Source organism: Hevea brasiliensis, chromosome 6 (genome assembly GCF_030052815.1).
Source record: "Hevea brasiliensis isolate MT/VB/25A 57/8 chromosome 6, ASM3005281v1, whole genome shotgun sequence".
NCBI lineage: Eukaryota > Viridiplantae > Streptophyta > Magnoliopsida > Malpighiales > Euphorbiaceae > Hevea > Hevea brasiliensis.
The window spans coordinates 14,479,609-14,551,697 of NC_079498.1; the positions used below are offsets into that span (position 1 = coordinate 14,479,609).

At 28.8% G+C, this 72,089-nt stretch overlaps 1 protein-coding gene across 1 annotated transcript; it reads left to right on the forward strand.

Moving 5' to 3' along the window:
• The first annotated feature begins 37,752 nt into the window (after positions 1-37,752).
• Positions 37,753-52,121, forward strand: LOC110641024 (vesicle transport protein GOT1). Its single transcript, XM_021792620.2, has 7 exons — positions 37,753-37,968; positions 38,506-38,656; positions 39,821-39,912; positions 40,010-40,090; positions 41,233-41,330; positions 41,416-41,491; positions 51,706-52,121. Exons 2-7 carry the CDS (start codon positions 38,629-38,631, stop codon positions 51,736-51,738), a joined length of 408 nt encoding a protein of 135 aa, XP_021648312.1. The 5' UTR covers positions 37,753-37,968; positions 38,506-38,628; the 3' UTR covers positions 51,739-52,121.
• Positions 52,122-72,089: the final 19,968 nt, after the last annotated feature.

Consider the following 72,089-nt stretch of genomic DNA (forward strand, 5'->3'; position numbering starts at 1 on the left):
TAGTATTTTAATTAGGATTAAAACACTAACACTACCTTAAAAATTATTGCTGCACAAGATCTTTTATATATATATATATAATTTTCATAAGAAAATTAAATTAATAAAAAATAATTTCTCATAGAAATTATTATTTTGATACAAATAACGAATTTGAGTCGAAACTATTTTTTTCTATAATGATTCTATAGGAAACTCAAATTAACTTAGAACTCGAAAAATTCCGATTTAATTCTATCCAAAAAAGAAACAATACTCAAATAATCTATAATTCAAAATATCTCAAATCTAAATCATCCCATTTATCACCATTACAATTAATTCATTTTCTAGTAATTTAGTACGTTAATTAAGTTATCTAACAATTAGATCATTTATTTAAAATGATGTCCCTATTTCGTTGATTTGTTAACTAAATTTCGATTTTTAGAGTTTTAATTACTAATTTAAAATGTTAGATAAACACAGCTGCTGTATACCTTACTTCTTAAAAGTTAATCATTCAAAATTATATTTAAATTATTAAAAATTAAAATTTTTATTTGCTAACTTTTAATTTTGCAATTATTTACCATTATCACCAATATTTAAACACTGGCTGCTAACTATATATATATATTATGTGAAAGATGGCAAATATGTTAAGCAGCTACTTTTAAATATGTCTTCAATAATTTATATTATAATAAAAAAATAATTATTTAATTTTTATATTTTAATCTAATTAATTATTTAATTCATTTATTTTTAGTTCATGAATTGTTAAGTCCCTCTCATAATTTTAAAGTAAATTTCTTTTTACAATTCAACTATTTAATAATAATAATATACATTTAAATAATAGATAATAAATTATAATAGAATTTAAATACTAAAAATATTAATTCATTAATATCCATTACCATCACCAAAACAACTTAAATAATTAGATTAATGATAGTATTCTCTCATAATAAAGTCATAAAGTTAAAATACTTATTTAACATTGCAAGCCTAAATATAAAGTTGAGATAAAATTCTTATCAAGCGAACACTCAGTATCGAATATAGCCTAAATTTCATAAATTGAGTGATAATTTCACATATAATCTAATAAAAGTGAATATCATAAAAATTTATTAATATTTAGTTAAAATTATCGTTATAAATAAAATAATAATTATTTTTTAAAAAAATTTATAAATATTAATTAAAAAAAAATTAAAGTACGCGTACCATCTTTACTACCCCTTTATTATGAAAAAAATTCTTTAATCTCTCTTGAAAAAATTAAAATCACTGGCCTAAGCATCAAAATGGCCACCAAAAAATCATCTACCTCACTTCGGTATTATCTGAATCACGACAAAAAAACCTGTCGGTAGCATTAATTAAAGAAACAAGATTATGCCTAATCCTTTTATTATTTTTCTGATTGATAAAATTACACTGTGCCACCAGTCTTCACATGGATGGATTGTGGAAATTTGTAGATAATATAGATAATATAATATGATAAAATATAATATAATATGATCCGAATATGAAGCAAGCCGACCACATGAAACTTCCTGAAAGCAAGCATTGAGAAGACGCTACAAATAAAAGTAATCGTTGACAGAGACGTATCAATCATTTAGTTTCTTGCACCGCTCCCCATTCCATTGCCCACTTTCGTTATGGACCATGCTGAGATATATATATATATATATATATATATATATATATATATATATATACACCACTCCCCCAAATATTTTTAAAAATTCATAAGATTAAGAATCGCATATAATTCAATTTAAATCCAAAAAATTAATTAATTAATTAATTTAATACTTTATTTAAAACTAATTAGTAAAATGTTCAATTCATTAGAAAATTTTAATTTATTTTATTTTAATTTTTTTATCTAAATTAATTTAAACTCAATTTTATCTAAAAATTAAAATTTACAAATTAAATTTCTTAATTTCTTAATTTAAATAAAAAATAAAAAATTTTAATTTTTTAATTTAAACTTAAAAATTAAAAAGTCTAATTTCTTAACTTTTTTTATTTTTAGCTAAATTAAGCTTAATTAAAAAATTAATTTAATATTTTATTTAATTTAAATAAATTAATTTAATTTTTATTTTAAAAATTCAATCTATTTGTAACTTTAGCCTCTATAACATTTGTATTTTTTACTTTTATCATTTTCATTCTAAATTAATAAGAAATTTTTAAGAGTTTAAAGAGAAATTAAAATTTTAAATTTTTATTATTTTAATTTTTATTTCTCTAATTAATATTTAAAAAGTAAAAAAAAAATCTATTCACATTCTTCAAAAGGTGTACTACACCACGCATTACTTGAATGTACGCAACAAATTTTTTTTTTTTAAATTAAAACCAAATAATATAAGAAATTATTTTACATTTCTAATTGACAATAATATAAGAAATAATGTGTTTAATTTTGAAATAATATAATAAACTAAATTTGAAGCAACTAGTTTGAATAATTTGTGTCATAATTTTCAAAGTTTTGGAACATAGAAGAGGCAAGTTAGTGTCTTGGAGATCAAATATATGTCATTATTATCAATATTCAAAATTTAATTTATTTTTTTTAATAAAATTAATTATAATTAAATTCAAACTTAAAATTTCATAATCTTAAAAACAATATATAAATGCTAATCACCACATCTTTAAATTCACCCAATAAAATCAATTTAGTCTAATGTGTATGCTTTTTTTCTCACTTGTTATGTAGTTCATTTAGCTTAATAGCTATCTACATTATTATTATTATTATTATTATTATTATTATTATTATTATTATTATTATTGGGAATGGTAAAAAAAATCTCAAACTTAATTTTCATAATTGTATTTTATTTATTTTTTAATAATTACATCTTGAATTATGGATGTCATTTTAATTCTATCCTACCATTAATTTTACTCCTTTTATAATTGTATTATAAACTTTTTTTATAATTATATTCTGAATTTTTAGAGGTCAATTTAATTTTATCGCATTGTTCATTAATCCATTATTAAAAAAAAAATTCAAGATACAATCGTAAATATTGATAAAATTTGAGTTTTTTTTTGTATTTGTTATTGTTATTATTATCATTGTGCTTATGATGGTATAAATTATATTTTTATTACATTAAATTTAATTATTTTACAATCCTAAAAATTCTTTCCAAGTCATAATTGTTCTTTTGAAATAAATAAAGAATAGAGCTTAAATAGCTAGATTTTCATTTTCCATACATATATGGTAGAAAATAATTATTTTAAAATTATCATTAAATTTATTTTATTTTCTTAATAATAAAAAATAAATTATATTATAGTATGAATAATGTTAGAGCTCATTTTGTTTATTATTTTTTTTTTTTTAAATATGCAATGCATAAATATAAATTAATGATATAAATAAATTATTTTAAAAATTATAATAATTTTAATAAAATTTTTATTTTCTATACAATTCATATTTACACACCCTTCATAATTTATGCAGAACCTTCAAAGTAGGGGTGGCCACGGTTCAGGTTCAATGAAATCATGAACCTGAACCAAACCGTCATGGGACGGTTCGGAAGACGGTTCTTGAACCGCCGGTTCCGGTTCGAGCCCCGGTTTAAAACGGTTTAGAGGACGGTTCGAAAAATGACAATTCAAGATAGTTTGAAAGCGGTTTAGCGGCGGTTTAAAAGCAACTTAAAGGAAAAATTATAGAAAAATTTTATTAATTTAGAATTTAAGTTATATTTGTAAAAATATTTTAATTTTTCTTATAAATCTTTCAATCAAAATAAAATAAGAAAAAGAAGAATAAAAATAACTTATTTTTAAGAAAAATTTAATAAGCAAAGACTTGAACTTATTAAAAAATTAGAGATAAAACTAATTTAAAAAAAAAATAGAAAAAGGTACATAAATTTAATCTTACCTATGTATCCCTTTAGGATTTAAAGGATTCAAAATTTTCAGTTATAAGTTGAGAGAAGGGAGATTGAGGTGGTTTTGTCATATGAAGCATAGACATAGGAAAGCTCCAATTAGATAAGTAGAGCATATTGGGTTGAGGATAGAATGAAAATAATAGATAGACCTAAACCGACTTGGAGGAGAATAGTACAACATGACCTAGAAGTATTACACATTTCCGAGGATTTAACTCAAAATCGTTTAGAGTAGAGAAAGAATCCATATAGCCGACCCCAATAAATTTTTGGGATAAAAACTTAGTTGAATTGAGTATTATTTGTCATTTTTTAAAAAATTATATGATAATTAATAATTAAAAAAATATAAAAGAAAAAAAAATCAAAATAGAGGATATTGAAAATTTTATTGAAGATATAAAATAATAACAGAGTAATTGAGATAGTATTAAAAATTTCAGTGAGTATAAAAATAATAAAGTAGGGGAATTGTGAAAGATCTTGAGAATTAAATGAGTTTAGAAAATAATTATATAGAAAATTTGAGAGAAATTGAAAGAGTATTAAGAATTAAAGAGAGTGTAGAGAATTAATGATATATATATATATATATATATATATATATATATATATATATATATATATATGAATTAGGAGTAGAATGAAGTATTTATTGAATTTTTTGTATTTAAATCGCCGATTTGGTCCGGTTCGAAATTGTCGGTTCAATCCGATTTGGAACCGCCTGTTCACGGTTTCTAAAAATTATGAACCTAAACTAAACCGTAGAAGGACGGTTTCGGTCTGATTTAAAACCGGTTCTAATTTTGACCGAACCGATTCCGGTTCGATTCCGATTCGAAACCGAACCGTGGCCACCCCTACTTCAAAGAGTCTGCCACTAGACTGGTCGCAAAGTCTTCATACTTCATTAAAAAGCCACGTGGCAAATTTCATCAACCAAGGAGGCAGCAATCAATGAGATGACAAGCTTTATTGTCGCTACATGGGTAGTCGGGTGCATAGTTTTTGCTCACCTTACGTCTTCTTCAAACAAATATTTTAATATCTTTTTCTTTTTCTTTTTTTAATATATATATTAAAGTGTTATCTATGGCACTTATGATTGGGTCCATAAGCCTCCGTCATTCTCCTAACTAATCAACACAATAATATAACCCCACTTCTCTCTAATACAGTACGTAAGGAAATATTATATAATTAATTAAAAATCGATTGAGTATTCAATTTTGTACTATTCATTTTATTTTATCACTTTTAACCAACTTATTAATATTAATAACATTGATAATTTATATAGTATAAAAATAAAATATAAATGTAAATCTTATATAATCATATCACTTTACAAAATATTTATTTTAGTTATTTAAATGTTAATAATTTAATTTTGTTTTTTAAAATACTTTTAATAAATTTTACTAATTAAAAAATTGATGTTGCTTAAGATCTTCAAATAGGTGAATGATTGGAGTATTGTCAGAGACGAGAGAAAAAGTGAGGTAGGTGGTTTAAGTCAGGCCACTTTAATACTTAAATCAGTAAATGTTAAATAGAGAACAAATATTAACGAATAATAGTGAAATAGAATAGTGTACCTTGAATATTGATATGGACTATACTTATATAGTAGAGGACAATACTTTTTATATTTTAATCGGGATCTTACCAACTCGTACCAGTTCATTTCCTTTTTACTTTTTATGAAGGTATCATCTAATATGTTCTATATTTTTTACGATAATATAGGACATAATTTTATTATGTATCTGACTCCTACCCAATTACTCTTTCTGATCCGAATACATACATGTCCTATAATCAAGCAACCATCTTGCTCAAACACATTGTGAACTGTACAAACACCTGATGTTTACTTTGATTTGGTTTCAAAAATCCAAGCCCCTTTCCATTTGGATCGGATTTTTATCCATGCTATATCAAAAATAAAAATATAACTCATAGTGGTCCATTGGCTAAAGGTCTATAATTTATATGTCAGATACAAGTTCGAGTTCCTACTCCTCCAGTCCCATACTTAAAAAAAATATTAATTTTTAGAAAATCATGAAAATAGTATTTCATAGGCTTAATAACTATAAAAATCTAAACATGCTTATGTATTTTTAAATTTAGCCAAAAATTTTAATATCATCAATTTATATGACTCCCCCAAAAGTATATATAAATATTTGACCCTAGTTTTTAGATAGCCCATGAGTATAATCATATTTAATGGTTTTGCCATGAGATTCATTTAGTCAGTTCAACCACTGTAAGACTCACTCAATAAAAGTAAAGAACTTGATTAAACATAAGCAATATTGATAGAATTGTCAAAATATAGTAATGCCTATAATTATGCATTATAAATAGAAATAAATTCCTATAATTATGCTAGCTAATAATATCTACATAATTACATACTTGACTTACTATAATCTATTATTGTTCATATTCTATATAAAGAGATCAGATCATATATAGATGTATGGTTTTTCTTCTTATCAATTTAATACACTATTCTCTCATATTAGCTATAACTCGAGCATCGGAGGGTCTTTACTGAGTTCATACCCAAAGGACCTATGACCTATTTATTTTATATTTTGCAGGTACATACCCATAAGAAATTTCCGTACACTGCATCAGAAAAAGTATAAAAATAGTATTTCATAGGCTTAATAACTATAAAAATCTAAACATTTTTATGTATTTTTAAATTTAGCCAAAAATTTAATATCATCAATTTAATCCTTTATTTTTTACATTTATTTTAATTTTAACTAGCAAGTTATTTGGTACTTGAAAACACGAGTTCATTAGGATAAAAATTTATATTTTATTAATGAATTCTATATTTTTCATTTGAAAATATTTTTATGAATTTAACAATTTAGTTCAACTTAAATCATTTTAGATGCATAATTAGAGACTTAATATCCAAAATTTAAGGACCTTGAATTTATTTTTTTGCGGTTATTATTATTGATCTTGGATAAATTAATTAACATGACAAAGTGTTGACCAGTTGATGGGGATTAACAATCTGGAATTAACGTAATCATCGGTTTCTAATTCATTTATTTTACTTAATTATAAATATAATTGCCTATACAAGCTTCCTTCATGGTTATTAAATTAGGATTTGCTGAGTTGAATTACTTGAACCAATTAAGGATAAATCTATTTGCCTACTTTTTGGTGAAACGCCATTCATTTGCTCGGATATCTTAATTTGATTAATGATTCTATTTTACATAATTAATGAAAACTATGCCCATTTATTATAAAAAAATCAGCCTATAGGAGCCTGCCAGTAGACTGATCGCGAAGTCTTCATACTTTCATGAAAAAGCCACGTGGCCAATACGATCAACCACTGAGATGGCAATGTTTATTGTCGCTACATGGGTAGTAGGATGCATGATTTTTGCTCACGTCGCGTCTTCTTCAAACAAATATTTTTAATATCTTTTTCTTTTAATATATTATTAAAGTGCTATCTGTGGCATTTATGATTGGGCCCATAAGCTTCCGTTATTCTCCTAACTAATCAACACAATAATATAACCCCACTTACCTCTGATCCACTAAGCAGTGAAATATTATATATTTATAAATTGATTGAGTGATTATTAATATTAATAACAATTATAATTTGTATAGTATAGAAAATAAATAAAAATGTAAATCTTATATAGTTATATCACTTTATAACTAATATAAATATGTAAAATATTTATTTTTAGTTATTTAAATTTTAATAATTTTAATTTTATTTTTTTAAAACATTTTTAATAGATTTTAATAATTAGAAAATAAAAATATTAATTTTCAGAAAAGAATTACAAAAATAATATTTCATAGGCTTAATAACTATAGAAATCTAAAATTTTTTTATGTATTTTTAAATTTAGCCAAAAATTTTAGTATCATCAATTTGATCCTTTATTTTTGACATTTATTAACATCTTTTTATTTTATTAATGAATTCTACATTTTTCATTTGAAAATATTTTTATGAATTTAACAATTTAGTTCAACTTAAATAATTTTAGATGCAAAATTAGAGATTTAATGTTACAAATTTTAAGGACCTTGGATAAATTAATTAATATGCTTTCATGTGACAAAGTGTTGACCAATTAATTGGGATTAACAATGTGGAATTAACGTAATCATTCATTTATTTTACTTAATTATAAATATAATTGCCTTTTACAAGCTTCCTACATTTAAATAATGGTTATTAAATTAGGATTTGCTTAGTTGACTTACTTGAATCGCTTAAGGATAAATCTATTTGCCTACTTTTTTGAGAAACGCAATTCATTTTCTTGGATATCTTAATTTGATTAATGATTTTATTTTACATAATTACTGAAATATTAAATTATTTCATAAAATTGTTTACTTTTATAACTAATTATCTTATTAAATCAATAAATTTTGACTCATTAGTACTAAAATTATTTTTAGAGCGGTAAGATATCGAGTTCAAATAATTAGAGCCAATTATATTAAGAACTTAATTATTATTAGGGATGTCAACGGATTGAGTTTTTGTGGGTACTCGATCCGATCGAACTCTAATAGAATAAATTTAGATAGGATATAATCGAGTTTGAAATAGGTTCAGATTTTATAGGTAAGTTATCCATTATTCGAATCCGTTTATATAAATACTTAATTAAATATAAAATATATAATTTTTATTATAATATTTATAAATTTTTATATATTTTATTTTATATAAAATGAAATTTAAATATTTTATAGAATTATTAAAATTTTAAAATATAAATTATTAATAAAAAAATAAATTTTTATGTTTCATTTTTCTACGGATAATAATAATCAGGTTTGAGACAAATTTAGATTTTAAAAATATTAATTAGGTTTAGGTTCGAGTAGGATGATTTTCACTACCCATTACCATCCCTAATCATTATAAGAGCGACAAGTTGATCAATGTAAAATTTAGTCATCCTCACCGATCTTAACTAATTTGAGATTAAAGCTTAGTTATCATTGTTGCACATATAACACATATTCTAAATTATTCTTCACCTTTTATTTTGATAAATAAAAAAATATAAAAAATAATTAAAATTATCAAAATTTCAATTTTTAATCTTTTATAGTGCATGATATTTATTCACTCAATTATATATAAACTATATTCATTTTAATATTCTCTTTATCTTTTCTTGGCTAAAATATAGGTGTGGAAGTATCAAAGAGATTAAAAATTTAAGGCAAGGCAAAGTTAATAAAGAATCATGGAAATTAAAAAATGGGTAGAAGATTTTGCATAAATTATTGAATTGGTTTCAATGTTACTAAGCATTAAAGAATGTTGAATAAAGTCCCACCGACACATACAAACAAATCTCTCTTTCTTTCTCATGCACAAGCAAAGTTTTTTATATTGAGTAGCAAATGATGAAGGTATGACTTGGTTAGCAGCTAAAATATTACACTACATGTGGGTTGATTGGGTGGGTGTAGGCTAATTTTTATATGAGATGATCCCAAGGCCTTGGACAATGGGCACCATATCATTATTGGTTTCAGAAAAAATACAGGTTTTCTTAGAAGTTGTCATGCATGTGTGGTGATAATAAATTTATTTGGTTTAAATTGGACCCTAACCCTTCTAATTTTATAAATTTAAATAATATATATATATATATATATATAAATTTATACTTAATTTTCTATTATGACATAATTTTTGTGGATTTATTTTTTAAAATCAAAAAATTTTTAGTCCATTTATTACATGCATTTTTTAAGAAAAACATAGATTTATCGATAATTAAATTTTACTACAAGGCCTAAGACTCAAATACAAGAGAAGGATCCATCATAACAAACTCAATTATAAACAAGGCCTAAATAAAGCCCACAAATACAAAGAAACCCTACGGTGGCAGTTGGGATCCGACCTCGATGCCCCTTGACACCGTAAGCAAAGGACGACTGCAACTCATAGTGCCGCTCGTCACGCGAAGCCAACCTAGCGGTCGCCGAAATTGGCATTAAATAACCAAAGAGCCAAAAAAACAGGGGGTCCATTATAGTCAGGGCAAGCCAGGAATCTCATTTAGTGGTGTCAAAAAATTTTGTTTTACGTAATTTAAAGAAAAAAAAAATATTTACAATAATAAATTATTTATTAGGAGAAAAAAATTCAAATTTTTAATATATAATTGAGTAAAAAAAGAATAATTTTATAAATAGCTATAATATTAAATTGACAATTGTCCTTGATGAGTTTTTATTTTTTTGAAAGCTTTTTAATATATATGGTCAAATAATCATTTATAACTGACCTCCTATTCAGTTTTATAAATATTTTTCATTTTAAATTTGTAAATGTATTATTAATATTATTGTCAATTTTACAAATAAATTCAATAATTCAATAAATATTCTAGATTTTTCTTCCTTTGGATTAACTTTTGAATGAAACTACTAATTCCCTTAATTTATTTTATGAAATTGAGTTTGTTCATTAGTTTTATTGATACAAAAATGAAAAGAAAAAAAGACCATCAATTGTTATAGAATGAGTAAAAAGAATAAAAAAAAGATATGTTAAATAAAAAAATTGTGATTTTGTGAATAGAAGAAATAAAAGATGGAAAAAGAAGAGTAAGAGAAAAAGAAATTATTTTTAGAGTTTTAGTGGATAGATTTTGACTTTTTCTTTAGATTTTATTATTTACTTTAAAAAATAAATATAGAGTATGTTTATAAAAAAAAATATTAGGTATTTAGTATAAACATCTAATAAATCTAAATTTATTAAATATAATAGTATTTTAAAAAATTTTAATAAGGGTAAAAAAATTATTTGTGGTAGTTTAATATATATATATAGAGAGAGAGAGAGAGAGTTTTTATTTTAAAAAATTGAGTGGGTCAATCAACCCCACTCAATCACACCTAAATCCGCACTTAATCCACTCAATCACACCTAAATCCGTCCTTGCTTTCGGTCCCAAATTTTTGTTGATATTTTTTATAATAGTTATTATTAGTAATTTTTTTATAATATTTTTATATTAATTTTTTATATTAATTTTTTATACTAATTTTTCATTAATCATTTATTATTTTAGTAATTTTTTGAAAATTTTATTTTTTTGAATTTTTTATTTATTATTTGAAATTTTAATTTTTTTTATAATTTTTTTAAATTAGCAATCGACTTTTCGGTTGCTAAATTAGTTACAAATAGTAACCAATTTATAAAATAGTTACAAAATTACAAAATTAAAGATGCCAAGTTTTTTACAACTGATTATGTTTTGTTTACGTTAGCAACCATTTTCGATTGCTAAATCGATTGCTATTAGCAATCGATAATTTTTTATCAAAAGTTTTATTTTCTTTAAATTTAATTAATTTAACAACTGAATGGATTTTTTATTGTTATTTATAATCAATTTAGTTATCGGTTGCTATTTGCAACTAATCTCATTACAACCGACTGAATCAGTTGCTAAATTGGTTATTGAATCAATTGCCAACATATTTTAATTCAGTCAGTTGCTAATCTTTTTTCTTTTTTTTTTTCTTTTTTTTTTTTTTTTTGTGTAGTGATACTGTAAAAGCAACTATCCTCAAACCCAACAGGGAAAGTGGCCAAACATCCGAACCCAAGAATAGTCTTTAAAAAATATAAAATGTCCTTACCACACCGTGAACACACATTTAGGGCCTCAACCCCATTAGTAGAATGTGCAAATCTAAGAAGAAGACTAAATGTCTTGCCGTTTGAACAATCTATAATGACCACACCGTCCTCCAATTAACAGATATAAGTGTTGAAGAAGCTGCATCATGTGAATAGTAACATATTATGGGCAATATAATTGTAACTCATTCTAATTGCGTAGTTTCCATATCGAGTCCTAGGCCAATAAATGATATCTGCAGGAAGGTGATAATTAATAGGCAAGCTAAGAATTAAATCATGTTCGAAAGGCAAGAAGACAAATCGTATAACATACCTGTTATGATTTTATGATCTCATCAGTAAGAGAAGAAATAAGAGCATCCAAGGGTAACCTCTTAGGTATTAGAGGTTGCAAATGATCATAACTAGGAAGCAAGTTATCTAACCAAACCTTAATAGATTGTCCATCCCCTTTGCCCTCCAAGATAACTCTTTCTATCACTTGTGAAATTCTTTGTCATATAAAGCTTGAATTATGACCTTTTAAAGAAGCACTGTATAACACGCCTAATTTTTAAATTTATTATTTTGTGAGTAAATATTAATATTTTATTTTATTTAAATTTTAGAAAATTATTTGAAATTTTTTCAGATTTTAGAAATCGGGTTCGATTTTCTGAAATTATGAAACTTTGATGATTTTTAAAAATTAATTTAAAGACCACGTGGCAAAACTAAAAATATATTTGGACTCTACGAATTTTTCTAAGTTTTCTAAAATTTTTTTTCGGAATTTTTGTGCCTCGTTTTCGGTCCCAAAACAGAGTAAAAATTTAAAATTTTGTATCTTGAATCGAATCGGCCGAATCAAACCGAACTGGATTGGACCGGTCGAATCATACCGACTTCTTTTTTCCTTTTCTTTCTTCCCTGCGCGCGCCCCGTCTCTCTTCCTCTCTCTCCCGTTTTCTCTCTCCTCCCTCCTCCTCACGCCGGCCAGCCACCGCCCCAGCCTCCCCACCTCACCTGCGCGCCGCCCCAGCCTCCCCACCTCACCTGCGCGCCGCCCCAGTGCTTCCCCATCTCCGGTTGCCGCTGGAACCCCAAGAAAACGCCCGCAAAGTCACGCGACGTGCAGTGCAACGTCTAGCCTTCTCGGCCTAAATCCGGCTGATCCGGCTGATCCGGCCATCGATTGGGTCGGGTCTTGTGTCAAACACTATCTACACCTCAAGAGCTTTCCATAGACACCAAGAACACCAAAATCCATCGAGCGGTTTGCCCAATTTTTGTCCGGGAAGTTTTAGTCCATTTTAATTTTTGGGTTAGATTTCTCGCAAACCGTGAACCCCACGAGAAAACCGAGAGTACCAGAGCGCTCCACTCGTCGAGACCTTCGCGGCAATATAAATTTCAAAATTTTCCAATACCGTTTTTCGGTGGGTCCCACGAAATTCATTATGTTTTTCCGAACATTAAATGAGCTTAGAAAATTCCGTAAAAATTATATACTAACCCCCGTGTTGTGGGCTTCATGTAGGTACCTTCAATTCGCGAAAATTCGACGGTTGGCCAGGTCTGTGAATTTTCGGCCAGACAGACAAGCTACCGAAAAAGTCTCAAAATTGGGTAGATATTTTAGCTACCCCATCATTGTCAGATGTCCCGAGCGCGTTCCCGAGATCAGAATCGGCATAGGTAAACCCGAACCTTACTTTTTCTTAATTTTCTAATGCTTGAATGGGATTAAAAATCCATAAAATATTTGTGGTAGCTCAGAAAATTATAATTCCTTTTGCATTAGCTTAGTAATGATGCTAAGGACCGCGGGGCAAAGTTTTAGAATTTTTAGAACTCATTTGGGTAGTTTTTACAAGAGGATTAAATTATGAGGACTAAACTGTAAGTTTACATGTTGTGATTGATGACTGTTTGGATGGACCCAGGAGGGGCTGTGTGATGTGATTGAGTTGTGAATATATGGTTTGTGGATATGAAAGTGTGTTTTAAGCCTTTTTGCAGGTTGGGTAAGTCCTAGGTATAGGGGAGATTTTGTCGAATTTTTGGCACAACTTAGGATATTTTTGGTCTTTTTCTTAGTTTGTATTGAGTCAAATTTATTAAATGATTGTAATAAAATTGTCAGGTGAGCCAGGACAGCCTTCCTCCTCCGCCCAACCGCCACAGTGACTGCGGTTAAGTCTGTGAGTAAAATATTAATTTTAATTGTAATTTCGATATTATTATATGTTCAAGCATGCCTATGCATCACTTATAAATATGTATTTATGTAGTTAAATACTAGGCACATTTTATATTGCATTCATAATTGTTAAAATGCCATGGATGTTGTTGAGGTAATTTGGAGCAGTGTGCGTGAGTTGGCGTACGTGTGGTGTGGTGTGGTGTTGGCTTTGGACAGGACGAGTAGACACGGCTTGAGATCTTCGCTGGGACCCGGTCCTTCGGGCTAGACACGGCTTGAATTCTTTGCTGAGACCCCGATTTGGTTTATTAAGTGAAAGTCTGGCTTGAGTTCTTCACTGGCACAGGTTGGATTAAGATGGCTGTATAGGGGATCAGCTCCCATATATCTATTGTTTGACCTTATCGGGTGTGTGAGTGCTCCAGATTACCTTTTTGCTATTATGACGTGAAAATATTGACGATGTTGCATTTCACTCTACTGAGTGCATTAGCTTTAGATAGTTATAGAGATTATGGTTAAAATTGATATTTTACTTTCTGAGTCGAACGCTCATTCCTGTTCATTATTTTTCCAGGCTACAGGAGGATTATTGTTGTGGTTAACCTACTTTTCTTCTTCGCAGGTCGTTTATTAATGTTTGTGTAATTCTATTAACTCCTAGAATTTCTGCATGTGTTAAAAATATTTATTTGATTTGGGTCTGTAATATAATTTTCCATGTTAGACCTGTAAACTTATTATATGCATGTATGTTGGACTGGATGAGGGAGCTGAGCTCCCATTTGACTTTATGTTATTATAAGTATGTGGAGGGTGAGCTGAGCTCCCCAATTGATTATATATTGTGTTTACAGGTCGGGTGAGTAAAAAACTCCAGGTTGAAAGGTCCATTTTATGGCTGAACTCTGTCCGGTTGAATTCTTGAAATTGAGCCCAAATGGGCCTTAGAGTTGGGTTGAGGAATAGTTAGGCTTACTACGAGCCTCGGAGGCTTTAGGCTGGCTCAGGTCCTAGTGCCGGTCCGGCCCATAGGTTGGGTCGTGACACACTGAGAATAATACTAAACCTTCAAAATGCGATCACATGGAGAATCTAGTGACATCTACAATCTCCAGGTAAAGGACATTCCAACTAAAGGACACCTTAGACTTAGCAAAATTAATATCTTGCTCAAAAGTTAACTCATTTTGATGCTATAAAATTTTAATTTTCTGGTATTCCTACTAAATAGCCTTTGCAATAAGTACACTATCATTAGCAAAAGAGAGATGAGAAACACCTTGAGTAATTTTAATCCCATGGACTTCTTACCTTTGAATTGTCCTCCTAATCAATGCACTAAAAAAAAAAAATTCTACACACAATAAAAATAAGTAAGGAGATAGAGGATCTCCTTGTCGCAATCCTTGACTCAATATCAACAAGCCTCAAAGGAGCCTATTTATCAAGAAAGTGAAAGGAATTGAATATTAGAAATGTAGGACATAATAAAGTTGGATGAAGAACACTAACTTACCCATTCTTTGCATAACCCCTACTAGAAAATATATATCATTCCACCACATCATAAGCCTTACTCATATCCAATTTAAAAGCAAAGTAGCCTCGTTTACCCTTAATCCTATACTTCATAGAGTGAAAAACCTCAATAGTTGTTAATGCATTATCCAAAATAAGCTTTCCCTGAGCAAAGGCACTTTGAGTCTTAGTTATTAGAGTAGGTAAAATAACCTTCTGTTATTTTTTATGTGACTTGAATTTTAGATACGTCTTTATGAATCTGAATTGTGATTCGACTTGAAAGTTTCGCACTGCGTCCTGATTAGAATAAAAAGTGAAGTCTGTGATAGTAATAGAGGGTACGAGATTGAAGAAATTAGGTTCTAGATTTGGTGGGACTTGAAGAATGACTAATATTTGGATTCTAGGAATTATGCTGAGACAGAAAGAGTATGAAATGAGGGAAGGAGATTACGGATTAAGATTTTTTTTTTTTTAATCATGGTTAGAATTTTTCTTTTTTGTTTTAATAATGTAGTATGTGGATTGCTCACATTTATATTAAAATAAGTCAAATGACATATCATGTCAATTGAGACATACTCTCCAAATTAATTTCAAATTTTAGATAAAATTTTTATCAATTTTATCAATTTTATGTATTAAGTTAAGAAAAAATTTAAATTAAATTATAAAAACACATAAAGATTTAAATTTTTTTATAATTAGACATTATTTATATTAATATTTATTTTCATATAATTAGATAATGTTTAGTTGATGAATCATGGATATCTAGGATTTTTCTAGGCCGAAATAAAACAAAATTCAGAAACTTTATTATTGATTGATTGGACCCAAACCCAATCCATCCTAACAGTCGAAGAGATTTTCAAAATGGCATTAGAAATTAAATTTTATATATAAAAAATGTAATAAATAACTACATTCGAAAGCTCTCTTTAAAAAACATTAAAAAAAAATGAATAGACGTTAATGGTAGCACATAAACTTTTACCATCTCATAAAAATAGGCTTTTTTTTATTTGTTTTGAATTATGGGCTACTTTTCTTTTTAAAATAATAATTTATTTATTAACTTACTAATATATCTCTATTTAATATGTATTAAAAAGTAAAATTTATTAATTTTAAGAATAATTTAATAATATGAATTATTTAATTTTTAATGAAATAATATAAGTAGAGGGTATATTGAGAAAAACAAAATAAAATCTATTATTTTGAACTATATTAATTATATTTTCTTAATCATATAAAAAAGATTAAGTTATCTTTATAAAACAAAAAGAATAAAGAGAAAAATTTATAAAATATATCTAATATAACTTCAAATATTTATATCAAAATTTATGTAAAATTAATAGAAATGTATATAATGAATATATAAATTTAAATATAAATATCTAATTTAATAATTAATTAACTCATTTTCATATGATATTGGCTTCTATAGCCACACTCAAAATTACAATACTAAAATCATTATTTCTTCCCATTAAAAAAATTATCTTTTTTCTCTTTGATAATTATTTTTTTTATTAATAAAAAAAATTCTTCAATTATTAGTTGATTGCCTCCAGTCTACCACCACGAGTTTTCACGTGCATCAGCATATCACTCTTCTTTAATCCATTTTGTCCTTTCTTTTATTTTCCTCCATCTCTCTCTCACCATACGTCCCGTAATAAAGTTGGAACATTATACAAAATAGAGAAAAGTCAAAGGACTATGGCTGCAAATTACATCCCATTATATGTCAACATGATTGGCCTCATCCACCTTATAATTAGCTTTATTTCAAAAAAATAATAATAAATAATAATAATAATAATATTTTGAATATATATATATATATATATGCTTTTTTTAATTTTATTTAGACTTGAACTTATATTAGATAAATAAAGACCAAAACGACAAGCACGTGTCAAAGTTAATGCATTTGGAAGCCATCGTTTTGCTTTATTGACTGGAATAATAATATGGTAGGGCCCTACCCTTGCTAAGGGCTGCCACACCCACCGGTTAGCCGCCTCTTGTCCTATTACACAGCCAATCTTTTTTTATTTTAACAATTTTTATTTTAATTTTATACAAAATGATATATAAAGATGAAATATTTTAAATAAATAAATAATTTAAAAATTATATCTTAATAACATTGAAAATAATATTTTTAAAAATAATTTTTTAGCCTTTTAATCTCAACCCAAAAAATGCATTAATTATTTGTTTATTAAGATTCAGTATTTTAAATCTAAAACATTAATTAATTTGTAGAGATATTTGTAATACATAATTAAAAAAAATGAAGTTTTATATATATATATTCATTAATTTAATGTAGATAATAGTTTATTTTAAATTTTATCATTATTATTTTCTAAATAATAATTTTGATATTATATTTGATAGTTTATATATAGCTAAATAAAGAGATAAATATGAATTTATAAGAATGAATTGTTTATTTAAGAAATAAATATATTATAGAATTATAATTAATGTCTATAAAATAATTGAACAAGTTATTTGTTTATATTGTCTACTTCTTTTTGGAGCCAAACAAAACTTTATGTACAAATGGATTAAATCATAATATAATTAAAAAAATAATTTATTTTCAAATGTAAATTTTTAAGTATCATTGTCTATTTCTTCATGTAGTTTGTGAAATGCTAAATATCTTTAATAATTCATAATTTAAAAATTTTCTTCATATTGGGACTAAATTGTCTCACATGGTGTATCTTAATTTTTTTTAATATATATATATATATATATATATATATATATATATATATATATATATATATATATATATATATATATATATATATATAAATAAATTATGGCCACAATTAAGCTTATATTTTTTTAATTTATAAATAAATTAAAAAAAAATGAATACTCGAATCTGAGAAGTAATATAGATCAAGTCAAGTTAGGCGCATCATTTGTTAAGCATTACACGTTTTATTAATTGGGCATAGAGTTCAATGGAATAAAAAATTGGAAAATGTCTAAAGGATCATTAGGTCATTAATGCATGTGACATTCCTGTAGACAATGAGGATTATGCATGGCATAACTTCTAACAAAAATCATTTGACTTGTAGTTTTTCGAGATTAAAAAAGAAAACATCCTTTTAATTGTTCTTGGGGGGGACGTATTGTTTTATTTTAATCACATCATACAAGTTACAATTAATTACAATTTAAAATTATGGTCATTAATTAAGTAAATTACCCTTAATTAGATTTCATTCCATTCATTGCCTAGCTGTAGTCATAAACTATTACTCCACTTGCATTTTGAAGGGCATATGCATGTCTTCAAATTCCAATCTATTCAACGCAGAAACAATGATTAGATAAGGAAACTTTTATTCGATCAACTTTTCAAATTCAATTCTAGTATGCTTCGTTGCAACTTTTGAATGTGGATTGATTTTTCTAACATCAATTTCTAGTATTAACAAACAGTCAAGTAGGTTAAAACTCAGACTTTATGATAAAAGTTTATAAATAATATTTCTTCCATTTCATTTCAAGTGTTCTTTTAAGATTTTTATATAATAATTAAGAAAATTGTTAAATGATCTCATTCTCACAAAAAAAATTAATAATTAACTAAAATGCCCTTTATTTAACCAAGATGAAGAAAGGTGATAAGAAAAAGATAAATGTATTGAACTAACAATAAATAAGGGTAAAGTTGGAAAAAAAATTAATATTTCCTTAATTTTCTAAAAAAGCAAATAAAATGAAAAAATAAAATAAAATATCACTTAGGCCCTGTTCAGCAATATTAATTATTCTAGTACTTGTTAGCTATTTTACCAGCTTTCAATAATTTTATTAACGGTTAACCATTAAATATTAATTGTTAGTAATTAACTATTCATATAGTGATTTAAAGTAAAAGTATTCGGTAAAAATAATTATTTGATTAACTTTTAAAAGTAAAAATAATAGTATTACTTTTATTAACCCTAATTAAAATTTTTCCTTAACCTCTAAAAGTTAGGAGGTAATTTTCATAAATCATTCTTTCAATATTTAAATATTAGTATAAACACTATACCATTGAGTAGTATATATAAAAGATGTAGTATTTTAATTAGGATTAAAACACTAACACTACCTTAAAAATTATTGCTGCACAAGATCTTTTATACATATATATATAATTTTGATAAGAAAATTAAATTAATAAAAAATAATTTCTCATAGAAATTATTATTTTGATACAAATAACGAATTTGAGTCGAAACTATTTTTTTCTATAATGATTCTACAGGTAACTCAAATTAACTTAGAACTCGAAAAATTATCCAAAAAAGAAACAATACTCAAATAATCTATAATTCAAAATATCTCAAATCTAAATCATCCCATTTATCACCATTACAATTAATTCATTTTCTAGTAATTTAGTAAGTTAATTAAGTTATCTAACAATTAGATCATTTATTTAAAATGATGTCCCTATTTCGTTGATTTGTTAACTAAATTTCGATTTTTAGAGTTTTAATTACTAATTTTAAATGTTAGATAAACACAGCTGTTGTATATCTTACTTTTTAAAAGTTAATGATTCAAAATTATATTTAAATTATTAAAAATTAAAATTTTTATTTGCTAACTTTTAATTTTGCAATTGTTTACCATTATCACCAATATTTAAACACTGGCTGCTAACTATATATATATATATATATATATATATATATATTTTAAGTGAAAGATGGCAAATATGTTAAGCAGCTACTTTTAAATATGTCTTCAATAATTTATATTATAATAAAAAAATAATTATTTAATTTTTATATTTTAATAAAAGCATCGACTACGTCATGATACTTCTATTTCTCTCAATCAATTTGGTTTCATGCCCGGTTGTTCAACTATGGAAGCGATCATTCTTATTAGAAGCTTGATGGAGAAATCTAGAGATGTGAAGAAAGATCTACACATGGTTTTTATTGATTTGGAGAAGGCTTATGATAGTGTTCCAAGAGAGGTCTTATGGAAAGTGTTAGAACAAAAGAGGGTATCTATTAGATACATACAAGTATTGAAAGATATGTATGAAGGAGCAATTACTATTGTGCGCACAATGGGAGGGGACACAAGAGATTTTTCGATCTCAATTGGATTACACCAAGGATCAGCCATAAGCCCTTACCTTTTTACATTAGTTTTAGATGAACTGACGAAACATATACAATAGAGTATTCCTTGGTGCATGATGTTTGCGGATGATTTTGTTCTGATAGATGAGACACGAGAAGGAGTCAATAGGAAGCTAGAACTTTGGAGAAGTACTCTAGAGTCAAAGAGTTTTAAGTTAAGTAGAACGAAGATAGAATACATGCATTGCAAGTTCAGTGAAGGCCAAACTGGTGATAGGGAAGGAGTTAGTTTGAATGGAGTGGTACTGTTCCAAAGTAATCACTTTAAATATCTAGGCTCAGTCCTTCAAGTAGATGGGGGATGTGAGGAGGATGTTAGTCATAGGATTAAAGCCGGATGGTTGAAGTGGAGATGTGCCACGGGAGTTTTATGTGATCGTAAGATTTCTAATAAATTGAAAGGAAAATTTTATCGTACAGTCATACGACCGGCTATGTTATATGGTAGTAAGTGTTGGGCACTGAAAGAGTCGTATGCATCTAAAATAAGAGTAGCAGAGATGAGAATGTTAAGGTGGATGAGTGGTCATACTAGACTAAATAAAATAATTAATGAAAGTATTAGAGAAAAGGTAGGAGTGGTGTCAATTGAAGATAAGTTGAGAGAAGGGAGATTGAGGTGGTTTGGTCATGTGAAGCGTAGACATACGGAGGCTCCAGTTAGACAAGTAGAGCACGTTAGGTTAGAGGATAGAAAAAAAAAAGGGGTAGACCTAAATTAACTTGGAGGAGAGTAGTACAACATGACTTAGAAGCATTACACATTTCTGAGGATTTAATCCAAAATCGTTCAGAGTGAAAAAAGCGAATCCATATAGCCAAACCTAAATTTTTTGGATAAAGGGTTAATTGAGTTGAGTTGAGTATCTATTTAATTTATTTATTTTTAGTTCATGAATTGTTAAGTCCCTCCCATTATTTTAAAGTAAATTTCTTTTTACAATTCAACTATTTAATAATAATAATATGCATTTAAATAATAGATAATAAATTATAATAGAATTTAAATACTAAAAATATTAATTCATTGTTATCCATTGCCATAACCAAAACAACTTAAATAATTAGATTCACGATACTACTCTCTCAGAATAAAGTTAAAAGACATATTTAAGATTACAAGCCTAAATATAAAGCTGAGATAAAATTCTTATCGAGCAAACACTTAATATCAAATATAGCTTAAATTTCATAAATTAAACAATAATCTCACATGTAATTTAGTAAAAATAAATATTATGAAATTTATTAATATTTAATTAAGATTATTGTTATAAATAAAATAATAATTATTTTAAAAAAAAAATTCAAGTAGGCATACCATCTTTACTACCTTTTATTATGAAAAAAATTCTTTAATCTCTCTTTAAAAAATTAAAATCACTAACCTAAGCATCAAAATGGGCACCAAAAAATCATCTACCTCACTTCTGTTTTTCATTATAGATCTACGTTTTATCTGAGTGACGACAAAAAAACCTGTCGGTAGCATTAATTAAAGAAACAAGATTATGCCTAATCCTTTTATTATTTTTCTGATTGATAAAATTACACTGTGCCACGAGTCTTCACATGGATGGATTGTGGAGATTTGTAGATAATATAGATATTATAATATGATAAAATATAATATAATATGATCCGAATATGAAGCAAGCCGACCATATGAAGCTTCCTAAAAGCAAGCATTGAGAAGACGCTAGAAATAAAAGTCATGGTTGACAGAGACGCATCAATCATTTGGTTTCTTGCACCGCTCCCCATTCCATTGCCCACTTTCGTTATGGACCATACTGAGATATATATATATATACCACCCCCACACCCCCCCCCATCCCCCCCCCCCCCCCCAAAATAGTTCCAAAAATTCATAAGATTAAGAATCGCAAATAATTCAATTTAAATCCAAAAAATAAATAAATTAATTAATTTAATACTTTATTTAAAACTAATTAGTAAAATGTTCAATTCATTAGAAAATTTTAATTTATTTTATTTTAATTTTTTTATCTAAATTAATTTAAAATTTTTAATTTAATCTCAATTTTATCTAAAAATTAAAATTTACAAATTAAATTTTTTAATTTCTTAATTTAAATAAAAAATTAAAAAGTTTAAATTTTTAATTTAAACTTAAAAATTAAAAAGTCTAATTTCTTAACTTTTTTTTATTTTTAGCTAAATTAAGCTTAATTAAAAATTTTACATTAAATCAATAAAAAATTAAAAATGAATTAAATTAAACTTGCCAAGGATGTATTTAAATTTTTAATCAAAATTAATTTAATATATTATTTAATTTAAATAAATAAATTTAATTTTTATTTTAAAAATTCAATCTATTTGTAACTTTAGCCTCTATAACTTTTGTATTTTTTACTTTTATCATTTTCACTCTAAATTAATAAGAAATTTTTAAGAGTTTAAAGAGAAATTAAAATTTTAAATTTTTATTATTTTAATTTTTCTTTCTCTAATTAATATTTAAAAAGTAAAAAAAAAAAATCCATTCACATTCTTCAAAAGGTGTACTACACCACGCATTACTTGAATGTACTCAACAAATTTTTTTTTTAATTAAAACCAAATAATATAATAAATTATTTTACATTTCTAATTGACAATAATATAAGAAATAATGTGTTTAATTTTGAAATAATATAATAAACTAAATTTGAAGCAACTAGTTTGAATAATTTGTGTCATAATTTTCAAAGTTTTGGAACATAGAAGAGGCAAGTTAGTGTCTTGGAGATCAAATATATGTCATTATTATCAATATTCAAAATTTAATTTTTTTAATAAAATTAATTCTAATTAAATTCAAACTTAAAATTTCATAATCTTAAAAACAATATATAAATGCTAATCACCACATCTTTAAATTCACCCAATAAAATCAATTTAGTCTAATGTGTATGCTTTTTTTTTCTCACTTGTTAAGTAGTTCATTTAGCTTAATAGCTATTATTATTATTATTATTATTATTATTATTATTATTATTATTATTATTATTGGGAATGGTAAAAAAAATCTCAAACTTAATTTTCATAATTGTATTTTATTTATTTTTTAATAATTACATCTTGAATTATGGATATCATTTTAATTCTATCCTACCATTAATTTTACTCATTTTATAATTGTATTATAAACTTTTTTTTTATAATTATATTCTGAATTTTTAGAGGTCAATTTAATTTTATCGCATTGTTTATTACTCCATTATTAAAAAAAAAATCAAGATACAATGGTAAATATTGATAAAATTTTAGTTTTTTTTTTGAAGTATTTGTTATCGTTATTATTATCATTGTGCTTATGATAGTATAAATTATATTTTTATTACATTAAATTTAATTATTTTACAATTCTAAAAATTCTTTCCAGGCCATATTTTTTCTTTTGAAATAAAAAAAGAATAGTGCTTAAATAGCTAGATTTTCATTTTCCATACATATATGATAGAAAATAATTATTTTAAAATTATCATTAAATTTATTTTATTTTCTTAATAATAAAAAAATTATATTATATTATAAAATAATTTTAGAGCTCATTTTGTTTATTATTATTATTTTTTAAAAAATATATAATATACATATATAAATTAATGATATAAATAAATTATTTTAAAAATTATAATAATTTTAATAAAATTTTTATTTTCTATATAATTCATATCTACACACCCTTCATAATTTATGCAGAATCTTCAAAGAGTCTGCCACTAGACTGGTCGCAAAGTCTTCATACTTCATTAAAAAGCCACGTGGCAAATTGGATCAACCAACGAGGCAGCAATCAATGAGATGACAAGCTTTATTGTCGCTACATGGGTAGTAGGGTGCATAGTTTTTGCTCACCTTACGTCTTCTTCAAACAAATATTTTAATATCTTTTTCTTTTTCTTTTTCTTTTTCTTTTTCTTTTTTTAATATATATTAAAGTGTTATCTATGGCACTTATGATTGGGTCCATAAGCCTCCGTCATTCTCCTAACTAATCAACACAGTAATATAACCCCACTTCTCTCTAATCCAGTACGTAAGGAAATATTATATAATTAATTAAAAATCGATTGAGTGATTCAATTTTGTAGTATTCATTTTATTTTATCACTTTTAACCAACTTATTAATATTAATAACATTGATAATTTATATAGTATAAAAATAAAATATAAATGTAAATCTTATATAATCTAAAATATTTATTTTAGTTATTTAAATGTTAATAATTTAATTTTATCTTTTAAAATACTTTTAATAAATTTTACTAATTAGAAAATTGATGTTGCTTGAGATCTTCAAATAAGTGAATAGTTGGAGTATTGTCAGAGATGAGAGAAAAAGTGAGATCGGCGGTTTAAGTCAGGTCATTTTGATATTTAAGTCAATAAATATTAAATAGATAACAAATATTAACGAATAATAGTGAAATAGAATAGTGTACCTTGAATATTGATATGAACCATATTTATATAGTAGAGGATAATACTTTTTATGTTTTAATCGGGATTTTGCCAACTCTTATCAGTTCATTTTCTTTTTACTTTTTATGAAGGTATCATCTAATATGTCCTATATTTTCGACGATAATATAATACATACTTTTATTATGTATCTGACTCATACCCGATCACTCTTTCTGATCCGAATACATATATGTCCTATAACCAAGCAACCATCTTACTCGAACACATTGTGAACTGTACAAACACCTGATGTTTACTTTGATTTGATTTCAAAAATCCAAAACCCTCTCCATTTGGATCGGATTTTTATCCATGCTATATCAAAAATAAAAATATAACTCATAGTGGTCCATTGACTAAAGGCATATAATTTATATGTCAGATACAAGCTCGAGTTCCTACTCTTCCAATCCCATATTTAAAAAAAATATTAATTTTTAGAAAATCATAAAAATAGTATTTCATAGGCTTAATAACTATAAAAATCTAAACATGTTTATGTATTTTTAAATTTAGCCAAAAATTTTAATATCATCAATTTAATATGACTCCCCCAAAAGTATATATAAATATTTGACCCTGTAATTCGAGTTTTTGGATAACCAATGAGTATAATCATATATAATGGTTTTGTCATAATATTCATTTAATCAGTTCAACCACTGTAAGACCCACTCAATAAAAGGAAAGAGCTTGATTAAACATAAGCAATCTTGATAGAATTGCCAAAATATAATAATGCCTATAATTATGCATTATAAATAGAAATAAATTCCTATAATTATGCTAGCTAATAATATCTATATAATTACATACTTGACTTAATATAATCAATCATTATCCATATTCTATATAAAGAGTTCAGATCATATATAGATATATGGTCTTTCTTCCTATAAATTTAATATATTATTTTCTCATATTAGCTCTAATTTGAGCATCGAAGGATCTTTACCGAGTTCATACTCGAAGGACCTATGACTTATTTATTTTATATTTTGCAGGTACATACTCATAAGAAATTTCCGTGCACTGCATCAGAAAAAGTATAAAAATAGTATTTCATAGGCTTAATAACTATAAAAATCTAAACATTTTTATGTATTTTTAAATTTAGCCAAAAATTTTAATATCATCAATTTAATCCTTTATTTTTGACATTTATTTTAATTTTAACTAGCAAGTTATTTGGTACTTGAACACACGAGTTCATCAGCATAGTGTGCTGTTAAGGATAAAAACTTATATTTTATTAATGAATTCTATATTTTTCATTTGAAAATATTTTTATGAATTTAACAATTTAGTTCAACTTAAATCATTTTAGATGCAAAAATTAGAGACTTAATATCCAAAATTTAAGGACCTTGAATTTATTTTTTTGCGGTTATTATTATTGATCTTGGATAAATTAATTAACATGCTTTCATGTGACAAAGTGTTGACCAGTTGATGGGGATTAACAATCTGGAATTAACGTAATCATCGGTTTCTAATTCATTTATTTTACTTAATTATAAATATAATTGCCTATACAAGCTTCCTTCATGGTTATTAAATTAGGATTTGCTGAGTTGAATTACTTGAACCAATTAAGGATAAATCTATTTGCCTACTTTTTTGTGAAACGCCATTCATTTGCTCGGATATCTTAATTTGATTAATGATTCTATTATACATAATTAATGAAATATTAAATTATATCATAAAATTTTTTACTATTATAACTAATTATCTCATTAAATCAATAAATTTTGGCTCATGAGTACTAAAATCATCAATAAATTTTTAGATTTATTATTATTATTATTATTTTACAATCCTAAAAATTCTTTCCAAGTCACAATTGTTCTTTTGAAATAAAAATAGAATAGAGCTTAAAATAGCTAGATTTTCATTTTCGATACATATATAATAGAAAATAATTATTTTAAAATTATCATTAAATTTATTTCATTATCTTAAAAATAAAAATAAATCATATTATATTATGAAATAATTTTTACAGCTCATTTTATTTTTATTATTATTATTATTATTATGATTATTTTCTTTTAAGATATGCTAACACGCGCGCATACAAATGATTGTCGGAACTGAATCGTTTTGAAAATTATGGTCATTTTATTATAAAAAAATCAGCCTATAGGAGCCTGCCAGTAGACTGATCGCGAAGTCTTCATAATTTCATGAAAAGCCACGTGGCCAATACGATCAACCACTGAGATGGCAATGTTTATTGTCGCTACATGGGTAGTAGGATGCATGATTTTTGCTCACGTCGCGTCTTCTTCAAACAAATATTTTTAATATCTTTTTCTTTTAATATATTATTAAAGTGCTATCTCTGGCATTTATGATTGGGCCCATAAGCTTCCGTTATTCCCCTAACTAATCAACACAATAATATGACCCCACTTACGTCTGATCCACTAAGCAGTGAAATATTATATATTTATAAATTGATTGAGTGATTATTAATATTAATAACAATTATAATTTGTATAGTATAGAAAATAAATAAAAATGTAAATATTATATAGTTATATCACTTTATAACTAATATAAATATGTAAAATATTTATTTTTAGTTATTTAAATGTTAATAATTTTATTTTATTTTTTTAAAACATTTTTAATTGATTTTAATAATTAGAAAATAAAAATATTAATTTTCAGAAAAGAATTACAAAAATAATATTTCATAGGCTTAATAACTATAGAAATCTAAAATTTTTTTATGTATTTTTAAATTTAGCCAAAAATTTTAGTATCATCAATTTGATCCTTTATTTTTGACATTTATTAACATCTTTTTATTTTATTAATGAATTCTACATTTTTCATTTAAAAATATTTTTATGAATTTAACAATTTAGTTCAACTTAAATAATTTTAGATGCAATATTAGAGATTTAATATTACAAATTTTAAGGACCTTGGAAATTTTTTTTTTCCGATTATTTTTATTAATCTTGGATAAATTAATTAATATGCTTTCATGTGACAAAGTGTTGACCAATTAATTGGGATTAACAATGTGGAATTAACGTAATCATTCATTTATTTTACTTAATTATAAATATAATTGCCTTTTACAAGCTTCCTACATTTAAATAATGGTTATTAAATTAGGATTTGCTTAGTTGACTTACTTGAATCGCTTAAGGATAAATCTATTTGCCTACTTTTTTGAGAAACGCAATTCATTTTCTTGGATATCTTAATTTGATTAATGATTTTATTTTACATAATTACTGAAATATTAAATTATTTCATAAAATTGTTTACTTTTATAACTAATTATCTTATTAAATCAATAAATTTTGACTCATTAGTACTAAAATTATTTTTAGAGCGGTAAGATATCGAGTTCGAATAATTAGAGCCAATTATATTAAGAACTTAATTATCATTAAGGATGTCAACGGATTGAGTTTTTATGAGTACTCGATCCGATCGAACTCTAATAGAACAAATTTAGATAGCATATAATCGAGTTTGAAATAGGTTTAAATTTTATAGGTAAGGTATCCATTATTCCAATCCGTTTATATAAATACTTAATTAAATATAAAATATATAATTTTTATTATAATATTTATAAATTTTTATATATTTTATTTTATATAAAATGAAATTTAAATATTTTATAGAATTATTAAAATTTTAAAATATAAATTATTAATAAAAAAATAAATTTTTATGTTTCATTTTTTTACGGATAATAATAATCAGGTTTGAGACAAATTCAGATTTTAAAAATATTAATTAGGTTTAGGTTCGAGTAGGATGATTTTCACTACCCATTACCATCCCTAATCATTATAAGAGCGACGAGTTGATCAATGTAAAATTTAGTCATCCTCACCAATCTTAACTAATTTGAGATTAAAGCTTAGTTATCATTGTTGTACATATAACACATATTCTAAATTATTCTTCACCTTTTATTTTGATAAATAAAAAAATATAAAAAATAATTAAAATTATCAAAATTTCAATTTTTAATCTTTTATAGTGCATGATATATATTCACTCAATTATATATAAACTATTTTCATTTTAATATTCTCTATATCTTTTCTTGGCTAAAATATAGGTGTGGAAGTATCAAAGAGATTAAAAATTTAAGGGAAGGCAAAGTTAATAAAGAATCATGGAAATTAAAAAATGGGTAGAAGATTTTGCATAAAATATTGAATTGGTTTCAATGTTACTAAGCATTAAAGAATGTTCAATAAAGTCCCACCGACACATACAAACAAATCTCTCTTTCTTTCTCATGCACAAGCAAAGTTTTTTATATTGAGTAGCAAATGATGAAGGTATGACTTGGTTAGCAGCTAAAATATTACACTACATGTGGGTTGATTGGGTGGGTGTAGGCTAATTTTTATATGAGATGATCCCAAGGCCTTGGACAATGGGCACCATATCATTATTGGTTTCAGAAAAAATGCAGGTTTTCTTAGAAGTTGTCATGCATGTGTGGTGATAATAAATTTATTTGGTTTAAATTGGACCCTAACCCTTCTAATTTTATAAATTTAAATATCTATATATATATATATATAAATTTATACTTAATTTTGTATTATGACATAATTTTTGTGGATTTATTTTTTAAAATCAAAAAATTTTTAGTCCATTTATTACATGCATTTTTTAAGAAAAACATAGATTTATCGATAATTAAATTTTACTACAAGGCCTAAGACTCAAATACAAGAGAAGGATCCATCACAACAAACTCAATTATAAATAAGGCCTAAATAAAGCCCACAAATACAAAGAAACCCTACGGTGGCAGTTGGGATCCGGCCTAGATGCCCCTTGACACCGTAAGCAAAGGACGACTGCAACTCATAGTGCCACTCGTCACGCGAAGCCAACCTAGTGGTCGCCGAAAATGGCATTAAATAACCAAAGAGCCAAAAAAACAGGGGGTCCATTATAGTCAGGGCAAGCCAGGAATCTCATTTAGTGGTGTCAAAAAATTTTGTTTTACTTAATTTAAAGAAAAAAAATTATTTACAATAATAAATTATTTATTAGGAGAAAAAAATTCAAAATTTTAAAATATAATTGAGTAAAAAAAAATCATAATTTTATAAATTGCTATAATATTAAATTGACAATTGTCCTTGATGAGTTTTTATTTTTTTGAAAGCTTTTTAATATATATAATCAAATAATCATATATAACTGACCTCCTACTCAATTTTATAAATAATTTTCATTTTAAATTTGTAAATGTATTATTAATAGTATTATTAGTTTTACAAATAAATTAAATAATTCAATAAATATTCTAGATTTTTCTTCATTTGGATTAACTTTTGAACGAAACTACTAATTTCCTTAATTTATCTTATGAAATTGAGTTTGTTCATTAGTTTTATCGATTAAAAAATGAAAAGAAAAAAAGACGATCAATTGTTATAGAATGAGTAAAAAGAATAAAAAAAGATATGTTAAATAAAAAAATTGTGATTTTGTGAATAGAAGAAATAAAAGATATAAAAGTTGGAAAAAGAAGACTCGGAGAGAAAAAGAAATTATTTTTAGAGTTTTAGTGGATAGATTTTGACTTTTTATTTAGATTTTATTATTTACTTTAAAAAATAAATATAGAGTATTTTTATAAAAAAAATATTAGGTATTTAGTATAAACATCTAATAAATCTAAATTTATTAAATATAATAGTATTTTAAAAAATTTTAATAAACTCAACTCAACTCAACTAAGCCTTTATCCCAAAAATTTTTTCCACTTTTTGGGTTAAATCAAATGTGTAATGCTTATAAGTCATGTTGTACTACTCTCCTCTAAGTCAATTTAGGTCTACCTCTTTTTTTCTTTCTATCCTCTAACCTAATGTGCTCTACTTGTCTAACTGAGTCTCCAAACCACCTTAATCTCCCTTCTCTCAACTTATCTTCAATTGGCACCACTCCTACCTTTTCTCTAATACTTTCATTACGGACTTTATCTAGTCTAGTATGGCCACTCATCCACCTTAACATTCTCATCTCTGCAACTCTTATCTTAGATGCATATGACTCTTACACGCACTACCATATAACATAATGGTTGTAAAATTTTCCTTTTAATTTATTGGGAATCTTACGATCACATAAAACTGCATGTCTCTACTTCAACCATCCGCTTTAATCCTATGACTAACATCCTCCTCACATCCCCATCTACTTGCCTAGATATTTAAAGTAATTACTTTTTCAAACTAACTCCTTCCCTATCACAACTTGCAATGCATGTATTCTTCTACTTACTTAAAACCTTTGACTCTAGAGTGCTTCTCCAAAGTTCTAGCTTCCTATTGACTCCTTCTTGTGTCTCATCTATCAAAACAATATCATCCGCAAAACATCATGCACCAAGGAATACTCTCTTGTATATGTTTAAATCGATCATCTAAAACTAATGTAAAAGGTAAGGGCTTATGACCATCCTTGGTGTAATCAATTGAGATCGGAAAAAATCTGTGTCCCCCCCCCTCCCTTTGCACAATAGTAGTTGCTCCTTCATACATATCTTTCAATACTTGTATGTACCTAATAGATACCCTCTTTTGTTCTAACACATTCCATAAGACTTCTCTTGGAACACTATCATAAGCCTTCTCCAAATCAATAAAAACCATGTGTAGATCTTTCTTCACATCTCTATATTTCTCCATCAAGCTTCTAATGAGAAAGATCGCTTTTAATAAGGGTAAAAAAATTATTTGTGGTAGTTTAATATATATATATATATATATATATATATATATATATATATATATAGAGAGAGAGAGAGAGAGAGAGAGAGAGAGAGAGAGAGAGAGAGAGTTTTTATTTTAAAAAAATTGAGTGGGTCAATTAACCCCACTCAATCACACCTAAATCCGTCCTTGCTTATAGCAAAGTCGCCAAGCCAGGCTTATTGGCCTAATTGAGGTCCATAGGGAGCCTCTCTTCCAATCATCGTCCATAGCTCCATAAGGTAGTCGCAACATAGCCAAACTTTAAAGACTCTAAAGGGAAAGCATGATAGAGCACAAATTTCTCATTCTCTTTTAGCTATGGGGCAATCGAAACTCACTCGCCGGCAAGGCAACTCCTTAGATAACTATCCTTCACTCTCTGCCACAGAATAGGAGTCCCGCGGATCCAAATTCACATTGAATCAAAATAGATCATTTTGCATACCTCCCTCTTTAGTGAAGCTCAAAGATCTACACCAAAAACCAAAACGCAAAACCTATTTACAACTCATTCAGAGTGGGGATGGGAACTTGTAGTTGGGAGGAAGAAGTGCATCTTCAGGTAGGGGAAGCCAACGAAAAAGCAAAATTGCTCGGCTAGTTCGAGACAATAGAAGAAACAATGGAGAGATTATTTTGTAGAAAATTATTGCATGCATGTTGATACAATAAAAACACTAACATTATTTTTTTTTTTTGGAATTTTTTACTAATCTTACTATATTTTCAATTGTCTCTCGCTTTTTAGTCACATCACTTGTTGTAAGGGTTATAGCGATTTTCACTTGTTTTTACATATGTATGTCAATGTAATTTGTTAATCAAATAAATTTATGTTGGACTTTATACTGACTCAGGTCCTAGTGCCAGTCCGATTCGTGGAAACGAGTCATGACAGATAAGATCTCAAGTTTGAATAATTAGAGTCAATTATATCAAGAATTCAATCATCATAAGGGTGATAGGTTGACTGCCAATGGAAAATTTAGTCATCCTTACCAATCCTAAGTAATTTGAAATTAAAATTTAATTAATGTTATTGTACATATAACACATATTCTAAATTATTTTTCACCTTTTATTTTGATATATATAAAAATGTATAAAAAAAAATTAAAATGATCAAAATATAGTACATGATATATAGTCACTCGACTATATATAAACTATTTTCATTTTGATATTCTCTTAATCTTTTCTTGGCTAAAATATAAGTGTGGAAGCATCAAAGAGATTCAAAATTTAAGAGAAGGCAAAGTTAATAAAGAATCATAGAAATTAAAAAATGGATGGAAGATTTTGCATAACATATTGAATTGGTTTCAATGTTACTAAGCATTAAAGAAAGTTGAATAAAGTCCCACCGACACAAACAAACAAATCTCTCTTCCTTTCTCATACACAAGCAAAGAAGATATGTTGAGTAGCAAATGGTGAAGGTATGACTCGGTTAGCAACTAAAATATTGCACTAGATGTGGGTTGATTGGGTTGGGGTAGGCTAATTTCGACTAGCTAGGGATTTTTATATGAGATGATCCCAAGACCTTGGACAATTGGCACCATATCAATTTTGGTTTCAGAAAAAATACAGGTTTTCTTAGAAGTTGTCATGGTGATAATAAATTTATTTGGTTTCTAACCCATCTAATTATATAAAATTTAAATTTATAAATTCATATTTAATTTTAGATTATGACAATTTTTGTGGATTTATTTTTAAAATCAATAAGTTTTTAATTCATTTATTACATGCATTTTTTTTTTCTTTTGCCAAAGATAAACATAGATTCGTTGATAATCAAATTTCAGTACAAGTTGCAAGGCCCAAATACAAGAAAAAGATCCATCACGATAAACTCAATTATAAAAAAGGCTCAAAGCCCACAAATACAAGGAAACCCTGTGGTGGCAGTTGAGGTCCAACCCGAATACCCCTTGAACCGATAAGCAAAGGAAGACTACAACTCATAGCACCACTCCCCATGATAGAAGCTCGGTTTCTCATTCTCTTCTAGCGTGGGGGAATTGGAGATCACTCGTCGACAAGGTAACCCCTGATATAACTATCCTTCACTCTCTCCCACAAAGTACGAGCCCCACGAATCCAAATTCACACTGAATCAGAATAGATCATTTTGCATGCCTCCCTCTTAGTGAAGCTTGAAGATCTACACCAAAAATCAACCCACAAAACCCATTTACAACTCGTCCAAAGTGGGGATGGGAATCCGTAACTGGGAGGAAGAAGAGCATCTTTGAGTAGGGGAAGCCAACGAGAAGGCAGAACTGCTTGGCTAGTTCGAGACAGTAGAAGAAACAATGGAGAGATTATTTTGTAAAAAATTATTGCATGCATGTTGATATAATAAAAACACTAACATTATATTTATTTATTTTTTCGAAATTTTGATTTCAATTGTCTCTCGCTTTTCAGTAACATCACTTGTTGGAAGGGTTATAGCGATTTTCACTTGTGATGTTATTTGATAATCAAATAAATTTATATTTAATAGATATAAAAAATAAATTAAGGTGCTTAATAGGTTGAAATAGAAATTTAAAATACCATTAAACTTTTCAATGAAAATACAAAGGCTAATTTATTTACTTGATCAAATTTAAAATGATTCAAACTTATACTATTCATAAAATTAAGAGCTAAATTAGTGATGAACTTAACGATCTTTATATATAATATGATATTCTTTGAAAACTGAAAATATTTTTTCAAATTTGAATTTATTCATTTGGAGTATAGTTTTTTTCTACTTTATTTTTATTTATTTTTATTATTTTTTTAATTTAATTAGATCAACCTAAATTTTGATTAAAGATTAAACGACTAAAATTAATTTTTTAAAAAAATAATAATTTGACAAAATGATTCTTAATTCATAAAATTAACTCAAATTTGATTTAAAATTGTTTATATATATCAATTCGATAAATAATTTAAATAAACCTATCGATTCAAACTCCTCTAAAATATGATGAAACAGCAATCCAAAATAACTCAACTTTATTGAATCATTTCAATACACTTACCATCTCTATAAATATGCTACAGTACAACTAAAATAAGACCCTTTAAGCATACAAAATTTTTTTATCTTAAAAGGAATTCAATTATTAAATAAATTCTCAAAATTAAATTTTAAGTTATTACGTGGCATTTATCTTTCACTTAATGCAATCATAAGATTTCCAAGTAACATGTTTTATTTATTTTTTTGATGGGTTTTGAGATTTTTCAATATCAATCAAAACATTATATATATTATAAGCTCAAAACTATCTTACTCGTTAATCCATTACACCCGATACATACACCATTACATCACAATAAGAATAGTTGCTTTTCATTTTTTTTAGACATTACTAAATTATCGAGTAAATTATGTAGATAGTATCTTAATTTTGAAATATGTAACAGTAAGGTATTTAAACTTTAATTTAAAACATAAAACCTATTGATCTTCAATTTAAGTAACATAAAATCTCTTGCGACTTTCAGTAGCCGGTTCTAGGTAATTTATGCTAATGTGTCGTTTATAAAATTAAAAAAAAAAATAATATTTTCATATACTGGTAGCTTCAGTTAAACATGTTCTTGGTGTTGAAGGGTCGATATATGCAAATTGGATCGTTGAAATCGTGAGTAGAGAGAGAAAAATTAATTTTTTTTTCCTGATAAGTGTCAAATTAATAGCAAGAAAATATACGTTTTTTTAATCTAACAAGTGTCATGCTAACAAAAATAACCCAGAAACTGGTTGGTCATAGAGAGTTTTATGTTACTTAAATTAAAGATCAAGGGTTTTATATTACAAATTAAAATTAAAATACCTTACTATCACATATCTCTAAATTAAGGTATTATCTAAGTAATTTACCCTTAAACTATCTACTACTTTAACTTCACAATATACCAAAAGGCGTCTTTACTAAATGGGTAAGAGTTCATTCCTCTTGGACTCTACATTTTCTATCTTCATGGGTTATAATGGATAAGAGTCTTTTCCCGTTGACTATTCGCTTTCTCCACATATGGCTCAAAACTAAATAACTTCTCCTGTAATACTCCTATTTATGATGTTAGTTTCCTTAATAATAATTTTAATAGAAATCCACTTAATTAGGAATAATACTATAATAAAATGTATTTTATATAGGAAATAATTTTTTAAGATTCTGTTCGTTTCATAGGAAATAACTTATATATGTAAAAAAATATTTTATATAAAAATATTTTTTATTATTTGTTTGTAATGTTAAACTAATAGTTTATATTTATTACGTGTATGTATAAGAGTTTTCAAATTTTAATAAGATTATCAAAGTTTTAAAAATGAAAAATGACTTAATTTTTCGTTTGATTTGAAAAATATTTTCTATTGACTTTTTTTTAAATACTCTAAATATTAGAAAATATAAAAAATATTTTTCTCAAAAATATTTTTCATAAAACAAATGAAACCCATATGAGAAATATTTTTTCCAATTAAATTAAAAAAGTTTTCCTTTATTTTTTAATTTAAATTCTACTAAAATTTTGAATCATACCCTAATATTTTTGGAGGTGAAAAATGAATTAAGTTTGGCAGACTCTAATCATTCTATTCAAATTATTTCAACTTGTGGGTGATTTGAATCTCTTATTTTTTCAGCAGATTCCAATTAAGTCATTTTGAATTGATGATTAAATTAGATTATCCGTCAAGTTACTATAAATAAAAAAAAATTTCGTAACAAATTCAAGTTAAATATTAAATTAAAATTAAAATTAATTTTTTATTTTTAAATTAAAATTTAAATTGATTGAATCAACTCAAATGAATCAACATCAAGTTAAGTCATATGAATTAAAAAGTTGACTCTCAATTACACTCTCGATTTCATGAATAATTTTGAATTTTATACAAATTAAATGAATTACATATTATTTTGAATCAAACGGATTTGATCAAATTAACAAATCAAGTAAAAATTTGATATGTCTATATTTCTATATATTAAGTGCTAATCATGCATACACACACCATTCCATATGTTTTAAAATTCCTTTGATATTATTTTGTGTTTTCATTTTTGTCCTTCCTCATATGTTTTCAATTTAACTTCAATAAAAAAAATTTTCTAATTTTATTTTTTCATTTTTTAAAATAATTATATTTAAGTTACTTTATTATTGTGTTATCTTATTCCTCCTTCATTCGTACACAACAACTAATAGTTTGTTTGATATTATTATTGAAACTATTACAAAAAAATACTTATTTAAATATATTAGTTAAAGAGTATTAAAAAATAATTTAAAATTAAATTTTATAAATTTTAATTATAAAAATAATAAAATATTTTTTTTATTATTTTTTTAATAATATCTAAAATAATAATTTTTTTAATAAATAGTTTTGATCTTTCAATCTTAATGCTAAATAGATTTTAACAACACTAAATGTCTATTCAAACTTTTTTTTAATCAATAATTTATTGACTTAATAATTAATGATGAGATGAACTTGAGAGAGATTTCAGGTTTGAGCTTAGAGATTGTAAGTGTATCATTTGATCTGAGATCTTATAATTCGTTATTTTGTTCTCGTGAGTGATTAGTCTGGTTGGTTAATAACTGAAATATACTTCCTTATGACAAATTTTTTTTTAATAAATTAGTTAAAAATATTAAAAATTAATTTAAAATTAAATTTGATAAATTTTTTAATTATAAAAATTAAAATAATGAAATTATTTTTTAATAACATTTAATTTTTTTTTCTCTGAATACTTTGTAGCAGAGCTCTAAATATTAAAACGCGAAATTATAGAATATTTGTTTTAATTTTATATTTGTTTATTTATTTTTAAGCGGTTTTTATAAAAGAATTTTATTTAACTAACTAATTAATGAATTAGACCTGGGGCTGGGCCGGTCCGAGGCGGAAACAAAAGGTAAAAAATATTATGCCGGATTGGGCCGAGTCGAACCAGGTCAGAAGGAAGATGAACAGCTTGTAGTCAGTAGTCGTAACCATTCTTTGAAGAGAGCCATCGAATTCGAATGAGAGAAGAACACGTTTTGCACAGTTGCTGAACCGTGGCTTGTTTTTTCCTTCCATTGTTGATGCCTGTGATCTGTTAACTGGCAAGCTCTTCTCAATCTATCTCTACTTTTTTTTTTTTAATTTATAAAATTTTATCTTAATTTCTGCATATCTACTGTCTTCTTTACTTCAATTTTCGGTTACCATTTAACTTTGAATTTATACTAATGCCTTCTCTGATGTGTATAATTTAGTGGGCATCCTTTTTCCTTTCTCGATTGTTTGCGACTTAGAAGCTGAATTCAATGTTTTTCTTTTCATGCTGTTTTTATTTCCCCCTTTTTCTTTCATCTAATTCTTGGTTCCCAAACAAGGCAATTCTTTTTTTAATTTGGTTATTTTTGCATATATATGTGTAAAATTTGGCTGAAGTTATCACCTTTATTGTCAACTGCTAAAATGAAGTTCTTGCTTGGAATTAAGTACTTGATAGTATATGAGTTTTTTTTATGGCTTTTGATTGATGGTATCTTGTAAGTAGTCCTGATAGTTTTCTTTTAAGGCTTCAAATTAATTAGCAACCCATGATTGATGATTCATTCTTGTGATGTTTAATACCATCTTTCAATGTATTGCAGCTTGTTATAAGGTGATTCCTCCTTTCTCCATATCAAAGAAAGTGAGACTGCGATCCTGGCTAACAAATTGTTTGAAAATCTTCCTATTTTGTTGAAAGAAAACGTTTCCATACGATCATCCAGATGGCCTATGAACTAAATGAAATAAAGAGTGAGTAATTCTTATCATGCCAATTTATTAAGTGTTTATTTGTGTGTGTTCATGTACTTACGCTTTCATCTTTGCGCTCTCTTACAGTTTTTTTTTTTTTTTTTTTTTTAATTCTTTTGTCTCGGCTATGCTTAATTTTTCAGAGTTTCACAAGGCATAAATTTACAAATATTGTTTTATTGGTTTCTATTTGCGTGTATGTAGGATTACAAAGCTTGGTGTGAACTTATATAGCATTTGACACCATCCAGCTACTATTTTTAGTTCTTGGGTTAGATGCTTTAACAATATCTATGAAGCTTGACTTTTACTTATGAGCTATATGTGGTTTGAATTTCTAACATCCTGAGAAGGCATGGATACTGGAAAAGCAAATTCATTACTGTTTATAGGACTGTCTATAAACTATTATCAACTTTTGGTCTAAAATTGTCACGAGTAAAACATATAAATAGCATTGAAAAGATCCCAAAATAAATATATTATGTGTTTTAAGTGTGGTTTTAGCTTGATGAATTATAAAGGGTGGAGTTGGAAAGAAAACTTAAAGAGATATGAGGTTTCTTGTCTGTCAATGAAGATTGAAGGTTTGAAAGTGTGACATCACTAAAGTTGGTTGTTGTTGTTGTTGTTGTTCTTTTTTCTTTCCCCTTCACTTACTCCTCTCTCCTCCACTTTGTGTGTGTGTTACCAGAATTGAATGAGAAAGAAAATGATAATGCAAATTCTTATGCTTAAAGGTTAGCAAAAGGAATTCATGCTCGTGATACAGAAGAAGAAACATGGCAGTTGATGGAGTCGCTAGTGGAATATAGAATTGAAGAAGAAAGTAAAAGACTTGAAACAACATTTTAAACATAGGTGACTTCTAGGAGCAATGTATATGCCTAGCTAACAGCTAAGTCCAATTTGCTATTTGAATGTTTGCATAGATGTATATTTGAAGAAGCCTATGCCTAGGTTCTTAGGCTCCCTTCCGCGTTTAATAACTATTATGAACTTTATTTTCACACCTAATTTTAATAGTTCTTCATACATTGTCAGATACAGGTATACTGATAAAATTTCCTGTCTGCATCCTTGGATATTTGAACAAAATTATTTGATGCTGAATTATTAGCTTGTATTGCTTGCTTGCTTTGACCTGTTGGCTTTAATTTGCAGAAATTGGATTGGGTCTCATTGGCTTTGGCATCTTTTTCTCATTTCTTGCTATACTTCTGTTTTTCGATAGGGGTTTACTTGCCCTAGGGAATGTAAGTCTTTTTTATTACTTAAGAATTGTGTTGACATTATTTTGTTGGAATGCTGGAAAAGCAATAATTTTCTAACCTTTTGGGGTTTTGTGATTAGATATTTTGGTTAGCAGGTGTAGCCATATTGCTTGGTTGGCGTTCTACTTTGAATATTTTTACAAACAAAGCAAACTACAAGGTAAGTGAAAGGAGAATGATATGCTGAATCTTTTAGGGCTATCTATCTCTTAATGATTTTTTTGTCTTTCCATATTTTCCAAATAAGTAAGAATTTATTTGGATATGCTATTACTGAAAGACTCAGGGATCAAAGCCAGCAGTGCAAAACATTATTATGGTATATTGTGATACAAAAAGAAAAGATAAAAAAACCCTTTTTCTTTTAAGATAAATTGATGCAGAAACTTTGAAACTTTTTCTTTATAAATATAAAATCCTTTGGATTTTTGGGACTTTTCTGTGATTCTTTAGCACAAAACCTTGCATGTGCTGCCTCTCTTTGAGGGCATCTGCTGTTAAGAAAATTTCATAATATCTTGATGCTGGCTTGTTGATATCTTTCAGCTGAGGAACAATTTTGAAGGTGCATTAATATCTACCTTTAACACGATGGCTATAATTGATGCAACTCATTTATATGCAAAAGAGGGGAACCTATTGACCAATTTTGAAAACTTGCAAATGGGCCTTTTTAAAAAAAGAAAAAAAAAAAAAAATCCTTTCTTGTTGTGTTGATACGGATCTGGTGTCTAACAGAGTTGAATAGCAAAAAAGGATCATGTAGCTGAAACTGACTAGTTTGGAATTAACGCTTAGTTGTTTTGTTGTTGTTGTTATTGTTGTGTTGGCTTCAAAAACCTTAATGCTTTTTTTGGTCTCAGAGTTATATTTTAATGCCAGGAAATTTATCTTCTCTCATTCATCTTTGAATTCTCTTTCAAATGCTATGAATTTTGCAGCATAAACATGTGAGTGGGCACATAGTGAAGTACTCTCAAACATTCCCTTTTCTTTCAGTACAGACATTAAAAATCTACAATCATAATAAAGGGGGAAAAAACAAAGTGCACATCCAAGTGATTTAGGCTCGGCTCCTTGCTTTGTGAGGGTCAGGGGAAAGATTATTAGTTCATTGTTCTATTTCAATTTTATTCGACCACATGCCATTATGTTTAGTTGCCTAATAACAAATTTGCACATGTTTCTGTTTTCATTATTGATTCTGCTGTTGTATATGAATTTGAAATGCCTGTCTGAATGACATCATGTATTGATGCATTTGAAAGGGATATGTATTAAAAATTTCCCCTTTTTCTTCAGGGCTCTGTGTCTTTTCTTCTGGGGCTTTTCTTCATTTTTGTTCGCTGGCCTATCGTTGGTATAATCTTGGAAATATATGGCTGTATTGCTCTCTTTGGGTTAGTTCTTTGTCTATCATAATTCCCTAACTGGATTACATACTTATTGTGAGCCTAAGGTGTTGCTTTGATGTTTTTCTTTTAGTGGCTTTTGGCCATCTGTTACGGTGTTCCTCTATCAAATTCCAGTTGTTGGATGGATTATACAGTATCCTGTTCTGGTGAGTCATACTCATACTTATTTTCTTCTTCAATTTCTTTTGCAGTCTTTGTTCATGGGTGTAGCCTAACTTGCATAAAACCCATGCTTCTTTGTTTTTCTCATCAAACAACTTTTTTCCAATTATGTAATGGCAACTAAACTCCGCCTAAGTAGTTTGCGCTTAGCCAGTCCCAAGCTCGGATAAAGGAGGAGGGTTGCGGTAGGTGACAACCAGTGTAAAAATTTCGTCACACCTTATGATATGGATTCAAATGATATAAATGTCGGGGCGTCCTCTACTCACGACGCGCTACATCGGAGCCCGGGTGTAGTGAGAAATATGCAAGGGTGTAGGGCGTTCACCGAAAGCAACGCGCCATGCTAGCGCACGGGTGTGGTGTTAAGTGAGCAAGGGTTCCCACATCATGGACGGGTGTGGGTAAAGAAGTTAGTCCATAGGACAGATAGTGGAACAGATAGTGGAACAGAACACAAGATAGACATAGAAAATAATAGAAGATATCATAAAAGGAGACCAATTAGGAAGGAGTAGGTAGGAGGAGGATCAGGGTTAGTACTTGGAATGTTGGATCACTTACAGGAAAATTAATGGAGCTTGTGGATACCTTGGAAAGGAGAAGGGTGAATATTGCTTGCATTCAGGAGACTAAATGGGTAGAAGAGAAAAGTAAGGAAGTGGGTAATTCAAGGTACAAACTGTGGTTTACTGGAAAGGAGAGAAATAAGAACGGAGTGGGTATAATTATAGACAGGACATTGAAAGACGCATTAATAGTTGTGAAAAGAGTAGGAGATAGAATTATACTAATAAAGCTAGTACCAGAAGGAGAAACAATAAATATAGTTAGTGCTTATGCCCCACAAATAGGACTAGATAGTGAGAGTAAACAAAAGTTTTGAGAAGATATGGAGGATTTAATGCAAAGCATACTGAATGAAGAGAATGTTTTCTTTGGTGGAGATTTGAATGGACATGTAGGAAGTGATAGACAAGGTTATGAGAATGTTCATGGAGGTTTTAGTTTTGGCAGTCGAAATGAGGAGGGAAAAAACATCTTGGATTTTGCTATGGCATATGACCTAATACTAGCAAATACCTACTTTATAAAAAGAGAGTCGCATTTAGTGACTTTCAAAAGTGGGCAACATAGAAGCCAAATCGACTTCCTCTTAACCAGGAAAACAAATAGAACTCTATGCAAGGATTGCAAGGTCATTCCAGGAGAGGTTTAATAAGTCAACATCGGTTGGTGATTTTGGATGTTAAGTTTAGGAACAATTCAAGTAAGATCAGAAGAAATGGTGTAGCTCGAACAAAGTGGTGGGAGTTCAAAGGAGTAAAGCAAGTGAAGTTCAAAAATGAGCTTTTCGAGTCCGAAGTATGGAAGCTGGATATGGAGGCCAATAATATGTGGATACAGATGGCATCAAAGATTACAGAAGTAGCTAGAAAAGTACTTGGAGAGTCTAAAGGACATGGACCACCCTCAAAAGAGAGATGGTGGTGGAATGAGAAAGTACAAAAGGCAGTGAAGAGAAAAAGGGAATGGTATAAGAAATTACCTAAATGTGATAATAATGAGGCATATGAACAGTACAAGATAGCAAAGAAAGAGGTAAAAAAGGCAGTTAGTCAAGTAAGAGCACAGGCCTTTGAAAAGTTATATGAGAAACTTGAAACTAAAGAAGGGGAGAGATATTTATAGATTAGCAAGGAGGAGAGAAAGGAAATGTCAAGATCTGAATCAAGTTAGGTGCATTAAGGATAAAGAAGGAAAAGTGTTGGTGAAAGATGGAGACATTAAAGAAAGATGGAGACATTAAAGAAAGATGGAGAAATTATTTTAATTATCTCTTTAATAATAGTCAAAATGGTAATAGCGTGAATATAGATTATAGAACAATAGAAAAGAATGTGAATTATATTAGAAAGATTAGATCTTTAGAAGTAAAGGAAGAGCTTAAGAGAATGAAAGTGGGTAAAGCCTGTGGACCTGATGAAATACCAATTGAAGTGTGGAAGTGTTTGGGAGATATGGGAGTGACATGGTTAACTAAATTATTTAATAAGATTCTAAACTTAAAGAAAATGCCTGATGAATGGAGGAGGAGTATTTTAGTACCTATTTTAAAAATAAGGGAGACATACAGAGTTGCTTAAACTATAGGGGAATTAAACTCGTGAGCCATACTATGAAGTTATGGGAGAGAGTTGTGGAGCATCGACTACGTTATGATACTTCTATCTCTCTCAATCAATTTGGTTTCATGCCCGGTCGTTCAACTATGGAAGCGATCTTTCTTATTAGAAGCTTGATGGAGAAATATAGAGATGTCAAGAAAGATCTACACATGGTTTTTATTGATTTGGAGAAGGCTTATGATAGTGTTCCAAGAGATATCTTATGGAATGTGTTAGAACAAAAGAGGGTATCTATTAGGTACATATAAGTATTGATAGAGTGAAGAACAAAATTGTAAATAATCAGAATAGAAATGGAACTTAGCTTGTTTTTTTTTTTTTTTATAAAGTAGAGAAAGCTCATTCAGCAATTAGAGTTACTCTGTTTCTTTAAATAAACAAACCAGGAGACACTCTCCCCAACCAGCTTCAAGCTAGCCCTTATAGCAAAAATGCTAAATACATAAACCCAACAACCCAGGAGACACTCTCCCCCACCAGCTTCAAGCTAGCTCTTAGCAAATTGCTAAATACATAAATCCCTGCTCTCCCCTCTGCAATTTTTCATTATTTATATACAAAGTAAATGCTTCAACAGTACTAATTGCCATGCGATTCTTCATCCGCAATTTCCTCTAACTGCTTAACTTCCCAATGACTCAGCTCATTGCCAGAATCTTCTATTCCTGCCAGCTCATTCTTCTTTCCCAGCTTCTTTCTATAATATACCCTTAAGGGCTTTGGTGCTTGATCTTGGCCCAAGTCTTCATGATTCACTAATGGGCTGCTTCTATCGATTTCTTGGAGAACAACCTTGTCCTCAAGGTTGGCAGTTGGAAATTGATTCACAAAATCAACATATGACATCCAGGTAGCATCCTCTAGGGGTTTGCCCTTCCATTTGACTAAGACCTGTAGCACTTGAATCCCATTAACTACTTCCAATCTTTTCTGCAATAAAGTCTCAGGCTCTACTAACTCATCATCAACTTCCATGTCTTTAGGTAAATTAGTAGCCACTGGGTGCTGTCCAACAACCCTTTTTAATTGAGAAACGTGGAAGATGGGATGTATTTTTGATGACTCTGGTAATTGCAACTTGTAAGCAACTGCACCAATTTTCTGAATAATTGGAAATGGGCCAAGATAGCGGGCTGCTAATTTTGGATGAATGATCTTAGAAAGAGTAGACTGTCGATGAGGGCGAATCTTAAGGAAAACAACATCCCCAACCTTATACTCCACTTCTCTTCGATGCTTATTAGCAGCCCTAACCATGCGTTGTTGAGCTCTATTGAGATTATAAGATAGTTGGCGGAGCAATTCATCTCGGGTGGACAAGTCTTGAGCTACTGCGTCAGCTTTAGTTTCACCAGGTAAAAATTGAGTGAGAGTGGGAGGAGGTCTCCCATAGACTATTTCGAATGGAGTCATTCCTGCTGCTGAATGATAACTAGTATTATACCAGTATTCAGCCCATGATAGCCATTTACTCCAGTGTTTTGGCTGTTCAGAAATGAAACAACGAAGGTATGTCTGAAGCCCCCTATTCAACACCTCTGTTTAGCCATCTGTTTCAGGGTGATAAGCAGTACTCATCCTCAACTGAGTGCCCTGAAGACGGAAAAGTTCAGACCAGAAAAGGCTAAGAAAGATGGGGTCGCGATCACTTACTATTGACCGAGGCAGGCCGTGTAGTTTTACTATTTCTTTAGCAAACACGTCAGCCACGGTGCGAGCAGTACAAGGATGCTTTAACCCAATAAAATGGCCATATTTAGAAAAACGATCTACCACCACTAGAATTGCATCCATTCCGAATGAGCGAGGTAAACCAGTAATGAAATCTAAGGAGATGTCTTCCTATACTCGATTAGGAATTGGCCAAGGTTTTAACAACCCTGATGGAGATGAAGCTTCATATTTATGTTTCTGACATATCAAACATTCTGCCACAAATCGTTGAATTCGTTTCATCATGCCTGGCCAATAAAAGTTTGAAGCAAGTCTTTTGTAAGTTCTGAATGCTCCAGAATGCCCTCCAGTTGGAGTACAATGAAACTCAGTCAGAAACTTAGGTATCCATTCTGAGGATGCAGGTAAGACAATACGTCCCTTGTAGAAGAGATGATTCTGAATTAAAGAGTAATGTTTGTGAGAATGAGGATGAGTTTGAAGGTCTTGCATAATGTTTTTAAGTTGAGGATCAAGAGCAATTTCCTTCGCAAGCTGAGACCAATCTATCCACTGTGGAAGAGAAATAACCTGCAATTCTAGTTCCCCATCCCGCCTAGAAAGAGAATCCGCTGCTGCATTTGTTTTTCCAGGTTTATAAGCAATTTTAAAATCATAACCCATCAACTTTGCACCCCAAAACTGTTGTGCAGGAGTATGCAATTGCTGTTCCACTAGATGCCGTAGGCTACATTGGTCTGTGTGGACTAAAAATTTTCTGCCCAAAAGATAAGGGCGCCAATGGTGTACTGCCAAGGCTAAAGCCATCATTTCCCTTTCATATGTTGATTTAGAGAGGTTTTGAGCAGATAAGGCTTTGCTAAAAAAAGCAATAGGCCTTCGATCTTGAGTCAAAACAGCACCTAAACCTTTTCCCGAGGCATCGCATTCTAAAACAAATGTTTTAGAAAAATCCGGAGTAGCCAAAACCGGAGAAGAAACAAGAGCATTTTTCAAAGAAAGAAAAGCTTCCTGAGCTTGAGGTGTCCACTGTAATTTCCCCTGAGATTCTTTCTTAAGTAATTGAGTAAGAGGTTGTGCGATCAAGCCATAATTCTTTATGAACCGTCTATAATAGCCAGTTAACCCTAGAAATCCCCGTACTGCCTTCAATGTTTGCGGTTGTGGCCAATTTAGCACACTAGTTACTTTTGCAGGATCCATTGCGACACCTTGTGCTGAAACTATATGCCCCAAATATTCAACCATTGTTCTCCCAAAAGAACTTTTCTTCTTATTGACCCGAAACTGGTTTGTGGACAACAGCTAAAATACCATTTGCAAATGGCGCAGGTGTTCCTCCCAACTTGAGCTATATACTAAGATGTCATCAAAGAAAACCAAAATAAACTTGCGCAAGTAGGAGCGGAATAAGTCATTCATGGTAGCCTGAAAGGTTGCTGGAGCGTTCGTTAATCCAAAGGGCATTACCACAAACTCATAATGGCCAGAGTGAGTCCTGAAGCGCCTTTGAATGTGCTCCTCACACCCGAATTTGATGGTAACCTGATTTAAGATCTAGCTTGGAGAAATATTTTGCCCCGTTGAGCTCATCTAACATTTCGCTGATCACCGGAATGGGGTATTTATTCGGAATGGTAGCTTTATTTAGAGCCCGATAGTCCACACAAAAACGCCAACTGCCATCTTTCTTTCATGCCAATAGAACCGGACTCGAAAAAGGGCTAGAACTGGGTCTGATAATTCCTGCAGCAAGCATTTCCCACACTAACTTCTCTATCTCATCCTTTTGAAAATGAGTATATCTACATGGTTTGACATGCACAGCAGTGGTGCCAGCAACCAAAGGAATAATATGATCATGCTGCCTATGGGGGGGTAGAGATTCAATATCACCAAAAACATGCTGAAATTGATTCAGAAGTAACAACAATTGATTTTGTTGAGATGGAGAGATTTCATTTTCAAATTCATAAGTAGCTGCTACATTAGATAATTGCCATAAATATACGGAATAATCAACATCAATAATTTTGTGCAATTGAGAAACAGTTACCGCAGATCTTGTAAGAGAAGGGTTGCCCGAGAGGGTAATAACTTCGTGTTTCCAAGAAAAAGACATTTGCATAGTGGCCCAATTGATTCGAACTTCCCCCAAAGTTTTCAGCCATGCTACTCCAAGAATAATATCGACACCCCCCAACGGAAATAGATAGCAATCAGCTGTAACTTTCAGATTTCCCAAATCGATTTGAAGTTGTCGACAAACACCCATTGATTGAACCCTATGGCCATCACCCAATCGGACACCAAAAGAGGGCGTTGATTCAACCATTAAATTGAGTTTGGAAGAGAGATTACCTGCAATGAAATTGTGGCTGGCTCCACTATCGATAAGAACCGTGACATCAGTACCATGAATTTTGCCCTGGAGCTTCAAGGTTTTTGGTGATGAAATGCCGCCAATAGAATAAAATGGAAGGTCCATAGTGTTGAAATGAGCCTCATTAATCACTTCAATCTGAGGAGGGTCAAGTTCTGATAAACCCAAATCAGGATCTGGTGGTTTCTCTTTATCATCGCCAATAATTAAAGCTCTCAAAGACTTGTTTGGGCACTCATGCATGGGGTGGAAGGGCTGCTTACATTTATAGCAGAGTCCCTTAGCTCGCAAGTCTAGGAATTCTTGGTGGGTGTAGTGTCGGGTGCCCCGGTTGCGAGAGAAGGTGGAAGATGGCCGAGGTGGTGTCGTTGTTGTGGGAAGAAAGGAAGGCTTAGCTGGACCAGAAGAGTTGTGGTCTGGAGATTTTTGTACTGGTAACTCTTGTAATTTAGAAACACTAGAAATGGGCTGGGTTTTAGTAATAACAGAAGCCCCATAACTTTGTTTACCCATATCCAGTTTAGGGCTAAACCCAGGAGGAGACCAACGAATTCCACTGTCATTCCATCGCTTCAGTTGAGATGCTGACTGCAGAAGAAGTTGATCTTCCAACTCAAGTTCACGAGCCAGAGTCATAGTGCGAAAGATATCTGTGGAATCTTGAGAGTGAATGCGCACTCGAATATCATCACGTAAACCACTAAGGAAAAAACCCAAATACTGTTGGTCTGACAAGCCTTCAATTTGAGAAACAAGAGCTACAAAAGCATCAATATAAGCATCAACAGAAGAATCTTGACGCAAAGTAGACAAGCGTTCATAAGGATTGATTCGCATATTTCCCCCATAACGATGCAGGAGTTCCAGAGTAAGCTGGGACCAAGAAAGATTGGGTGTACGCAGACGAAGCCAACGCAACCAGTGCAACGCTGGTCCTTCCATGCATACCAAGGCAAGTTGAACTTTCATCTCCTCTCGCGTATTGTTAATGGCGAAGTATTGCTCTGCTCTAGCCAACCAAGCAACCGGATCTACCCCATCAAAGTTCGAAAGCTCAACTTTCTTAATAGCAAGGGACGAATCATTAACGACAACTGGTTGGGTTGCCGGATAAAGAGTAGAAGTTCCAACAGCGTCAACTATAGCAGGTGGAGTGACTGGATGAACAGTGGAAGTGTCGTGGGTAGGAGACTGAAGAGAAGGGTCCACTTCCAGAACTGTAGATTTGCCGAGAGCCATAGAAGAAAGCAATGATTCTATGCGAGAGAAACGCTGGTCCTGTACTGCTTGAAAAGAAGACATACATTGCTCTTGTTCAAGTTTCATGGCGGAAACCAACTGTTGTAAGTCTGTGATGTTCTTCTCTACCGAATCAACTCGTCCCTCCATTCTTGTTTTGGGCATGGAGGAAAAACAATGGCAGGTCGGACCAAATGATAGAGTGAAGAACAAAATTGTAAATAATCAGAATAGAAATGGAACTTAGCTTGTTTTTTTTTTTTTTTTATAAATTAGAGAAAGCTCATTCAGCAATTAGAGTTACTCTGTTTCTTTAAATAAACAAACCAGGAGACACTCTCCCCAACCAGCTTCAAGCTAGCCCTTAGCAAAAATGCTAAATACATAAACCCAACAACCCAGGAGACACTCTCCCCCACCAGCTTCAAGCTAGCTCTTAGCAAATTGCTAAATACATAAATCCCTGCTCTCCCCTCTGCAATTTTTCATTATTTATATACAAAGTAAATGCTTCAACAGTACTAATTGCCATGCGATTCTTCATCCGCAATTTCCTCTAACTGCTTAACTTCCCAATGACTCAGCTCATTGCCAGAATCTTCTATTCCTGCCAGCTCATTCTTCTTTCCCAGCTTCTTTCTATAATATACCCTCAAGGGCTTTGGTGCTTGATCTTGGCCCAAGTCTTCATGATTCACTAATGGGCTGCTTCTATCAATAGAGATGTCAAGAAAGATCTACACATGATTTTTATTGATTTGGAGAAGGCTTATGATAGTGTTCCAAGAGATATCTTATGGAATGTGTTAGAACAAAAGAGGGTATCTATTAGGTACATACAAGTATTGAAAGATATATATGAAGGAGCAACTACTATTGTGCGCATAGTGGGAGGGGACACGAGATTTTCCGATCTCAATTGGATTACACCAAGGATCAGCCATAAGCCCTTACCTTTTTACATTAGTTTTCGATGAATTGACGAAACATATATAATAGAGTATTCCTTGGTGCATGTTGTTTGCGGATGATATTGTTCTGATAGATGAGACACGAGAAGGAGTCAATAGAAAGCTAGAGCTTTGGAGAAGTACTTTAGAGTCAAAGGGTTTTAAGTTAAGTAGAACGAAGACAGAATACATGCATTGCAAGTTCAGTGAAGGCCAAACTGGTGATAGGGAAGGAGTTAGTTTGAATGGAGTGGTACTGTCCCAAAATAATCACTTTAAATATCTAGGCTCAGTCCTTCAAGTAGATGGGGGATATGAGGAGGATGTTAGTCATAGGATTAAAGCTGGATGGTTGAAGTGGAGACGTGTCATGGTAGTTTTATGTGATCGTAAAATTCCCAATAAGTTGAAAGGAAAATTTTACCGTACAGCCATACGACCGGCTATGTTATATGGTAGTGAGTGTTGGGCACTGAAAGAGTCGTATGCGTTTAAGATAAGAGTTGCAGAGATGAGAATGTTAAGGTGGATGAGTGGCCATACTAGACTAGATAAAGTCCGTAATGAGAGTATTAGAGAAAAGGTAGGAGTGGTGTCAATTGAAGATAAGTTGAGAGAAGGGAAATTGAGACGGTTTGGTCATGTGAAGCGTAGACATATGGAGGTTCCAGTTAGATAAGTAGAGCACGTTAGGTTAGAGGATAGAAAGAAAAAAATGGGTAGACTTAAATTGACTTGGAGGAGAGTAGTACAACATGACCTAGAAGCATTACACATTTCTGAGGATTTAATCCAAAATCGTTTAGAGTGGATAAAGCGAATCCATATAGCCTACCCCAAATCTTTGGGATAAAGGCTTAGTTAAGTTAAGTTAAGTATGTAATGGCAACTAAAGGTTATCTTGTAGTTATTTATTTATTGGATCCCTAAAATTACCAGAAGGTCTTTCATGCCTCAGTAAACTTCTTCTGTTGTTGTTGATTGGTGGCAACTTGCTTTATTCTCAGCTATAGGAAGATGATTTCTTCTTTGCTTTTTGGAGATTTGAGCATGAAAAGCCATTTTAGTAAGCCAGATAATGAAAACAGTCCAAACCTTTGCACATTCTTTCAGTTTTAGCCAGTCCTTATAATTTTTGTCAATTTTAGCTTAATCGTATGATATTGGTAATACTTTTGGTCCATTTAGTGAATGAGAACCGGAATGTACCCGTGATACTTCCTCTATAAGCCCAAAAAAAAAAAAGGTTTCTATTTCTTTCCAACATTGCTAATATCTAATATTATTTTCAAAAATATTTTCTTTATAAAAATAAAATTTTTTATTATTCAATTATTAGAAAAAATTGATATAGATATTTTCCAAAAAAAAATGAATCAATATTTTATGTTTAACAGGATTGTAAAACAGTAAATACGTGCATATATATATATATATAGTTTTATTGCCAATTGAGGTAACCATATAGATATTACTTGTATATTTATGCTCTCTTCACTAAATTACTGGCTAAAATTTTTACTAATATTATAAAATTTGGGCTAAAATTAAAAAAATTAAAATGATTCAAGTAAAATTGAAAAAATTCAAAATTTTGGAACTTTTTGGCCGCTAGGCCTTAATATTAATTGCACTCCTAATGTGTTTATTCTCTGATAAATGAAGTTCTTTCGACTTGAATTTAATTTTTCAACTTCTTTCGTGAATCTTTTTGTATCTGCCCTAAAACTGACCTTTATCTAACTATCTATCAATTATTGCAGCTTCTTGATCGCCTGAGAGGTGGTCCTGCTTGAGGAATTTTTTTGGTCCAGTTCTTCTGATAAAGTGCTTGAATATCCATGTATCTTTTCCAATGCAATTTAAAGAGGTGATTAAGAGACTTGGAATTTTAAGCCGGTCAATTGTCCATCTCTCGATGAAATCAAGAGAGGAGAAACTATTGGATATGTGTCTTAGCAATTGGGGGGAGTAAGTCAGCCTCGTTTTCTGTTAGTTATTCAATGCTTAAGCAAATTCTTAAAGAGCTAACCTTTTTTTCTGGTTTGTTGACTTGTCGGCTCGAGTAACTGTTGTGTTCGTTGTGCATAATTTATTAAGGTGCAAAATCAACAAGTTGATGAAAAATAGTTGAATGTACAAACCAACTTAATTCAATGTAGTACAGTTGTGAGGTGAATTTGTTTTTTTTTTTTTTTTGGGTTGATGAATCTCTCTATCTCTAAAATGGTGGCGTTGCTGGTGATAATAGGATTCAAATTACCTAAGAAAGGTATGGAGAGTAATTCAGATTCCAACTTAGTGGTACTGTCCAGTAAAAAAATCTATAATTGATTAAATTGCACTTGACATGAAGTAAAATACCTTTTAGCTTTTAACCAATGGGGCCTTGGTTCATGATATTAGAGTCTTCTTTAGAGTTGTAAGATTTCTCATTTGAGTCTCAGGCAAATTCAATAACAACAAAACTAAGTTTTAATCTCAAACTAGTTGGGTTGACTATGTTGGGTTGACTATGTGAGTTCTTTTTTCACCATTCAGTTTTGTTAAATATCAGGTCCACATCAATATTCAGAACCTGTAAATCTTTTGATGCTGCATCACTCCCTGTCGTATTAGGTCTTTCCCTTTCCTTTCTCATTATTTATTCAACTAACTTAATACACTTTTACACCGTTCAATTAATTAAATAGCAGGCAGTAAGAACAAGATCACTCAAAAACTAGAGGGGAACCTGATTATGAATAAGTAATGTTGGGAGCTTTTTTTATCAAAAGTTTATTTTTACGCTTAGCTATTCCATTTTATTTGAGAGTGTCAGCGGAAGAGTCCCGACGAAGGATTCTGTGGGAAGACATAAAAGAGGAGAAAGAAGTTGAAAAATATTATTTAGCATTATCAATGATTATTTGATCCTTGTACCAAATTGGTTATGAATTTCAGTACAACGTGAGTAATCCCCTATAAAAATAATGAAAACTTGGATTAGAATTGACACAACTAAGATTTCAGATATATGAACAATTTCAAAAATAGATGTGGGCTTTGTGTGAAATTCATCTCAAGTGTGTTTTTCTTTTCTATAGTTTGAGGAGTTAGATGGCACATTAAAATGTCAATTAGTGGTACAATAGACAGGATTTCAGAGGCATTTATGACAAAATTGGCGTAGTTCTACAAAAGTTTAGATATTAATAAACCGTTTTAAGTTGTTGAAGTTTATAGAATGATATTAATGTGGAGTTGTTTTCACTGTCTTTAATTAAATCCAAGCAACCGATTTGTTGAAAACAAATTTTCTGTATTAATTGAATTCCATTTCAATGGCTGAAAATGTCCAGTGTCCATGTGTGTATGTGGGGCGCCTCCCTTCTTAGTGGCCTTCACAATTCAAAAATTTGAACTAATTTTCATTCCATTCCATTTGAATAATTGGAAATCAAATAATTGTTAGAATATAATTTTGAGATTTATATGTGCTTAATTTCTATGTTAATTTGTTTGTTTCAAGGGCCTCATAATTCTCATATTGAAAAGTTTTGAAGAGACAGAAGATCCATTAGATCTGAATTTATGACTTTTTGAATTATAAGACAAGCATTCAATTAGCTAACTTAATAATTATAGTAAACATATTATTAGGTCCTAAGAAAAAAATATTAGGTTATTTATAGGAATGTAAATAAATCAAACCAAATCGAGTTTTAAATAATTTAAGCTCGACTTATTAAATTTATACTGAGTTTGAGCCTGAATTTAAATTTGAATTATTTAGATTTTGTCAGATTTAAACTTGAATTAAGCTTTGATTTGCAATTTACTCTTTTATTGAATTTGTGAGTTCTACTCGTATTTAGCTCATTTATCAAATTCGGGAACTCGACTCATACTTGTTTATTAAACTCGTGAGTTTAAATTTAAACTAGATTCCTCAATATCAGTTAGTCAAATTAAAAAATAATAATTCTAATAATTATTATTTAGAACCATTTAATAATAAAGTTAATAAATTATAATATAATTATAATGATACTATTAATTAATTTATAATCAAGTAACATATATAATTATATTTTTAATTTATAGTTACATTATTTATAATTTAATTATCTTATGATTAGTCACAAGTAATTAATATAATTATTTTTTATTTATTTTATTATGTGTTTTGATATATATAATTTTTTTAATAAATCACTTATAATAGTTAACTTTTTATAATTTATACATATTTAATATTTTATACAATTTATTCACATATAACTTAATAATAATAAATAACACTTTCTTACTTATTTATTAATTTTCTTTTTTTAAACTTGCACATTTAATTTTATAAATGAGAACCTGTTATATTATACTAATTAGAACATTCTATTATATATAAACTATAATAAAAAAAAACCTTAATTTTTAATCACTTGGTAATATTTTAATTTTTATTTGTTCTTCTATAACGTATTAGTTATAATAAATTCAATTGCATATAACTATAGTTATTAACTGTAAGTATATTTTATAGCTAGTCATCTACTCATTAATTGTATAATTTTTAACTAAAAAACACACACACACACACACATATATATATATATATATATATATATATATATATATATATATATATATATATATATATATATATATATATAAAATTAAGGAACATATAATTGAGCATTAAAATATGTATTATATAATACACCAATATACTTATAATATATCATTTTATGATTAATTTATTTTATTTGATTAAGCAAGATATATATAATGATTTAAATATATTTTTATAATCCAAAAATAACTAAGTTATTTTTTTTTAAAGAAATGTGAAATTTTAAATTTAAATTAAAAATATGATTCTATTAATGTTATACAATTTAGACTTGTGTAGATTAGTAGTATAAACTTTAACATTTTAAAGGTTCAAGGTTTAAGGATGTTGGAAGTTTAATGGTAAATTTAAATGTTAACATTTTAAAGATTTAAAATTTAAAGATATTAGGTAGCCTAGTAGCAAACTTGAAACTCAACGTTCAGAGAAACTATATTATATCCCTATTATTCCATGTGGAATTGACGTATGGAATGACAAATTGAACATAATATGATAATTGGATGAAAGTAGTTTAATTTTTTAAAAAGAAAAAAAATTATTTTTAACACATAAAATAATAACTACTTTATGGGACTCATTATTACTGATTGGTTTGCCATTTTGTGCAGGCTATCATACATGGCATCGCCATATTATATAATTACTCCAAGGTTCAAGATTAAAAATAGGGAGAGATTAGTTTTAAAGTTTTAGGGTTTTGAGATAAAGAGAAGGAGAGGAGTAAAGAGAGAGAGGGACAAAGAGGGATATATATATATATATATATATATATAAAGAAAGAAAGAGGAGGATAAAGAGAACTTTAAAAATTCAATGTTCAAATCCGACTACCATCAAAACTTCATATTTTTGATCTATTTAGTAACTTAATATAGATAAAATGCGTCTAATCAATTTTTAAATGTAAAATTTATTATTTTATATTACTAATATATTAATTAATTTATTCATATATAATTATAGGTTTATTAGTTTTAATAAGATGATATATCATTTTTAGTTATTTTTGATACCACAATCTTTAAATACGTATAAATATATTTCCTGTATCATTTTATGGTTAAATATTCTTGTTCAAGTTTATATAAATAAAATGATTTAAATGTGTTTTTATAATTTAAATATATACTGAAAATTAAAAAAAATTTTCCTTTTAATATTTTAAACTCTATTTCTCATAAAAAATAACTTAATTTTCATGAAAAATTAAATTTAAATTATGAATAATTATATTATATTTAATTTAGTTATTTCATAATTTTAAATAATAGTTGTTATTAATAATACATTAGATTATAGAATAATTATAAATAAAATTAATATATTTGCAACATTATAAACTATAATAGTTAATATAAATAAATTTGTAAATGAAATAGTTTGTTAGCCTATTTAACGAGTCAACCTATTTAATGAACTAGTTCATGAACTTATTCAATGAGTTAACTTACAAGTCGATTTATGAGTTTTAACGGACTAAATATTAATAAGTTTGAACTCGAGTCGTTTATTAAATGAGTCTGATTCACTTAATCGAATTGAATTTTTACCAACTATAGCCTCAAATAACTCATTTGCTATAAGTCAATTAAACTTGCATAATTAGGACGGTACAAATTTAAGTTGTTGTACCCATAACTTGAAACATGCCATGATAGAAAGTAATTAAGAATGAGAGAGACAATAGGGCTATCATATATCAATATAGAAAAGGTTGTATGGTGAATTTTAGAAAATTCAATACAATTATGGGCCTAAAGAGGGTAGCTTCATTAAATTCCAACGAGGTTGAGAGCAACACAATGATGAGGATTGCAAGTTCAAGCTTTCCCAAAACAATTCAAAAGGGGGGAAAATAAGATCTATGCATGATTGGTATTTAAGGACATAGCAATCATATTCTTCTTTTCTTTTGATTTTTTATCCCCCCAAAATTTCACTTGAATTTACTTCTGAGTATATATATATATATATATATATATATATATAACCCTCTAATTGTTTTAAAAGGAAAAACTAAAAATTCTCAACTTCTTTGCAAATGAAATGCACTTAATCATTATGGTTTTTGCTATCTATTTAGACTATGTTTGATAGATTGTAATACAATGTAATACAATTAAATTTTTTATTAAACATTATATTACCACATAGCAAACATAGCATTAATGTATGCATGATCATTGATCATAAAGCATAGCAATGTATTGATCTTAGATTGCGCTTCCAATCTGAGTTATTATTCAATCAATGAGGTCTAGATCTAATGCTAATATGTTGAGTTAGTAATAAAATTAACCAAGGTTGAAGCCTTGGAATAAAAAGAGGTTGTTTAAGTTCCATTGTTTTTATATTTTAGTTGTTTGTGTTTATTTTGCTTTATAAATATACTGTGGCGTAGGTAATCATTAATTCAATAGTCTTTATTGTATTTTGGCTTAAGTCAATTCTGTTATTGTAATTAATATGATTATTATATAACTTATATTCTATCTCATGCAACAAAAAAAGTTTTTAAATAATAAATGAGCGCATCTAATATAAGTTTCGACATAAATTTAATAATGATTAAATCAGTTTTTTTAATGAATATAAATATATACTTATTAAAATTCATTTAATGTACCTTTTGCACTAGTTAAGATTTATTTAATACGTCCCATTAGTATAAAAAACTACAATTTTAATGATAAATGCACATTTCTAAGAATAGCAATTGTTTTCAAATATGTTCTAATCTGCACTCAATTAATTTTTCTTTTCTACCTGCCTTAACCTTGATAGCTTTCAAATCTTTGTAACCTGACCTGTATAATAATATATTATTATATTTTATTAAAAACAATTTATTTTTATGTATTTATGCATTTAAATATTATAATTTTAATAAAAATATAAGTATATTTTTAAAATTTTATTTAAAACTTTTATTTTTAACTTATAATAATAAATTTATATTACACACTCTCTCCATCTCAAAATTATAGGGCTAATTTAAGAAAAAGTAGTTAATATGGTTAAACTATATATATTTTTTTCTTTTTTCCCTATTATACCCTTATATTAGTGATCCATGAAACTAATCAAAATTTAATTAACCAATGTGAAAGGTCTTTATTTTGTAGGTCATAGTCTACTAAAGAGATGATGCACAGAATATGGCTTATAAAAATTCAAAAAAATATTTTATTTAGATTTTTCTAGGAATATAGAAGGAAGCTTTAATAAGTTTTTTTTTTAATTTTTCTATTTTAATTTATTTGATTAATTGTGATAGGAGTATTTTATTTGAAGGTTGGGAGGATTAATAGAATGTATTTATTAATAGAGATGCCATTAAATAGGGATAGAATAGAAAATTAAACAAATTATTTTATTTAAAAAAAAAAAAGAAATAGGATTACATTATGGGACAAGTGAAAAAGAAAGTGAGTTTATTTTTATAGGAAGGAGGGAGTAATAATAAATTAAACTGAAAAAATAAAAATAAAAGTCCCGAAAGAAACCAACTCGCCTCACCCTAACCTACTTCGTTGCCATTTTTACACATTTCCCATATTAGAGGGGTGCATTTATCAATAAATTTGTAATTCCTCATACTAATGGGTATATTAAATAAACCTAATAGGTGCATGTTTATACCCATTAAAAAAATCATAAAATGTTTAAATTGAGATTTATATAAAATTAATTAAAATGTATATAATAAATGTATAAATTTAAGTACAAAAATTTTACCAAACTTTATTAAACTCATTTTTATATAAAATCAATGCTATAATAATTTCATGCATAATAAATTTTCCTACACATACAATTAGTAGTAGAGGTAGGAAAAGGGGGTACAGCATCCAAATTTAGACAGCAGTTAATTAGGAATGTCTTGCATTAGTAGCTTATAGAACGGTGTGAGGTAGAGATAGTCTATCGTATACATTTTTTTTTTTTGGATATAGCTTGGATAGTCATGCAATTTCAGAAGCAGAGCAATACACAGCCTCAAAATACAAGGTCATAAATAATCTTTAACTGTTATAATTAATTCAATGCTTGAAGAAGAAAATGATGAAGAAGAAGAAGAAGAAGGGGAAAGAGGAATCGGTATAGATCATTAAGTAACATTTAAAATATCTCATTAAATAGGGTTTCATGCCCTCAACAACACAAAAGTAAGGCACAACTATTTATTGTTGTTGTTGGCACAGGCAATGACCGCCATTATACCTCATTTATTCCTTCCCTCCTCTCCTTATCCAATCCTTCATTAATTGTAAAATTAGTTTAAGTTGCTTCGATTGGTTCGGTTATTATAAACTAATGAGTCTAATAATAGTTAAATTAAATATTTAATCTTTGTAATTAAATTTATGCACTCAATATACATGCTTTATTAAATAATATAATAACAATTTAATAATTATGAAACTTATTCTTTTGTGAAATCAAATTTATATATTTATTAACTGTACCCTTTAATTATATATTCAATCCGTTCTATTTGAAGTGCTTTTTGGAGTTTTTTACAAGAATTAAGGAAATGATTAAATAATCACAATTTTATAAAAAAATTGCTAATAATTGATTAAAGTACCCTATATTTAATTAAGATAGAAAAAAAAAATGATACAAAGAGATAAATGCATTGGGGGATAATTATAGATAAGGGTAAAATTAGAAAAAAATAATTAATGCTCTCTTAATTTTTTTAAAAGGTAAACAAAGTGGGACAAATTTTTTTTTTTTATAACATTACTTAAAATGGGATGGAGAGAGTATATATATGTTGAATGATGAATAGCTATTCCACTCTATTTATATCAGTTTTGATTTGATCCTAAAAAGATAATGATATGTTCTTTTTAAATCTAACCTGAATACTAATTTATATATTTTATATATTGTATTTCTTTTTTTAATAAACATATGTAATATATTTCAAATTTACGTTTGATTAATTATATTTCTAAATATTGTTTTTTCACCTTTGTTGTACGTCAAATTCTCACAATATTTTCTTATATATATAATTCATAATAAATATATAATATTAAAATGCAGTTTTCATATAATTATTTTATTGTGAAAAATCACATCCACACAAATTAAAGAATACTAAATTTAATATAATTTGGCATAAGCCTATTGTACCAAACAAATTTACTATTAAGGAAAAAATAATTACCACATTAATTATTTTTCTTACTCTTAATCACTCAAACAAAACTCAAGGAATTCGGTGCACCTCTCTTCTTCATGAGCTCTCTACCATATAATAGCTAACCAACTACTCATATATATAGACAATTAAAGTCTAGTTCTTTTGAGACTCTAATTATTAAACTTTATAATTTAAATTTTACTAAATTTCTTATTTTATTTATTCCTAAACTAAACATTATCTTATTAATTCTACATACCTAATTCTAATTTAACTTGGATTCTAACAATCTCCACCTCCAAGTTAAATAGAATATTAGTCTTTACAATTTCTATAAAGGTTAATTTTCTCTTGGGTACATCTTTGAACTCATAATTGTTGATATTGCCTCTTGCCTCAACCTGCATTCTTCCAATCAATGTGCTTCATTTCAATTTGTAGAGATTATTTACATCAATGTTTCACCTTTTATGATCACGAAAGTACCTCGGCTGACTCTCATGACTTCACCATGAATTGAACATCTATAACCCAAAGAATCCAGCTTATCCAAGGAAATTGAGTTTCTTTCAAATTTAGAAACGTACCTCACTTCATCGAACAATTTCACACGATCACCATGTAGCTTGATCTTCACTCTTCCAACTCTTTCGACCTCCATCTTTTTCCCATTGGTTAGCTTTACTTTCTCTCATTTCTTTTCTTCAATCACATTAAACCATCTCTGAGCAAATATGAAATGGGCAAGTAGAATCCATTGACCACTTATCTTGTAATGGATTTTTGTCTTTTCCTTATCATCACTTACATTTAATTATTCACTGTCAACACTATCATAAATTCCAATTGTAGCAATTCCTTCTTTTTCTTTTCTGTTACTCTTCTTGAATTGTTTAAACTCTACAAAATTTTCCTTCATCTTCATATAATGGTATTTAATATGACCCTTCTCATGATAGTAGTAACATTCTCTATCTTCAAGGTCTACTCGTGGTCTCGATCTCGATGTACTATCCATTTTCCAATTATTTTCACGTGAATTACTTCTTTTATAATTGGAACCAGCAACAAAAGCTCTAAGGTGACACTTTCATTTGCCATTTAGATTGTTGATTATATGATTTAATTGTGTGATTTGATCATGAGATGATTGATTCATTGCTGGTTGCAATGCAAAGGTGGCGGCATGATGATGAACACCATGGTGCGCATGGTTGTGGCACCACTATGGTGCACAAGGTATGATGGATATTGAATGTGCAATTGTTGTATGATCTAAGGTCCATTTTATGTCTAATTAAATTGTTTAATTAGAATTATAATCACACAATTAAATTTGTTTGAATGTGATTCAAATATGAATTTTTAAATTTGTTTGAATGTGATTCAAATCTGAATTTTTAAATTTGTTTGAATCATATTCAAAAATGGAATTTTAAGTTGAATATGAGATATTCAATTTAATTTAAGTATGTATGTTTTATTTAATTGTTAAATAGTGATATGCATGATGGATGATCATGGACAATAAAAGACCAATGTGATTAGATTTATTTCTTTTATGTTTCTTGGGGTTGTAAATTAATTAATTTATTTTAATTTATTTTGATGGCATGTATTATAAAGGTTGTAATATTTTTGGGTTATAATTTCATTTATTTGGTTCTTGTAAATTTGCCTTAGTATGCCAAGGATTACTATGTAATTAGATTGCAAGAAGATCAAGGAGGTCAAGAGCATTGGTGAGACCAGTGGGAGGAATTCAAGATCAAGTGTTGATTATGTACTCCTTCAGCAACTCTTGTAATATGAATAAATGAAATGCACCTAGGAATGCCCTGATTCAATTTTTGGTGACTCAGAATTAAATCCCTTAGAAAGTTCATGATCATACCATATTTATTGTTTATCCATGAATGCATGAGATGTATAGGAATATATGCAAGTATATGATATATGCATGCTAAATGGATAATGTGCAAAGTGAGACCTTAATAGTAATTAGAACGACCACAAAATCTTCCAAACAAATGATTAAGTTGCAAATACTATAATTAAAAGTAATTATAACATGGGCCCTCCATTAAGGCAATTATTTTAAGAAATTTTAAATACTTGTATATGATGCAATTAATTTAAGAGATTTTCTTAAGAATAATTATTAAGCATGAGATATTGTAAATATGTAAATGGTTTGGTGCCCAATAATGGATGTGCCTGAGGACATTTAAATTATTTGCATAATTACTGGCTCAATGGGATCAACTTAACTAATGCAAGATAAGTCAATAATGGATGTGCCTGAGATTTTGAGCATTAGGGGCTAGGTAAAAGGATAGAACCTCACATGAGATGTGATGGGCAAGGAGTTGCTCACTTATAGTTTATTGTAATTCCAATAATGGATGTGCCTGAGGATGATCAATAAGATTATAAGAATTCAATCACCCACTAGAAATCCATCCAACTAGGATTTTCATTTTCTACTTTGGAAGTGTAGGATTCACTAAGTTAGTGGGAGGACCAATTTGATTAAAAGACCATAATCATTTTGGTTAAATACATGATATATTTACTAATTAATCAGGTTATTTTCTGCAGTTAATTTTCTGATAATAATGAGCACACCACAACCACCACCATCCAATATCCTTGCAAGCATACTTGATCACAATAGGTTGACAGGACCTAATCTGTCTGATTGGCTAAGAAATTTGAAGCTTGTCCTAAACCTTGAACATATAGGATATGTTCTAGACTCACAGGTTCCTGGTCCCTTACCTCCAGAGGCCACTCAAGAGGAACATGAAACTTTGGACAAGTGGAAGGAGCATGATATGAGAGCCAAGTGTTACATGCTTGTTTCTATGAGTAATGAGTTACAGAAGCAGCATGAGAACATGCAGAGTGTAAGTGAGATCCTCCTTCAGCTACAAGAGTTGTATGGTGAGCACAGCAGGAATGCTGGGTATGAGATATCTAGACAGATATTCCGCATGAGGATGTCTGAGGGACAGAATGTTGGGGATCATGTCCACAAGATGATTCGGCTGATTGAGCAGCTGGAACATCTTGACTTTAACGTGGATTTCCAACTGCAAACGGATTTGATCCTTCAGTCCCTTCCTGAGTCATTTGAGAATTTTGTGACAAATTTCCATATGACTAAACAGGAATGCACCTTGGCTGGTTTACTCAACATGTTGGTTATTGCCCAATAAAGGAAAAGAGGTAGCTTTGATTGCATCTTCTTCTGCTGGAAAGTCCAACAAGAAGAAGGGCAATATGAAAAAGAAACCTCAAATTCCTAGTCCTTCCAAGAAAATAGCTAAATAGAAAGGGAAGACTAACGCTGATAGAGGCAAAGGAAAGTGTTTCCATTGCCAGCAGGATGGGCACTGGAAAAGAAACTACCCAGAGTATCTTGCTTCTCTGAAGAACAAGAAGGATACACCTTCGGAAGGTATGTTCATATCTTGTTATTTAGATTCTGATGATACTCATAGTTTATCTACAGCTTAGGTTTTAGATACTGGTGCCAGTTCTCACATTTCTTTTAATATGCAGGAACTAGTAAATAGTAGCAGCTTGCATTCTCGAGATGTTAGACTCCGAATTGGTGATGGCTCAACTGTTGAAGCATTAGCCATAGGATCTAAATCTTTTTACATGTCTGGACATGTTTTGTGTTTGGATAATATTTTATATGTACCTGATGCTTTTAAGAACATCATTTCTATATCTAGTTTGACTAGAAATGGCTATGAATTTCAGTTCACAGATGATGTTTGAAATATTTATTTTGGAAATAAATATGTTGGCTTGGGTTATATGAATGATGGTCTTTATTATTTGGATAATAATGACAAACACAAATTGAATGTAAGTGATCTAAATGAATGCAATGCCATGGTGAAAATCAACTCAAGTTCAAAATATATTTGACAATTAAGATTAGGTCATGTTGCAGAAGATAGGATTGCAAAACTAGAGAAAATGGAGATTCTATCCTCATTGGGTTCTAAACCTACTTCAACTTGTGAATCCTGCTTTCAAGGCAAAATGACTAGATCACCCTTTGTTGGATAAGGGCTAAGAGCTGAAAATATTTTAGAGCTAATACATAGTGATGTATATGGTCCATTTAAAGAAATGGCCAAAGGCAGTTTTCATTATTTTATTACCTTTACTGATGATAAATCAAGGTTTGGGTATTTGTATTTGATGAAACACAAACATGAATCCTTTGAAAAGTTTAAAGAATTTAAATCTGAAGTAGAAAATCAAACAGGAAAAAGTATTAAAGCTCTTCAATCAGATTGTGGAGGTGAATACTTGAGTACTGAATTTGATAAATACTTGAAAGAGTATAGCATTGTTTCCCAGCTGACTCCTCTAGGAACACCACAGCTGAATGGTGTATCGTACCCTATTAGATATGGTATGTAGTATGATGAGCTATACTGATTTGCCAATCTCCTTTTGGGGATTTGCATTAGAATCAGCTTTGCATGTTCAGAATAAGATTCCATCAAAATCACTATTTTCCATACCTTATGAGATATGGCATGGAAGAAAACCAAGTCTTAAGCATGTTAAGATTTGGGATTATCAAGCTTATATCAAAAACCTGAACAATGATAAATTGGAAACCATATCAGAAAAGGGTCGATTTGTTGGTTATCCAAAAGATAGCTTTGGATATTATTTTTATTTGCCTATATCACAAAAGGTTGTGGTAAGTAGAGATGCTACATTTCTTGAATAACACTTTGTTTAAGAAGGAGGCAAAGGAAGGCAAATAGAGTTAGAATTGGAGAATTCTGACCAATCAACAGATCAGATGGATATAGATCCATCTAGTCAACCTATACCTATTGATGAAACATCTACAGTTGTTCCTCGTAGATCAACTAGGGTATCTCACCCACCAGTGAGATATGGTTTCCTTCATGAAGAAGAACAAGAGTTATCTACTTATGAAGAAATAGATCATGAAAATGATCCACCTACCTATGAAGAAGCCATATTAGATATAGACTCTTTAAAATGGATTGATGCTATGAACTTCGAGATTGATTCCATGTATAAAAATCAAGTTTGGGATCTTGTTGACCCACCTGAAGGTATTGTACATATAGGGAACAAATGGGTTTTCAAGAAGAAAATTGGTTTTGATGGAAAGGTAGAGACCTATAAAGCAAGGCTAGTAGCGAAAGGGTTTCGCCAAAGTCAAGAAATCGACTATGAGGAGACTTTCTCGCCTGTTGCCATGCTTAAATCAATTAGGATTCTATTAGCAATAGCTGCATACTATGATTATGAGATTTGGCAGATGGATGTCAAAACAGTTTTTTCTCAATGGATACATTGAAGAAAATATTTTCATGGAACAACCTAGAGGTTTTGAATCCCAAGATGGTTCCAAAGTGCGCAAGTTAAAGCGATCCATTTATGGGTTAAAACAAACTTCGAGGAGTTGGAACATCCATTTTGATGAAGCCATTAAGTCATTTTGTTTTATAAAAAATGAGGATGAGCCATGTGTATATAAGAAGGTTAGTGAAAGTGCTGTCATTTTCCTTATCTTATATATGGATGACATTTTGTTGATGGGTAATGACATAGGTATGTTGACAACTGTAAAGGTATGGTTGTCAAATACATTCTCCATGAAAGACTTAGGGGAGGCAACCTATATTCTTGAGATTCACATCTATAGAGATAGAGCGAAAAGAATAATTGGTTTATCCCAAAGTCTATACTTGGAAAAGGTGTTAAAGAGGTTTAATATGCTTGATTCCAAAAGAGGATTGTTACCAGTAAGACATGGTATCCACCTTTCTAAAGAGATGTCTCCAAAGACACCTGAAGAAAGAGATAAAATGGCCAAAATTTCTTATGCTTTGGCTATTGGAAGTTTGATGTATGCAATGTTATGTACTAGGCTGGATATCCCATATGCTGTTAGTTTGACTAGCAGGTATCAATCTAATCCAGGTTTGGAACACTGGATAGCTATTAAGAATATCCTTAAGTACTTGAGAAGAACTAAGGATTTATTCTTGATATATGGAGGTGGTGACTTGCAATTGGATGGTTATACTGATTCTGATTTCCAATCAGATATCGATGATAGAAAGTCTACCTTTGGGTATGTGTTCATTTGTAATGGAGGTGTAGTCAGTTGGAAGAGTTCCAAACAGAGTACGACTGCTGATTTCACTACAGAGGCTGAGTATATTGCTACATCAGATGCTGCAAAGGAAGCTGTTTGGATAAAGAAGTTCGTGACAGAACTTGCAGTATTTCCTTCCATTGAGTCAGTAGTTCCACTCTACTGTAACAACAATGGAGTAGTCATATAGGCTAAGGAACCCCGGTCTCACCAGAAATCCAAACACATAGAAAGGAGTTACCACATTATCAGAGAAATAGTTGGGCGAGGCGATGTAGCCATGCAGAAAATAACATCAGCTGAAAATCCAGCTGATCCATTCACTAAGCCTATGTCACAAACTCAGCTAAACCGACATCTTGAGAATATGGGTCTAAGATATTGTAATGAATGGCTCTAGTGCTAGTGGGAGATTATTAGTAGTATGCCCTAGAGCATATCATTTAGTAATGAATGGCTCTAGTGCTAGTGGGAAATTGTTAGTAGTATGCCCTAGAGCATATCATTTAGTATGTATCTTGTACATATTTTATTAATAAAAGGCATTTTCACTTTTCCATTTACATAATATATTTATGTGTAATAGAAAAGGTCCATTGATATTTTATTAGAAATTCTATTCTTAAATTGTTAATAATATGAGTGACAGTATCTCTAGCACAAAGTATCATAAATTGGTTCACAATTGAGGATACTTCACACAGGACATGACTTATCTAGAAAGGTTGTATTCATGTTTGTTACCAATGTATTTATATGAGATATAAATAAGATGGAATGGTGAGTCTCATGCCATATAACAAACATGATAGGCACTTATGCATGATAAGTAGGCCGAACCAGTGACATTTATGACAAGCACATGGAGTTTACTCTTGTCAATGTATTGTCATAAATCATATCAGTGCATATAATCTTTAGACCTGAGATAGCATAGTTATCTTATATATAGGTGATTTAAGTTTGATACTGCTTTCATACTTGTATTGTATATGGGTATATGGGCATGTGTTGGCTCCTACTACTTATATATGGAGGTAGGTGTTGATCAAGATGGAATCTGTTACCCTAAGTAAATATTGATAAAATCCTATGTTCATTTAATTGTTCTTGATGTTTCAAGTTCTTGGCCAGGACAGATAGATTTAATTAGAAAAGAGTTTTTGATGAGAAAATCTTTTTAATCAAGAACTGAAATTAAAAGAGAACATAATATTCATAGCAAATGGAGTTTGACATAAACCATGACTCCAACTCGAATTGAGATTTTATAACAGAGAGATTCTAGTGCATGGTAACATATGATTATAGGTTCATTTAAGGTAAATCTTATTACTAGTTGGGTGGCTATGGCATGCTATGCTAGGTGTTAACCATAGTTTATGAGGTGCCTAAAATGATTTAGAGAAATTATTTATAGTAAGAAAGAGTTCTGATGATATTAAGAGTTAATGTCATATCTCATTGCCAATTAGTGATGAGCCTAATAAGTCACACACATACATAAGTAATCACTAAGTTAAATGTGATTTAATTAATTAGTTAAATAGTTTAATTGATTAATTAAATAGGTTTGGTTTGCAATTAGATTGCAAAGTCCCTAGCATAACTTGAAACTAAATCTAGGTTATTGGATGTCTAGTATAAGTTAAATTTATATTTAAAGTGTTCAAATATGAATTTAATTATGAGAAATTAATTAATAGAGATTAATTAATTAATTTATATTTGATATAAATTGATTAGAAGAAGATAAATAATTATTTTGGATTGAGAACTCAAAATTAAGACACAAGGGTATTTTGATCATTTCGCAGGATGACATGTGGCACCATGAGATATTGACACATGGCACTACACATAAGCTTGCCAATTGTCTTTTAATCATGTAAGATGATCAAAGTCAAGATTAAATATAAGTTTGACACTTAGCACAATGTGATTGGGTCAATTAAACTAAGAACCTATCAGAAGGTGACATGTGGTAAGAGTTTTAAGTGATGACCTAGCTATATAAAGGAAAGGATGAAAGAACAAAATACAATCTACTATCTCTTTCATTTGTGCCGCCACCCAAAGAGCCTCTCCCCTCTCTTCTTCTTCATCTCTCATCATCTCCCTCCTAACTGTTAGGGCTGTCACTAAACTTTTATAAGATTGTGGGAGAGAGGTTAGAAGTAAGAGGGCTTTATCTTCATCATTTATCTTCACACTAACACTAGCTAATTAGCTAATTAATTTATTGAAAGCATTAAGGTGATCCCTCATATCAGTACCTTCCTCCATTATGAGTTGATACAGCTCCTTCTTCAAGTATAAGCGATTTATGAGTGACTTTGACATGTACAAGCTCTCCAAATTCTTCCATAAAATAATCGGCAAAGTCTTCTCCAAGACATTGTACTTCACATTAGGAGCTAACATCAATTGAATTGTATTTACTGCCCTTTATTGAAGTTCCTCTCGATCATCATTTTTCATGGTCGCTGGTTGCTTCTCTTTCAAAGCCTTAATTAATCTTTGTTACACAAGGACAAACTTCACAGTACTTTGCCACAAACTAAAATTATATTTCCCATCAAATGGCTTTACCTCAAATTTTATGCTTGCCATCTTTGACATCACGAACTTTGGCTCTGATACCACTTGTTGCGAAAAATCATACCTACACAAATTAAAGAATACAAAATTTAACATGGTTCAGCAAAAGCCTACTCCATCAAACAAATTCACTATCAAGGAAAATAAATTACATACATTAATTATTTTTCTTACTATCAAATTACTCAAATAAAACTCACAAAATTTGGCGTACCTTTCCATTTCGTGAGCTCTCTACTATATAATGGTCAATCAACTACTTATATATATAGTCAACTAAAACTTAGTCCTTTTAAGACTCTAATTATTAAATTTCAAAATTTAAATTCTACTAAACTTCTTATTTTATTTCTTCATAAACTAAACTTTATCCTAATTAATTCTAAATGCCTACTTCTATTTTAACTTGGATTCTAACATATTTTTAAACAATAGGATATATAATATCCAACCCAACCTTTAAAATTAATAAGAAGATTATAAATGTATTAAAATTTCAATTATATTCAATTGATTATCATCTTAATAATTATTCATTACATTCACTTTCATTTGTCGTTTAAAGTTTTTACAAGTTAATTAAAGAAGCAATTAAATTACTTAAATTATAATAAAATACTCCTTAATTTGATTAAATTATCCTTTCTCTCACCTAATTGAGAGAGAAAGGAGAAGGCGATAAGATTAATTTTAGAAAATTATATATATTGTGTTTAGTAAATATAAGGATAAAATTGAAAAAAATAATAATTAATATTTCATAATATTCTCAAAATGATAAATAATTTTGGACAAATCACTTCTAAAATTTGACATATAAAAGTGAACAGAGGAAGTAACAAAATATTTCTAATTTGATTAAATTATCCTTTATATCACCTAATTAAAGAGAGAGAGGGAGGTGATAAGATAGATTTTAAAAAATCATAAAAATAATTATTGTATTTAATAGAGATAAGGGTTAAAATAACTGATAATTTTAGATAAAATAATTTTTAAAAGGGCTGTTTAGCGCCGGTGTGGTTGGGGTTGTTTAAATCAGATATTTGATAAATAAATTGTTGGTATCTAAGTTCAGAACCGCGCGGGGGGGTGGGGGGGGGGGGGGTGGTGGTGGTGTTGGGGGTGTGGTTGGGGGTTGGTTAAATCAGATATTTGATAAATAAATTGTTGGTATATAAGTTCAGAACTGTTTACACTTGAAAATGTGTGTACTATGTTAGTTTGAATCTTAAATGTTTTTGAATTGGACAATAACTAATAACTGTACCAACCATAAATAGCCACCATGGTAAGTTCAAAATTTCCACCTGATTATTTATTTATTGAATTAATTAATTAATTAATGTGGTCCATGGATCACTTTTGCTTACAATTTTTAAAGCTTGAACTAATGATTTATGGTCCTAGGTTCCTAGCTTAGCTAAGCTAGTTTGAGACCAGTGGAAGTCTCACATGCATATAACATATTTTCCACACGCAGGCCATGGAATATTTTGAAAGTAGGAACCATTACGTGGTTTCAAAGTTTAAGCATATATAGATGCTTTATTTACTATCAGTTAATGAAAGAAAATTAAAAAAAAAAAAAAAACTTCAAAGGATGAATTCAATACTTTTAAGGTTAAATTAATAAAGAGATATATAAGTATTCCTATAGCCACTGTTTACAAGTTTAAACTTTTAGGTTGAGTAGTTTCTTAGTATTAGAACCTCTCAGACCAAAAAGGTCTAGAGTTTGAATCCTAGTTACTCCCATTTATTAGTTGAATATTTCATTGTAAGAAAAAGTAGAACTGTATTTGTTCACATTTCAAACCTAGTAGGCTTTCGTGTGCAGAGTGTAATAGAGATAAAAAACTAATTTTGGAGCCCTCATCTATAAGTTTAAGCTTTTAAGTTAAGTAATTTCTTAACATAAGTTACTTTTTCATCTCTGTATTATGTTAAAATTAACATATATATATATCTCTTAGGTTTTAAAAATGAATAATTTAGTTCTTATATTTTAACTCTTTCAAATTGAAAGTCCATCCTCCATATTTGTAAATAGAAAATTTTCTTTTCAATTTAGCGAAGTAAAATATAGGTATTAAATCATTGATATTTGAAAAATATGAGGACATATGTGTTAATTCTGACATAATATAAAGATGAAAAAATAATTTACTTTAAGGGTATTTAGTTAATTTCAGACAATTAATGGAAAATTGAATGGCGGGACCTTCAGTCTGACGGAGTTAAAATACAGGGTTAAACCATTGATTTTCAAAAACCAGAAGATATATATATATATATATATATATATATATATATATATATATATATATATATATATATATAATTCGAATATAATCGAGGAATGAAAAAAATAATTTACCCACACTTTAATGTTTGATCATGAGGTTGAGGTTGAAAAGTAAATAAAAAAAAAACTTATTTAAATAGTATTAAAAAATTATTTAATTATTTTAAAATTTTTATAATTAAAATATATTAAATTTAAGTTTAAATTAATTTCAAATAATAAATATATTAAGAATTTTCTTTTCAACAATAATACCAAACTTACTAAATGAATTTACTCTAAGCCTAAATGAATTTTCTCATATTAAAAAAAATATCATTTATGAATCTGTTAATTTTGATGTGAATGATTTTCTTATTGGACTGGGATTGAAGTACATTTTTTTGATTTGTAAATATGTTAATTCCAATTTAAATCATTTTTATAAAAATCAAATAGATTTAATAGAGGTATAAAAACTAGACATAATAATATTATTAATTATAAAAATGAAGACTGTATTTAATTCTACTGTTATGATTCGTTATTAACAGTTAAAAATATTAATTTTTAATAACATATTTATAAAAATGATTTCAGAAAATAAAAAAAATTATATTCATTAAATAATTAGAAGTTTAAAAATTGAAAACTGGTGGGTACCAAACTGCTCACCCAAACAAGCAGTAAGTATTTATATGAAAATTAAATTGGATTGTACAATGTGGCAATTGCAACAGAAATACGAAAAATTTGTATGAAATCAAGATATAAAATATATAAATTAGATTTATCTAAAAATTAATTGAGATTCATATTGTTATGTATTACAGAAATGTTAAATTATAAATAAATAAAATAAATAAATAAAATATCAATATTTACATAGTTCATTCTCTTCAAACTATATTTACGAATATGTTATCTTCCACTATTAATAAATAATCAATAATCCCATAACTTAATTAAACCCCGAGAGAACCCCCACATCAAATTGCTCAAAATAAATATATTAGTTAGTCATTTTTAGACATAACTTAATATATTTACTACTTTAATAATTATACCACAAAAGACATCTTCAACTATAATGGATAATAGTCCCTTCCTCTTAGACTATGCCTTTCTCTATCTTAGGTCGAAGCATTTCTCATGGATTGCAATAGACAAGTGCCACTCTTCTCGCAAAAGCCAATTCTTCCTTAGGCTAAAAGCCATTACTCACAGTGGGCAAAGCCAAATAAATTTTTTACAATATTCATATTTATAGTATTAATCCCTTCAATAGAGTCATACTCAATTTAAAAA

Coding starts and splice junctions, on each gene's coding strand:
- LOC110641024 (XM_021792620.2), top strand. CDS start 38,629: ATGGCCTATGAACTAAATGAAATAAAGA. Junction 38,657..39,820: donor TGAACTAAATGAAATAAAGA/GTGAGTAATTCT, acceptor TTTAATTTGCAG/AAATTGGATTGGGTCTCATT. Junction 40,091..41,232: donor CAAACAAAGCAAACTACAAG/GTAAGTGAAAGG, acceptor CTTTTTCTTCAG/GGCTCTGTGTCTTTTCTTCT.